This window comes from Mauremys reevesii, linkage group 5 (assembly GCF_016161935.1).
Source record: "Mauremys reevesii isolate NIE-2019 linkage group 5, ASM1616193v1, whole genome shotgun sequence".
Lineage (NCBI taxonomy): Eukaryota > Metazoa > Chordata > Testudines > Geoemydidae > Mauremys > Mauremys reevesii.
Window position 1 is genome coordinate 139,157,204 of NC_052627.1, and position 68,116 is coordinate 139,225,319.

General features: G+C 55.7%; 4 protein-coding genes and 1 long non-coding RNA gene across 17 annotated transcripts in view; 3 read left to right on the top strand and 2 right to left on the bottom strand.

The window, feature by feature from the left end:
• LOC120406356 (putative N-acetyltransferase 8B) overlaps nucleotides 1–400 on the top strand; it is a 4,019-nt gene extending 3,619 nt beyond the window's left edge. For both annotated transcript variants that reach the window (XM_039541097.1, XM_039541098.1), the window contains one exon: nucleotides 1–400. This exon is cut by the window's left edge and continues 600 nt beyond it. In XM_039541097.1, coding sequence (XP_039397031.1) covers nucleotides 1–94 — 94 coding nt within the window. In that variant the 3' untranslated portion in view covers nucleotides 95–400.
• A 2,985-nt stretch (nucleotides 401–3,385) lies between these two features.
• LOC120406357 (N-acetyltransferase family 8 member 3-like) lies at nucleotides 3,386–19,535 on the top strand. Of its 4 annotated transcripts, XM_039541099.1 has the most exons (3): nucleotides 11,244–11,266; nucleotides 17,755–17,902; nucleotides 18,437–19,535. In XM_039541099.1, exons 2-3 carry the CDS (start codon nucleotides 17,829–17,831, stop codon nucleotides 19,128–19,130), a joined length of 768 nt encoding a protein of 255 aa, XP_039397033.1. In that variant the 5' UTR covers nucleotides 11,244–11,266; nucleotides 17,755–17,828; the 3' UTR covers nucleotides 19,131–19,535. The 4 variants fall into 4 exon arrangements, with proteins under 4 accessions (XP_039397034.1, XP_039397035.1, XP_039397033.1 ...); XM_039541100.1 differs by lacking the exons at nucleotides 11,244–11,266; nucleotides 17,755–17,902 and adding an exon at nucleotides 3,386–3,758; XM_039541101.1 differs by lacking the exon at nucleotides 17,755–17,902 and having other exon boundaries at nucleotides 11,216–11,266.
• A 7,824-nt stretch (nucleotides 19,536–27,359) lies between these two features.
• On the top strand, nucleotides 27,360–33,175 carry LOC120406350 (putative N-acetyltransferase 8B). 6 transcript variants are annotated; one of them, XM_039541077.1, is made up of 3 exons: nucleotides 27,360–27,676; nucleotides 30,871–31,071; nucleotides 31,606–32,403. In XM_039541077.1, exons 2-3 carry the CDS (start codon nucleotides 30,998–31,000, stop codon nucleotides 32,297–32,299), a joined length of 768 nt encoding a protein of 255 aa, XP_039397011.1. In that variant the 5' UTR covers nucleotides 27,360–27,676; nucleotides 30,871–30,997; the 3' UTR covers nucleotides 32,300–32,403. The 6 variants fall into 6 exon arrangements, with proteins under 6 accessions (XP_039397011.1, XP_039397010.1, XP_039397013.1 ...); XM_039541076.1 differs by having other exon boundaries at nucleotides 30,874–31,071; XM_039541080.1 differs by lacking the exon at nucleotides 27,360–27,676 and adding an exon at nucleotides 29,032–29,100 and having other exon boundaries at nucleotides 30,874–31,071.
• Nucleotides 33,176–34,783: 1,608 nt separating this feature from the next.
• Nucleotides 34,784–38,248, bottom strand: LOC120406365. The gene is made up of 3 exons (XR_005599238.1): nucleotides 38,129–38,248; nucleotides 37,948–38,048; nucleotides 34,784–36,146 (listed from the first exon to the last, which is right to left on the bottom strand). It is a non-coding gene; the product is annotated as an uncharacterized LOC120406365 (long non-coding RNA).
• An 817-nt stretch (nucleotides 38,249–39,065) lies between these two features.
• PCED1A (PC-esterase domain containing 1A) lies at nucleotides 39,066–56,547 on the bottom strand. 4 transcript variants are annotated; one of them, XM_039541070.1, is made up of 10 exons: nucleotides 56,406–56,516; nucleotides 55,466–55,571; nucleotides 51,282–51,391; nucleotides 50,462–50,541; nucleotides 48,418–48,650; nucleotides 47,322–47,472; nucleotides 44,521–44,767; nucleotides 44,193–44,276; nucleotides 43,252–43,464; nucleotides 39,066–40,284 (listed from the first exon to the last, which is right to left on the bottom strand). In XM_039541070.1, exons 3-10 carry the CDS (start codon nucleotides 51,352–51,354, stop codon nucleotides 40,058–40,060), a joined length of 1,308 nt encoding a protein of 435 aa, XP_039397004.1. In that variant the 5' UTR covers nucleotides 51,355–51,391; nucleotides 55,466–55,571; nucleotides 56,406–56,516; the 3' UTR covers nucleotides 39,066–40,057. The 4 variants fall into 4 exon arrangements, with proteins under 4 accessions (XP_039397004.1, XP_039397005.1, XP_039397002.1 ...); XM_039541071.1 differs by lacking the exon at nucleotides 55,466–55,571 and having other exon boundaries at nucleotides 56,406–56,547; XM_039541068.1 differs by lacking the exons at nucleotides 55,466–55,571; nucleotides 56,406–56,516 and adding an exon at nucleotides 56,012–56,383.
• Between the last annotated feature and the right edge of the window lie 11,569 nt (nucleotides 56,548–68,116).

Below are 68,116 nucleotides of genomic sequence, written 5' to 3' on the forward strand. Positions count from 1 at the left end.
CCGGAGGGTTTCAGGGAGGTCCCCATCCCGCCTCGCCAGCTTCCTGCAGTTCTCCATGTTCTGTTACCGATACGAGATTCCAGGATCTCGCTGAAGGTTCAGGGGTGGCGATTCTTCACCTGCCCACTCAGCCGCTGGGAGCTTTGCCTGGCTTGTTAATTAACTCCCAGCAAGTTGCTACTTTTTGCCTTTTTGGTTAAAAAATAAACTGCGCTTGGAGGAAAAGTCTCACTCGCATGACACTGTTCTGATGCTGGCTTGGGATTATTGTTCCCCCAGGGCCAGGGGCTCCCCCTTCCCCACAGCCACCTGGGTCCTCTGGATCTGACCTTCACCCCTGGAGCTGAGCCGGCCAGGATCAGACTCACCCCATTCTGGGGCCCAGCGAGCCAGACCCCCACATCTGTCCTCACTTCCAGTACCCAGCCAGCTCCAATCTGAAAAACCGCCTCCAGCCCCCCCTTTTAGACTATGTTCCTGTCATCTAATAAACCTCCGTTTTACTGGCTGGCTGAGGATCACGTCTGACTGCAAAGTGGGGGTGCAGGGCCCTGTGGCTTCCCCAGGACCCCGCCTGGGCGGACTCGCTGTGGGAAGCGCACGGAGGGGCAGAGGATGTTGAATGGTCCAAAGGTCAGACCCAGGAAGGTGGAAGACATGTGAGCTTCTTGCCCTGAAGACAATCTGCTCCAAGGCAGAGGAGGCTCCGCTTTGTGGGGAGCAGCTCCAGAGCATCGCCCAGGGACTCCGTGACACAGGGACTAGCCAAGCGGCTGGGAAAGGCCCTTGTTGCTGGAAGCAGCTTACACCAGATGGGTGCCCCTCCATGCCAGGAACACACCGGGGCTTTGTGGCAAGCTTGTGTACCTGACATATTTGGGGTGCATTGCGTAATACACCAAGAAGTGCTCGGCGCTAAACCTGACAAGGGAGACAGGCTGAAACCTGTAATGAAGCACGTGGTGCAGATTGTTCACTTCCTATGCGCTCGCCCCCTGCGTCACCGTCCGAGTGGGGAACTTGTGGACCAAATTGAAACAGAAGATGGAGACCTCATCACACCCACTGAGGTGCGATGGTTACGCCGTGGTTAAAGTCCTGGGCCGTTCCCTGGCACTTCTACCAGAAATCCAGCCAGTTCTTGCTCAGAAATCTCAACCGCACCAGAGTTAGAAGATGAAAACTGGATTTTGGATGTGGCTTTTCTCGTCGACATCACTGGTCACCTGAACATGTTGAATGAGTCATTGCAGGGGAAGAAAATCACCTCTTGCCCACACTGATTGTAGGGGTGTGAAAATTCACGCTACACCTGCAGTTAATGTCACCTCAGTTACCTCCATGTGACAACACTCTCTGCCCACAGTTGAAAAAAACGCTAGACAAACACTGATCAAGGAACTGAATCTGATCTGTCAGGTGACAGACAAGCGCTGGCTACACTGGCAGAGTGTTTCAAGAACCGCTTTTCCTCTCGGAGAGATCTGAAGTCCTGCATCTCCGCGCTCTCAAGTCCATTTGCGTTTGACCTGCGCAAATGTGGAGTCGCATGGCAGAGCTCTGGGGGGTGCCACAGAGTGTGGGGAGTCAGGGCCCTGCACCCTCACTTCCTGCGACTCACCCTGACTCTCAGCCAGCCAGTAACACAGCAGGGTTATTAGCCAACAGGACACACTCCCAAGCAGGGCCTGTAGGTACAACCAGGACCCCGCAGCCAGGTCCCTCTGGGGGGCAAGGAGCTTAGACCCCAGACTTGGGTTCCTGCCTCTTCCCAGCCAGCCCCAAACTGAACCCCCCCTCCAGCTGACTCCCTCCCCTCCCCCCGGCTCCTCCTCTCCCTTTGTCTAGTGTCCCAGGCAAAGGTGTCACCTGGCCCCACCCCCCTCCTGGCTCAGGTTACAGGCTCAGGTACCGTCCGTCAAATAAAGTCACCCCCAGATCTCCCTTCCCCCATGCAGACAGTCCCAGCAGAACTAGACAACATTCCCATCCCTGATATTCTGTGATTCTGTGAGAAGCAACACACGGTGTCTTTGATCACACATATTAGTAAGGATACAAGAATATCAAAAGGCAACCCCAAAATTCTGTCAAGCCCACAATCAGGCCTATATGTAACACCTAGCATCCCAGAACAGCCTGCTCTGCTATTGGCTGATGGCAGAGGAAGGCAGGCCCAGTGGTTAGGGCCCTGACTAGGAGTCAGAGCTGGGTTCGATTGCCTGCCTGTGTGAGTGTGAACAAGCCTCTCTGTGCCTGAGCCAGGGTAAGAGCATTTCCCGAGCCCACGGGGCCAGGTACCTTATCATCAGATTCGTCTGTCCTAAGTGCAACTTGTCCTTGTTGAATCTCATCAGATTTCTTTTGGCCCAATCCTCCAATTTGTCAAGGTCACTCTATCCCTACCCTCCAGCTTAGTGTCATCTGCGAATTTGTTGAAGATGCAGTTCATCCCCTCATCCAGATCATTAATGAAGATGTTGAACAAAACTGGCCCCAGGACCGACCCCTTGGGCACCTGGCATGATACCAGCTACCAACTAGACATGGAGCCGTTGATCACTACCCATTGAGCCCGACGATCTAGCCAGCTTTCTATCCACCTTATAGTCCATTCATCCAGCCCATACTTCTTTAACTTGCTGGCAAGAATAGTGTGGGAGACCGTATCTAAAGCTTTGCTAAAGTCAAGATACATCACATCTATGGCTTTCCCCATATCCACGGAGCCAGTTATCTCATGATAGAAGGCAGTCAGGTTGGTCAGGCATGACGGCCTTGGTGAATCTATGTTGACTGTTCCTGATCACTTTCCTCTCCTCTAAGTGCTTCAGAATTGATTTCTTGAGGACCTGCTCCATGATTTTTCCAGGGACTGAGGTGAGGCTGACCGGTCGTAGTTTCCTGGATCCTCCTTCCCTTTTTTAAAGATGGGCACTACATTGGCCTTTTTCCAGTCATCTGGGACCTCCCCTGATCACCACGAATTTTCAAAGATAATGGCCAATGGCTCTGCAATCACATCAGCCAACTCCCTCAGCACCCTTGGATGCATTCGATCCGGCCCCATGGACTTGTGCATGTCCAGCTTTTCTAAATAGTCCTTAACCTGTTCTTTCACCACGGAGGGCTGCTAACCTCCTCCCCATACTGTGCTGCCCCGTGCAGCCCTCTGGGAGCTGCCCTTGTCTGTGCAGACCGAGGCAAAAAAAGCATTGAGCACTTCAGCTTTTTCCACATCCTCTGTCACTAGGTTGCCTCCCCCATTCAGCAAGGGGCCCACACTTTCCCTGACCTTCTTGTTGCTAACATACCTGTAGAAACCCTTCTTGTTACTCTTAACCTCTCGTTAGCTGCAACTCCAGTTGTGCTTTGGCCTTCCTGATTACACCCCTGCATGCTCAAGGACGCAACCCTGTGCGTTCTCGTTCAATCGCTCTTCCCCTGGAAACACAGAGACGTTCCTGCTCCCTCCTTTCACTCTCACTGCCCTGCAGAACACTCTCCACCCGCCTTCGCTGGCCTGAGGTAGGGGGTGTGCATGGGTGTATGTGGGTGAGATAAACCAGTGGTTCTCAGCCAGGGGTACGTGTGTCCCGGGGGTACGCAGGGGTCTTCCAGCCGGGACATCGACTCATCTAGAGATTTGCCTAGTTTTACAACAAGCCACGTGAACAGCACGAGCGAAGTCAGCACAAACTAAACTTCCATACAGACCCTGACGGGTTTATACTGCTCTATAGATGATAAACTGAAACGTAAGTAGAGTATTTATATTCCAATCGATTTATTTTATAAGTACGTGGCATAAATGAGACGCAGCCACTGGGCTGTGACACGTTGGTATTTTTAGGTCTGGGTTTGTAAGGAAGTAGATTTAAGTGAGATTGTTGAGTCTGAACTCTTTATGAACTGAAACTTAACCCAGACTTGATGTCTCTATCTGAAACTTTTAATCAAAGCTCTGACCTGCGAACTACTCATGACACCCCCCCCTCCCAATAAGCAGCCATCTCCTCCTTTGTCTTTTCTAATTTACATTTTAACCTGTTTTATCCTGTAGAATCTTGATTGATTATGCATGACCATTATGATCTGTTAATCACTTTGTTTACTTCTGTGTATAAACATTGATGCTCACCCCTAATAAACTTGCCACACTTACTCCGAAGCTTTGCTCTTAAGCTAAGGATGGTGTGAGCCCGTTGATCAACGAATTGTTGTCTGGTCTCTGACAGATCTCTGAGCCCTATACCAACTCCGCACAAACTCGGGTGCTGGAGAGGTGAGTAGGACTTGCTTTTTACCTAACAATTTGGGGGCTCGTCCGGGATTCCTTCTGGTGCGGTGCCTCTGTCCGGTGGTCAGACCACTCATATACGAATTGGCAGGCGCCACGGGAGATTTCTCCCAGCCAATTCAATATTGAGGGGTCGTGTACTGGACAGCAGGATAAACGCCAGTTGGAGGGCTCCTGTCAGACACCATGGGTCAAGGGACTAGCGTGCCTCTTGAGAGTCCGCTGGGGATTGTAAATAAGTTATGGAATGAAGGGAAACTCCCAGTACAGACAGGAATGTCTAGGAGGAAGTTGTACACACTGTGTGTAAGGAATTGGACTGGGTATACCGCGGTATTGGCCGACCCGGAGATGAGGTGGCCTTCGTATGGCTCTTTCGAACAGGCTGCCTTAAGAGGAGTAAGGAGCCAGATCGAAAAAGACCATCCGGGACAGTTATGTTACTGGTTTTGTTGGGACACAGTAGCAGAGCTGTGGAAATCTTTAAAAATTATGGCAGTCAGGTATTCTTCTGAGAGTGAACCCCCTCCATGTTATTTCGATGAAGGGTGTAAACCACGGCGTGTTTTAACTCGTCAGTTGGTCCCCACTGCACCTGCCCCTATTCCTCCGCAGGGGGGCTCTCTCCAGAGTGCAGAGGGGAATCTGCAGGACTCCAGATTGGAATCTCTGCAGAGGGATAAGGAGGAAATGGAAGGGCACACCTCGGGAGGAGTAATTACTAGGCAAAAGATCAAGCAGATGCAGCAGGATGCATACTACTCTTATTTCATTTTTTGTGAATCAGTCAGTACCCCCTGTAAGGGATTATTTCTTAAAGTTTCGCCCTGGTTGGGGAGGTGAGTCAGTCACTTCAGTGTTGGACGTAGCTGATTTTGCATGGGAGAAAGAAAGGGAAAGTAGTAAAAAGAAAGAGAAAAAGGAAGAATATAAGTTGATGGCTTTAGCTTTTCGCGGTGGTATTCGAGGCAGAAGCCGTGGCCGTGGCAGGGGATTTCAGGGTGCTCGGGGAAGAGGGTCCTGGCAACCCCAGCCATCAGGAAATTGTTTTCAGTGCGGACAACCCGGTCACTTTAAACGTGAATGCCCCTGGGGACGCCCAGAGGGTCCGGTCGCATCCGCAGATACTTACACCAGGGACGAATACACCCCTGCACCACCAGCCCAGCCCGTTCCTCAGGCCTGGATCAACTACGGGCAACAGCAGCAGCTGCAGCGAACTCAGCCTTCTCAATGACGGTACCCCGGGGGCGAAGGCAAACAATGTGATGGTCTTATTTCCTTAATGTCTTTAGCCGGCTCTTTCCTCACTTTCTCCCCTCCCAGCAAAGAGCCTCATCTAACCCTTTCAGTCCAGGGACTGCCTGTCTGTTTCCTCATTGATACTGGAGCTACTTTCTCTCTTTTAAATCATGCCCCCTCTCCCTGGCTATCCTCTGAGGTTAAAACTGCAACTGGGGTGGAAGGCAACCCACAGTCTCTGGGACTCACTTTGCCTCTAAATGTTATTTATGCTGATAAATGTTTTTCTCACCGTTTTCTTTTTTCCCCAGCTTGTCCGATCCCTTTGATGGGCCGGGATTTATTCTGTAAGCTTGAGGCTACTTTAACCTGCACTCCTGAAGGGGTAGGATTATTGATGACAGTGTTAGGAGATTCGGCCCTAACTCAGGGTAATTGGGAAACCCCCCCTCTCTCCCCTGACCTCACTGACTTGCCTTCAACCCTCTGAGGAATTTCTGACACTGATGTTGGCCTGCTCCTTTCAGCAGAGCCAGTAAGGATTCAAGTGAAGCCCTCCTTAGCCCCCGTCAGTCCCCCAATACCCCCTGTCGCTGGAAGCCCGGGAAGGCATCCACCCCATTGTCGAGGGATTCATTGCACAAAATCTTTTCCGCCCTCATCGCACTCCCTGTAATTCCCCTATAATGCCTGTCAAAAAGCCTCCTAAAAGGATGGAGACCCTATTCGTTGGCGCTTTGTACAGGATCTACGGGTTATTAATCAGTATGTGGTCCCTCTTCATGCAGTAGTTCCTGATCCAGCTACTATCATCAGCCAAATCCCCTGGGATGCTGAATGGTTCACTGTTATTGACTTAAAATCAGCCTTTTTCAGCATTCCTGTGCACCCAGACTCTCAATATCTCTTTGGTTTCACCTGGGAGGGACAAAGTTATGTCTGGCAACGACTTCCTCAAGGCTACAGAGACAGCCCCACGATTTTCAGCTAATGCCTCCGCCACGACTTGGAAGGCTTCACCAGTCCGCAGGGATCCACGTTAGTCCTATACGTAGATGACATCCTACTAGGTAACCGCGAAGAAGCCGCCCTCCGCATCGATGGTAAGGCACTTTTATTATACCTACACACCAGAGGCCACAAGGTAGACCCTAACAAGATTCAGTGGGTCTCACAGAAGGTCCGATATCTGGGCTTCCTGTTAACCCCAGAGGGGAGACAAATGGACCCAGTCCGCATAAAGACTATCCAAAACTGCCCTCTGCCAAACACCAAGAAGCAACTTCGAGGTTTCTTAGGATTAATTGGCTTCTGTCGCCCCTGGTTGCCGTCCTGCGGGGAGTTGAGCAAACCGCTCCACCGACTGACTGCTAACCTTGCTCCTGACCCTTTGCAGTGGTCCCCAGACACGATCCAAGCCTTTCAGTTACTCAAGGACAGTGTGGCCTCCTCCATGTCTCTCCGCCCCCCCCAATTACAGCAAACCCTTTCACCTTTTTGTCCACGAGAGGGGCGGAATTGCTAGTGGCGTCCTTACCCAGCTGAGCGGGCCCCACCATTTCCCGCTTGCTTTTTACTCCCAGCAGATCGACCCTGTCGCTCAGGGAACCCCATCCTGCACCCGGACTCTGGCAGCAGCTGCCCTGCTGATCACAAAGGCAAAGAGCCTGACCCTGGGTCATTTTACCACGGTCTGGACCTCTCATGCTTTGTCAGCCCTTCTGCGTAGGGGCACGACCCAAGTCTTTTCGGCCCATCGTCAGCAGCAGCTAGAGGCCGAACTCCTAGAAGACACTAACCTAATTTTTGAAAGGTGTGGGCCCCTTAATCCAGCTACCTTGCTTCCTGACCTGCCAGTCCTCCAGGATCAGCACGACTGTGTGGAAATAGTTCATAGCATCTTACAGATAAGGAACAACCTGTTTGACGTGCCACTGGACAACCCTGATTGCATCCTCTTCTCGGACGGAAGCTCCTTCTATGTTGATGGCAAGCGTTTCACCGGTTATGCAGTCACCTCTGAATGGGACATTCAAGAGGCCGCCTCACTGCCAGGCAACTGGGGAGCCCAAGCCGCCGAACTTTATGCCCTGGCCCGAGCTTGCCAGTTGGCCGCTGGTAAGACCGTTACCATTTTTACTGATAGCAAGTATGCTTTTACCCCGTACCAGTACCCGCTGCTGAACTACAGTCGTGGGAGAGCCTCGGAGCCACTCTGGTCAAAGGGACCTGGCTTATGCCGGATGGCCGAGCCTGCCTCCCTCGCTCCACATACCCCGTGGCAGTTCGCTGGCACCATGATAAGGGGGGTCACTACGGCACGCACGCCCTTGTGGACACCATCGCTCGCTTTTGGTATGCTCCAGGCATTCAACCCTACTGCCTGTCAATAGTGAAAGCATGCAGCACATGTCAGCGAAATGGACCTGCTCCGCCTCTTAACAAAATTAAGGGTGGAAGACCTCCGCCTGCTGCCCCATTTCAACATCTTCAAATTGACTTTGCAGATATGCCAAAGGCTTTTGGGAAAAAGCACCTCCTTGTTTTGGTTTGCCCTCTGACTTCATGGGTTGAAGCTTTTCCTACTGCTAATTGTACTGCTGCCACAGTGGCGAAGATCCTCCTTAGAGACATTGTACCCCGTTTTGGCATCCCTCTCATACTTGATTCAGATCGCGGACCCCACTTTACTGGTAATGTCCTTGGCCATTTAGAACAAGGACTGGGCATTTCACACTCCTTTCATACACCCTACCACCCCCAGTCTAGCGGGAAAGTTGAGCGTATGAATAGGGAGCTTAAGCTTACATTGGCTAAATACTGTCAGGAAACAGGGTTAAAGTGGCCTCAGGTACTTCCCTTGGTCCTGTTTCACCTTCGCACTCGCCCAACCCGTGTATTGGGATTATCCCCCTTTGAACTGCTCTATGGACACCCCCCTTTCAAAGGCGGGGCGCTACCACGTGCTGATGTTTCACTATTGGGAGGGGATCATATGACCGCGTGCCAGTTTCTCTCCCTACAGGGTCGCCTCCGTACCCTTTGGAAAGCCTCACAGTTTTCCCAGACTGTGCCGCTGGAAGAACAGATCCACCCGTTCCAACCAGGGGACTTCGTCTGGGCCAAAAAGTTCGTTCGTGGCGACGCCCTCCAGCCGAGGTTTACTGGACCCCACCAGGTTCTTTTAACAACCCAGACTGCAGTGTTCCTGGAAGGACGCAAATCCTGGATCCACCACTCCCACGTCAAGCCAGCCGTAGTGGACCACAGTGACGGACCAGCAGCTCTTGCCACCACTGAGGACGCTGCCTCTGACCAGTGGACCAGCTTACCTCTTTCAGACATCAGACTTAAATTGACTCGGAAAAAATGAGAGGACCTTTTATTCTGACAACTGTATGTTTTTTATTATGCCTTTTTAGTTTATTTTCTGCTTATGAAGATAATGCTTTATTAGATATTCCCACGAGTTAAAACTCGTATTTTAGGAAATAGAAGTAATTGCTGGGTATGTACTCAATTTCCAGTAAATGCAGAACAGGGACTCCCCTTCACACCCATTCCCCTGACCACTGCTAATATGACTTGGATGCCACCGGCTAGAGTAAAAGATCCAGTCCAACACAATCTTACATGGGACAAAACAGGAGTGCCAATTAACAGATATCTCAGGGTAACCAATGAAACTGCGACCCTATTTGAGAATCAGGCCGGGGAAATGTCCCAGCTGCGCCAGTTAGCTTTGCAAAACCGAATGGCTTTAGACATAATGTTAGTATTGTTGGGGCCATAGTAATCCTTATAATACTGTGTTGCTGTATTCAGTGTGTTCCCTCCCTCATAAACTCATGTGGGTCAGTTTATTCTTTTTCTACTTCAGCCAAAGGCCTTACTCTCTTCGAGTTGGCCCAGGCTGAAATTGCTGCGCCCTTGGCTCCTTAAAATGGGGTGTAGCTTTTGGTAAATAGTTATCCCAATAGCTACAAATGGAGGAATGTTGAGTCTGAACTCTTTATGAACTGAAACTTAACCCAGACTTGATGTCTCTATCTGAAACTTTTAATCAAAGCTCTGACCTGCGAACTACTCATGACACCCCCCCCAATAAGCAGCCATCTCCTCCTTTGTCTTTTCTAATTTACATTTTAACCTGTTTTATCCTGTAGAATCTTGATTGATTATGCATGACCATTATGATCTGTTAATCACTTTGTTTACTTCTGTGTATAAACATTGATGCTCACCCCTAATAAATTTGCCACACTTACTCCGAAGCTTTGCTCTTAAGCTAAGGATGGTGTGAGCCCGTTGATCAACGAATTGTTGTCTGGTCTCTGACAGATCTCTGAGCCCTATACCAACTCCGCACAAACCCGGGTGCTGGAGAGGTGAGTAAGGACTTGCTTTTTACCTAACAAGATGACACTTGTGGGGAACGCAAGAGAAACCAGGCCCCTGAGAGGGGGACACTGGTCTGGAACGGTTGAGAGCCGCTGAGACAAAGCACCAATCTCAGGCTTATTTGCATGGCAATAGCCGGGGGCCTTCCATCCGGTTAGGACTTGCAGCGGCCAGCCTAGGCGCGGGAAGTAGGGCTGTAGGGGTGCTGCAGGACCCCCAGGTTTTTACACAGGCCTCTGCTCCCGGCCCCAGGCCCGCCCCAGCTGTGGCCCCAGCCTCGGCCCCCTCACCCCTGTCTGTGTCCCCCCTCACCCGGAGACACCGCCCTGCTCCCAGCCTCAGCGCGGGGGGAGGGGCGCGGACAGGGTTAAGGGGGGCGCGAGGTAAAAACTTTGGGGACAGTTTCACTATGAAACGTCCCGGCCCCTCAGACAGCCCTGCCGCAGCCTGTGGATTCTCCGCAGTAACCGCAGCATCAGGGGTGTCTCTCCTCGGCAGAGCTGGCACAGGAGCTGGTACAACATGAACTGGCCGACAGCTCGCTCCAGTGGGATGCGAATAGCCCGGGGCAGGTTTCATTGTTCTTTGCATGTCCTGAGTCCCCCCCTCCCCCCCGGATACTGGCAAGAGGGGCTGGGAGGGGGAAAGGGCTGTGGCTCCAGTTTGCTCATCCCCCGCCCCCCAGTTCCACCTGCAAGTGACACTATTCGTTGTGTGTGTGACCCCCGCAGCGCCTGGACCCCCATTGTCCTGCACACACGCAGCCAGACAGTCTGTGCCCCCAGCAGCTCCCAGTGCACAGAGAAGCCCCAGGCAAAGGGGAAGGGGCTGAGGGGCAGAGCGGGGGTAGCCCCGCCTCCTGCACGCTAACCCACTGCCCCAGCCACTCGCCCACACTGCCTGGCTGCTGGCTGCTGCGGGACGTGGCCGAGGCCTGACCCCTAGGGCGGGTGGGTCGTGCTGTGACCCCCTTACAGAGATGGGGGCTCCCAGCCACAGAGCAGCTCGACCGGACGCAGCTATAATCTGCTTCCACGCCCGGGAAACAGCTGCAGCTTCCGCCGCGAGGGAGGGGAGCAGCTAGAGGGGGGAGCTCTGGCGGGGGGGCGAGCGGCTTATTGCTTGAGTGCGGCTGTCGGGGGGGAGCTGACCTGCCCCCCCAGGCGGAGCTGCCTGTCAGGCTCTCTCTGAAGCCGGCTGTCCCTTTAAGCAGCCTGGGTCCCCCCCGCTGGCTGGATTCCCGGGGAGGGCGGCTACGCAGCTGGTGGGGGAGCTCCTGGCTGGAAGGGGGGGGGGGTCACTCCGGCTGGGGTCTGTGCACAGGTGAGTCCGGCAGCTGGGAGAGGGGGTTGGGGGCAGGGCCGGCTCCAGCTTTTTTGCCGCCCCAAGTGGTGAAAAGAGAAAAAAGAAAAACCCGATAGAGCTGCCGCCGAAATGCCGCTGAAGAGAAAGAGAGGGAGTGAAGGACCCGCCGCCGAATTGCCACCACAGACCCGGACGTGCTGCCCCAATAACGGACGGACGTGCTACCCATTTTCTATTGGCCGCTCCAGGCACCTGCTTCCTTTGCTGGTGCCTGGAGCAGGCCCTGGTTGGGGGCACTGCAGCGTGTCGCTGCACTCTGGGGTTTTGCACGGCCACAGAAGCATGGCTGGCCTGGGGGGGCCTGTGCTATGGGGCTGCTCGGGAGAGGAACAGGCTTTGCTCCTCACTCAGCTGCAAACGCAGGAACTGAAACCGCGTCCAAGGCCCTGAGCTGGCCAGCCCGCAGCTCCCACGCAGGAGGTGTTACTGGGGGGGCTGTTGGTGGGGACTGGCTGGCCAGGCCGCAGCTACACTGAGCTTTGGAGCGCCGGCCGTTCTGAGAGCGGGGGAGAGAACCCAGGCGTCCTGCCCAGCCGGGCAGCAGAACAGGTATCACCAGGCGAGCACTGACTGCTGCGCTCCCTCTCCAGAGCTTCTGGCGGTGCCTGGGTGTGTCAGGGCCAGACCGAACCGAGGGGATCCGGGGCACGTCAGGCCATGGAGCATTTCCCCGAGGGCAGCCGTCGCTCACCATGCCCCAGAGCAGGCGAGCCTTGGGAGCAGCACGAGGGTCCTGACCTGTGGTTAGAGCCGTGACTGGGAGTCAGGCCAGCCGGGGTCTCCCCAGGGAAGTGTTAGATCCACAGAGCTTCGCACCCAGGTGTGCAAGCCCAGGTGTGCAAAGGGAGGCACTGAGCAGCCTGCCCCCATCACCAGCAGTGCCAGGCTCCCGGGTCAGTGCCCAGCCCACCCCCCTGCAGCGGCCTGGGATGGCTGCTGGCTCCTGCGGGGGCTGGGGGTGACGCAGCAGGGAGCGGGGCAGGCTGACCAGGGAATGTGTCTAGTTTTACTGGGGCTGTCTGCATGGGGGAGGGGAGAGCAGGGGGTGACTTTGGGTGAGGGACAGGACCTGAGCCAGGAAGCGTGGGGGGGTCACACCTTTGCCCGGGAAGCTGGACAAAGGGAGAGGGGGAGAGGAGGAGGGGGCAGAGCCGGCTGGAGGGGTTTTTAGTGTCAGTTTGGGGCTGGCTGGGAAGAGGCAGGAACCCCACGTCTGGGGTCTAAGCTCCTTGCCCCCAGAGGGACCTGGCTGAGGGGTCCTGGCTGTACCCACAAGCCCTGCTTGGGACTGTCTCCTGTCGGCTAATAACCCTGCTGTGTTACTGGCTGGCTGAGAGTCAGGGTGAGTCGCAGGAAGTGGGGGTGCAGGGCCCGGACTCCCCCACACTGCGTGACACTGGAGTTATGCTCACGCACTCCGACGACGAGGCTGGGGAGAATTTCCCCAATGTTTTTCTGTTTGCTGTGATCACTGGCTGGGGGGAGACAAATCAAACCACCAGACAAACGCTCCGGGGGTGGGGCGGCGAAGTGGCCGTGCAGGGGGTTTATGGCCATTCGTGCCTTAAAACACTCCCCGAGCTGAGTGCCTGCCGTGGTGCACGGAGCTGGCCGCCCTGCGGTCTGTTGGCCGTGCCCAGGGAGGACGGCAGTCCCGGCTGTGCAGCTGACAGTGCCAGGCAGGGGCAGCGAGTCTGGGCCGTCCCGGGCAGCATGGGCCGTTGTGCCTTGTTCTATGTCCCAAGCGCCGGGGCTCCCCCCCCCTTCCCTCTCACCCCTTCGGTCCTCTCTATCCAGCGTACACCTGCCTCGTCTGGGGTCTCCCACCCCCTCCCGCTGCCCAGGCCTCTCCACCCACCCACTAAACTTAATCAATTTAAAAGTTTTATTGGGGATAATTACAAGGGGTAAGGGAGCAGCGTATGATTAGCTAATAGAGTTAATGAAACTTAAAACACACAATGACTAAAATATCTACTAACAATATTTATAAACAAAGATGCAGCATTTAGTAATAACTGATACTTACAAATACAAACCAACGCATAACGACCGGCAAACGTAGAAGCTCTGTTTGAAACACGTGAGCTGAGAGAGAGGCTTCGAGGTGATCAGGCTCGGTTACAGGTATACACAGGACACACGGGTATACACAGGATACACGGGCATACACAGGACACACGGGCATACACAGGACACACGGGTATACACAGGACACACGGGCATACACAGGACACACGGGTATACACAGGATACACGGGTATACACAGAATACACGGGTATACACAGGATTCGTTTTCTTTCTCCTCTCCCTGCCTGCACATGGCAGGCAGGCCATAAAGTACCCACAATGACATCATAGAAGTGTCATAGGGGACGGGGCCCAAAACCTGTTTGTGTTCGTTTCTGATTGGCACAAGCGAAGTTAACACCATGTAGGGGAGCAGGTGCCTTAAAGTCTGGCTTCGCCCCCAAAAGGTGAGGAAATGCATATTGTCTTAGAATGCGTTCAACACTGAATGACAAAAGAAGAGGCCAGGGCAATACTGGTATGGCAAGTTCTACAGGATGCAGACAGGAACTCATCTCAACATGCCCCCGTGCCCTGGCCGAAATAGTTAGGCCGAAAACCTAAACTTCCGAGTCCGACTCCTCATCCCCACCTACAAGGGGATGCGCTTCGGGGGTGGAAGCAATATAGGCCGAGGCAACAAACTTGTGAATGCAGGCTTTAATGAAGGCACATCCGAGACAGAGAAGAGCAAGCCCAACCAGAAGGGACACAAACAGGGATTGGAAATAGGATTTGTAGGGCGCAAGGCCAAGCCAATTGAGCCATGACCAAAACTGGAAGGATTCTCGTGACTCTCTTGACAGTAGAGCTGAACGTTTGCAGGTCTTTAACAATTGAGGACAAATTAGGAGAAATAGAAGGGAAAGAAACGCAGCATTTATCAGCAAAGTTGGGATATACTTTAGCAAATTTAGTACAAAATGAGGAAGATTGTAACAAATATTGAATCATTAATCTATTTTGAATACTATACTGAACAAGGGAATTTAACTGCTGATTAATTAAGAAGAGGCCCTTGCCTGTAGTATTAGCAAGCATTTCAATGGCAAGGGATTGAAACAGCACTTGATCACAACATCATATAATCAACAGGGTTAAAACTAACAATAGAGGAGGCGAGGGAGGAAGCTGCTGTTTGCAAACAAGTCCAAAAAGAGTGGGTTTAGTTAGGGAGGTATTAGCATAAGAGAAACTCCACATAGAACAATTAGAATAAGTACCAACCCAAGTAGGGGCTGGGGTTAAATATTACCAACAAAAACCCAACAATGAGATGCTGGAACTTTAATACTCTCAATTAAAGGAAAGCTATGATCACTTCGACCTGAAGCATTAAGAACTGGAAACACATAAGAATTAAATTGTGAAGAACAATTATTACAAACAGTAAAAGCAGCCCACTGCACATAGGGGGAAGAACAATTTACACTAGATATATTAAATGAAGAAAAATTATAAACTATTGGTACAAATTGAAAGGGTAATGGATATTTAGGTGAGAACTGAGTGGAGCAAACAAGACAATCTTCTGGACTCAGAGCTGACCGGGACTGGTTTCCGCTGACCTCCTGCACCCAGTAGGCGGCAAACCAAGTTTGTAGCCCACCCTCTCCTAAGGGCTCGGTGGGCAAAGATGTTGTGAGGGAGAGCAGGATAACAAATACAAACCAACTATAACATTAAACCAAAATAAATTTTAAATACAGATACATGCAAATACTTTGAGGGTATTTGAGGGTATACTTTTATGATGCTTTTTTGTTACGTTTGGGAGCCAAAGGTGGAAACCTGTTGAAATTGTTTGGTTAGCTTTAGGCATAAATTGTTATTTCAAAACATTTTGGTTATGACATTCTTATAACTATAATTAAAAATGCAAACAAGTTTATAAAAAGCCCAAACAAGAAATTGACATTTGTTAATATTATCTTTACCTTAATGTTGAGGTTTCCCCTTACATTTTTTTTAATAACAAATTTAAAAAAAACTTAAAAAACAAAACTGTGATTGATAAAAGAGAATTTCTTTGTTTGCAATTGCATTATTTGTTGAGGCAGAAATATATGTACATATATTTGTAACTGAAACCTTTTTGAACTTTGCACAAAAAATTGGTGTTAATATACTATGATTACACCCCAACCATGATTTTAAATAGTGTGGTACCACATCTTATATATATATTTTTAAAAGGGTATAAAATTGACTTTTGTTGCAACAAAATAAAAATAATTTTTTGGAAAAAAAATAGTCACGTGACACACACAACATAGACAAAACACACACACGACATACAGAACAAACTTACAATTAAAAACAAATGGCGCCAAAATTCTATTCATATTTATACAAAATAACACAACCAAAAATAAAAAGTAAAAGGGTTAAACATTTGAATAAATAAATTATTACCTTATTTAAAACTTGTAGCATAAATCTGATAAAAATATATTAGTATTTGCCAAATGTATTGTATTAATTCGGTAACAAGGAATTTTGCATTACTTTATATTTAACATTATTTTAAAACTCTGCTATATGGAAATAAGAAAAGCCCATGTTACAAATATTAGTTAGTGGTTAGAATAAGAAGCAAAGAGTGCACTTCTGTTGCTTGGCAACCATATCTTCAAGAAAGTTAGGAATAATTCCAGCTGTTGCATTCCTGAAGGGTTAAAATAATTAATTTACCGTATTTAAAGTTTTTACCTTGTTTTCTTTTTGTTTCTTGTTTTGCTCTGTTTTCAATTGCTTTATTTTTTGGAGGTTTCTGTAAAAACTATAGCTTTTAATTTTTAAAACAAAAAGAGAGAGCCGAAGTGAGGAGAGGCGGAGAGGGGGAAAGGGGGGGAGTGAAGAGCAACCTAGGAAGGTAGCGAGACCTGAGCCAAGAAAGATTAACTCCATCAAGGTTAGTTATCACAATAGGCAAAGCTTCTGCTACAGTTTTAGATTCAGTAAATTCTGGGGCTGTTGGCAGAACTGGATACAGAGGAGTTTTAGGAGCTTCATATGGGGGTGGCAAAATTTTCTGAGAGGGACTTGGCGGGGGGGGGGGGTGATGGGCTCTACCTTTTCTGTCTTCTCCTCATTATCATCTTTAGGAGAGCCTGGGGCTGCCTGTTTAGCTGCAAACATTGTGCCCCCGTGGAGGACAGAGCACAGATCAAGGGCCTTGCATATCATGCTAAACAGGACGGTGGAAACATCCTCAGAGTATCTGCCAGGGTTAAAGGCACAGTATAGCCTTTTAGAGTTTTGCCCGAGCCAAGGGAACAGATCCATTCTATTTTTGGATTGGTCGAATTTTGGCTAGTAAAAAGGTGAAACTGCAAATGTTGGAACTGTTCAGTTTCATTATCTGTGCGGTCTGCAGCATGCCACGGGCATGGCCCAACTCCCCTGCATCCTGTTCGTGACGCCATGTGGATTGCCACGGACTCGCAGGGGCGAAAGAAAATGCAGGCCTGTTATTTACCAGGCTGCACGTGGCAACAGACTATATTGGTAAGGGATGCAAGGAGAGTGTGGTCACGATGCAAACTGCAGACACACACACACACACACACTAAACTTAATCAATTTAAAAGTTTTATTGGGGATAATTACAAGGGGTAAGGGAGCAGCGTATGATTAGCTAATAGAGTTAATGAAACTTAAAACACACAATGACTAAAATATCTACTAACAATATTTATAAACAAAGATGCAGCATTTAGTAATAACTGATACTTACAAATACAAACCAACGCATAACGACCGGCAAACGTAGAAGCTCTGTTTGAAACACGTGAGCTGAGAGAGAGGCTTCGAGGGGATCAGGCTCGCTTACGGGCATACACAGGACACACGGGTATACACAGGATTCGTTTTCTTTCTCCTCTCCCTGCCTGCACATGGCAGGCAGGCCATAAAGTACCCACAATGACATCATAGAAGTGTCATAGGGGACGGGGCCCAAAACCTGTTTGTGTTTGTTTCTGATTGGCACAAGCGAAGTTAACACCATGTAGGGGAGCAGGTGCCTTAAAGTCTGGCTTCGCCCCCAAAAGGTGAGGAAATGCATATTGTCTTAGAATGCGTTCAACACTGAATGAGAAAAGAAGAGGCCAGGGCAATACTGGTATGGCAAGTTCTACAGGATGCAGACAGGAACTCATCTCAACACTCCCATCCCAGGGCTGGGCCCCCTGCCCTGCTCCTTGCTGGAGAAGGTGAAAGAGCAGAGGAGGAATAAGGAATCCAGGAAGTTCCCCATGGAGTTGAGGAGCTGCCTGGGGGCTTGGTCCCAGCGGACGGTTATTGTCCTTTGTCCCCAGCAGCGTGGGAAAAAGTCCCTGGATACAGAGCGGCTCTTCTCCCACGAGTCCAGGAAGCCTCTTCTGCTCCCGACCGTGGAATCTCCGGGGACTCGGGATCCAGGGATCTGCTCCCAACACTCCTGCAATGGCAGCAGGTCGTCCTGAGCAGAGAGCGCCCAACGGGCCGGCTGTGACCCCGCAGCGCTGCACCCCCGCTGGGTAGGTACCGCGCTGGGCAAGGGGACAAGGGTGACGGGACCACTGCAGTGCGAGCTGCTCTGTGCGTGGATCTGGGGGAGGGGAGAGGCTGATCCACAAACACCTGCCGTCCCCCTCCAGACGGGATCGCAGCCCCGTTAGTCTGGGGAGCTGATTGGAGCGTGGGGCATGGAACCTCCACGGCCAGCCTGTCACCAGCTGGGGCTGGCATTTAAAGGGGCAGCGTCCGCCTAGTGAATCCCCCTGCCCTGCCCCCCAGCCCCTCTCTCCTGAGCCCCTGGCAGAGATTGTCTCCCCCCGCCCCCCACCCGTTCCTGGTGCTCCTCTCGCAGGGCAGGGCTGATGGGCGGGTGCTGAGGTAGCTGGGAGTGGAGGGCAGGGCTGTGGGTGGAGGCGTGGAAGGTGTTTGCCAGGAGTCAGTGAGGGGGACGGGGGAGCCCAGTGCAGCGAGAAGTGAGGGGCACTGCGGGAAGTGGCCGGTGGATCAGCAATGTCCCAACCCGCTCCCCTGGCTTTAAACTCTGTCTGCCCTAGAGTGCCTGGGCCGTGCGGCCCCATGGCCCCGTACCGCATCCGGCAGTACGAGGACGGTGACTACGAGGCGGTGCGCACCATGTTCAGCCATGGGATTAGGGAGCACGCTCCTGCTGGCTACATCCACATGATGAAGCATCCCCAGACCCAGCTGCTCTTCCTGGGCCTGTTCCTGGCCGTGCTCGCAGGCTCCGGGTCCCTCCTGGTCTCCCTCCTGGCTCTCCTGCTCACTCTCATCGGGGGCTGGTTTTGCATCTGGTCTCTCTGGACCGACTACGTCCAGCAGTCTCTTCGCAACGACCTACTGGACATCCGGAGAACCTACCTGGAGGCAGCAGACACTTGTCTCTGGGTGGCAGAGGCTGAGGGGGTGGTGGTGGGCATGGTGGCGGCCGTCCTGCCGGAGGACCCCTCGGAAAGGGGCCGCGCCCTGGAACTGAAGCGCATATCCGTGGGGAGGGAGCACCGGGGCCGGGGCATTGGCAGGGCGCTCGGCAGGACGGTCATCCGCTTCGCCCAGGAACGCGGGTACAGTGCGGTCGTGCTGTCCACCTCCATAGTTCAGTACTCAGCCCTGCAGCTGTACGAGAGCTTGGGCTTCCAGAGGGTCTCGGAGAGTTTCCCATCCCGCCTCGCCAGCTTCCTGCAGTTCTCCGTGTTCTGTTACCGATACGAGATTCCAGGATCTCGCTGAAGGCTCAGGGGTGGCGATTCTTCACCTGCCCACTCAGCCGCTGGGAGCTTTGCCTGGCTTGTTAATTAACTCCCAGCAAGTTGCTACTTTTTGCCTTTTTGGTTAAAAAATAAACTGCGCTTGGAGGAAAAGTCTCGCTCGCAGACACTGTTCTGATGCTGGCTTGGGATTATTGTTCCCCCAGGGCCAGGGGCTCCCCCTTCCCCACAGCCACCTGGGTCCCCTGGATCTGACCTTCACCCCTGGAGCTGAGCTGGCCAGGATCAGACTCACCCCCATTTGCTCAGTGGTTTCTAGATGATCCCTGACCCCTAAAGAACCAGGTGACCCTGGCAAGGAAACCTCCATGAAGGTTCATTTGAATTTTCACCCACTCTCCTTTGACAGGTTCGTGTCTCATTCCTGTCATCCACAGAAATGTCCAGTCCTTGGATCTTGCCAATTTCTTCACCCCCCACACAACATCCAGTAGCAGTGAGTTCCACAGGCTGGCTCTGTGTTGTGTGGAAAGGCAATTCCTTTGCTAGGTTTACAATGTCCCAGCGTTCACTGTTGCTGGCTGTCCCCTTGTCGGTGTATCCTGGGACAAGGAGAACAGAAGCGCTGGACCATGGTTCTGTAGCCCATTCGTTCTTTTATTCACGTGGAGCTCATCACCTTAGAAAGGAGACGGAGAAGAGTGAACAAGCCCAGGCTTGCTGAGCTCTTCATGGGAGAGTTTTTTCCAGGCCCTTGTTCGTCCCCGTTGCCCTCCTCTGAACCCGCTAGTTCTGCAATGTCCTTTCGGAGCCGGACCGTATCCGGATTGACCTTCTCTTTGCTGCCCCGTGTGGGCCGGGCACATGGCAGCCCTGGGTTCCCGTGCTCACTTGCTCTCGCTCCTCGCAGCCCAGAGTACTCGGCACCTCCCCGACAGCCCCGCTCGCTCACCCGTTTCCAGGCAGCGCGAGGTGTCTCGATTGCAGCAGCAGCAGCCCTGGCAGGAGACGAGCGAGGGTGCAAATGCCCGGCTTGGCCGGAGCACACAGCTCAGTCTGGGGGGTCGTGGCCTCGGTGCTAAGGGCACAGCTGGGCAGCTGGTTCCCAGGGCGTCGACGGAGACGTGGTAGCTCTGATTTGAACTGCTGGGCTAAAAGTAGCCGTGTGCCTGCCGGAGCTCAGGCTAGCTGGCTGGGTACGTACCCAGGGGAGGGCAGCTGGGACTGGACGTGGGCGGCTGGCCGGAGCTACGGGTCTCCCAGAGCGGTGTGACCCCAAGGGCCTCGTGTGCCAGCACCATGCAACACCCCCAGAGCCCCGGCCCCACCCCGCACAGGGCCTGGGAGGTGCCAATCCGTTGGGGTCCTTGGCTGGGTGGTGCCGCCCAGGGGGAAAGCCCTGCACTGTTCTCAGCAGCCAGCAGCCGGGATTCTGCGGCATCAGCTCCTCCCCAGCCATCCCCAGGGCAGGGACTCCTGCAGCAGCTGAGCCAGGCCCCAGGGGCTGATGGAGAGCAGGCCCCACAGCGGGAGGAATGCCTGGTTTTAATCCTGCCCAGCACAAGGCTGGGCGGTGCAGTGGTCAGGGCACTGGCCCGGACTGGGGTGACGCTGGATCTATGCCCTGCTCCGCCACAGCCTGCCTGGGTGCCCTTGGGCCAGTCACTTAGCTGCTCTGTGCCTCAGTCCCTGACTGTGCTGGGGCGAGCAGCCCTGCCCTGCCTACGGCGGGGTGTGAGGACAGAGATGGTTTTAGTAAAGGGAAATCATGCCTCACCAATCTACTAGAATGCTTTGAGGGGGTCAACAAGCATGTGGACAAGGGGGATCCAGTGGGTCTAGTGTACTTAGATTTTCAGAAAGCCTTTGACAAGGTCCCTCACCAAAGGCTTTAAGCAAAGTGAGCTGCCATGGGATAAGAGGGAAGGTTCTCTCATGGATTGGTAACTGGCTAAAAGACAGGAAACAAAGGGTAGGAATAAATGGTCAGTTTTCAGAATGGGGAGGGGTAAATAGTGGTGTCCCCCAGGGGTCTGTACTGGGCCCAGTCCTAGTCAACATATTCATAAATGATCTGGAAAAAGGGGTAAGCAGTGACGTGGCCAAATTGGCAGGTGATACAAAACTTCTCAAGATAGTTAAGACCCAGGCAGACGGTGAAGAGCTACAAAGGGATGTCTCAGAACTGGGTGCCAGGGCAGCAAAATGGCAGATGAAATTCAATGTTGATAAATGCAAAGTAACACACATTGGAAAACATAATCCCAACTATACATATTGTAGAGAAATCTCTGTATTAACTATCTCTATAAATCTTTATGAGGTTGCATTGTGTTATTTTGTATTAAGTATCTTTCTGTATTAAGTATCTTTTTGACATTGCATCTTGCATGATGTTATTTTGTATTTCATTTGACTTGGCATTGGGCCTCTCTATTTTCATACAACTTTGTATTAGATCCCTATATAGAAAATTGGTAAAAAACTTTGTATCAAATGTTATAGCCCCTAAGAATAGTATAGTTACAGTAAAAGAAACATGTGCCTTTTTGCTAGAAGTAGAATAAGATCTCCCCCCCGCCCCACTCTGTAATCAATTGCCCTATTGACTGAATGAGGTGTGAATGAGTGAGGCTTGGAAGACACCCACCTCCAGACAGCGACAACAGTTGCAGAGGGAATGGGAGCCAGAGCAAAGGACAATACAACTTGTCAAGTGGGCCCGACACAGAAGCGCAGACACACTGACGGCCTCAGGGGTTAGAAGCCAGCACCTTCTTTAGAAAACACCCTCTGTGAACAGCATTGGGACAACACCCAGAGAAAAGCAGCACAAAGACCAACGGACACAGACCCAGATTTTGAATCTGGTCTAGATTTGCATAAGAGGGAAGCTGCTATAAATGTGAGGTGTCTTGCAGGAGGACCCCGGGTCTCGTCTTGTCACCATCGGAGCATCGATCCGGATCGGCAGAGCCCGGCTCCACCCCTCCCCCATCTAACTCACCTGGCCAGTGCAGTTAAGGGGAGCAACTAGTTGGTAACAACAGCAAGACGGAGTGTGTTTGTGCCTGTGTGTGTGTGTGTGAATGCATGACTGTGAGATATATCTCATATGCATATTGTAGAGTATTACTGTATTACTAATAAATGTGGCGTTTTGCCTTAATCCCCTGAAAAGATCCTGTATAGTACTTTGAGTACAACAATATAACATGATGGGGTCTAAATGAGCTGTTACCACTCAAGAGAAAGATGTGCTGGGACTACCTCCAAGCCCATTTTCCCTGCCAGCTTGGGACTTCAGTACCCTGCCTGCTGGAGCCAGACACGCTAGCCTGCTGCAACACAGATCCAGGTCTAAACCACATCCCCCCAAGCTGCAGGCTTAACTGAAAACAGCTTCAGAAGTGCTCCTGTCTCCAGCACCCAGACACCCAGCTCCCAGTGGGGTCCAAACCCAAATCAATCCGTTTTACTCTGTATAAAGCTTATACAGAGTAAACTCATAAATTGTCCACCCTCTATAACACTGATGGAGAGAGATGCACGGCTGTCTGACCCCCAGCTATTAATCACTTACTCTGGGTTAATTAATAAGCAAAGAGGGATTTTATTAAGTATAACAAGTAGGATTTAAGTGGTTTCAAGTAATAACAGACAGAACAAAGTAAGTCACCAAGCAAAATAAAGCAAAAACACGCAAGTCTGAGCCTAATACATTAAGAAACTGATTACAGGTAAATCTCACCCTCAGAGATGTTCCAATGAGCTTCTTTCACAGCCTAGACTCCTTCCTAGTCTGGGCCCGATCCGGTCCCCTGGTACAGCCCTTGCTCCAGCTCAGGTGGTAACTCGGGGATTTCTCATGCCGGCAGCCCCCTTTGTTCTGTTCCATTCCCTTGTATGGCTCTGGCACAAGGCAGGAATCTTTTGTCTCTGTGGGTTCCCCCCCCCTTCTCAATGGAAAAGCCCCAGGTTTAAGCTGGATTCCAGTAGCAGGTGACATGGTCACATGTCCTGTGAGACCCCAAACCTCCATTCTTCCCGGCCTGACTCACAGGAAGGCCTGCAAGTAAACAGCCGTCTGCAGTCAGTTGTCCTGGTTGATGGGAGCCATCAAGCTTCCAAACCACCATCAATGGCCCCCACTTTGCATAACTACAATAGGCCTCAGAGCTATACTTCATATTGCTAGTTTCAGACACAGGAGTGATACATTCATACAAATAGGATGATCACATTCAGTAGGTTATAAGCTTTGTTATGATACCTTACTAGAGACCTTTTGCATTAAGCATATTCCAGTTACAGACGCTCCCCGACTTACACAAGTGTTCCATTCGGGAACACCTTCCATAAATTGAATTTTGCATAAGTTGGAAACGTATACCCGACAATTACACACACACACAGACACACAGACACAAAATAGCTTACGAAACTTACAGAACTTTTTCCGTAAGTGCGGATTTATGTAAGTCGGGTTTGCGTAAGCCGGGGAGTGTCTATACATTATATTCACACTCATTAGCATATTTTCATACCATCACATGAAGTGCAACGTCACACTTATGTTCTATACTAAAGGGTGGGAGGTGCCCAGACACCAGCATGATGGGGACCAGCTGAGGATCCTAGACAGGGCCAGCCCCAAACCTCGCGGGAGGCAGAAACAGGCAACACCAGAGCATCCCGCAGGGGCTGCCAAGGGAGGGCAGGGACTGTGTTGGGAACAGCCCAACCCCTGGCTTTGAACCCTGCCTGACTTTAGGGGGCTGGGGCTGGGAGGCTGTCACGGGGTCCCCGGGCGATGCTCTGGAACGGCTCCCCACCAAGCCAGGCAGGACTCTGGGGAGCCTCCTCTCCCTCGGAGCAGCCTGTCTTCAGGGCAAGAAGCTCCCACGGCTTCACCTCCTGGGTCTCTCCTTGGAGCATTCAGCATCCTCTGCCCCTCCGTGCGCTTCCCACAGCGAGTCCGCCCAGGCGGGGTCCTGGGGAAGCCACAGGGTCCTGCGCCCCCCCCCCCCCACTGCACAGTCAGACGTGACTCTCAGCCAGCCAGTAACACAGAGGTTTATTAGATTACAGGAACATGGGCTAAAACAGAGCTTGTAGGTACAGAGAACCAGACCCCTTGGCCGGGTCCATTCTCGGGCCCAGCGAGCCAGACACCCATGTCTTCCCCTCACTTCCCGTCCCCAGCCAGCTCCAATCTGAAAAACCTCCTCCAGCCCCCCCGTTTTGGACTGTGTTCCTGTCATCGAATAAACCTCTGTGTTACTGGCTGGCTGAGAGTCACGTCTGACTGCAAAGTGGGGGGGCAGGACCCTGGGGCCCCCCCAGGACCCCGCCGGGGGGACTCGCTGTGGGAAGCGCACGGAGGGGCAGAGGATGCTGAATGCTCCAAGGTCAGACCCAGGAGGTGAAGCCGTGGGAGCTTCTTGCCCTGCAGACAGGCTGCTCCAAGGGAGAGGAGGCTCCCCAGAGTCCTGCCTGGCTTGGTGGGGAGCAGCTCCAGAGCAGTGCCCGGGGACTCCATGACACAGGGACTAGCCAAGCGGCTGGGAAAGGCCCTTGTTGCTGGAAGCAGCTTACACCAGATGGGTGCCCCTCCATGCCAGGAACACACCATGGCTTTGTGGCTTTGTGGAAAGCTTGTGTACCTGACATATTTGGGGTGCATTGCGTAATACACCAAGAAGTGCTCAGTGCTAAACCTGACAAGGGAGACAGGCTGAAACCTGTAAGGGACCACGTGGTGCAGATTGTTCACTTCCTATGCGCTCGCCCCCTGCGTCACCGTCCGAGTGGGGAACTTGTGGACCAAATTGAAACAGAAGATGGAGACCTCGTCACGCCCACTGACGTGCGGTGGTTACGCCGTGGTTAAAGTCCTGGGCCGTTCCCTGGCACTTCTACCAGAAATCCAGCCGGTTCCTGCTCAGAAATCTCAACCGCACCAGAGTTAGAAGATGAAAACTGGATTTTGGATGTGGCTTTTCTCGTCGACATCACTGGTCACCTGAACGTGTTGAATGAGTCATTGCAGGGGAAGAAAATCACCTCTTGCCCACACTAATTGTAGGGGTGTGAAAATTCACGCTACACCTGCAGTTAATGTCACCTCAGTTACCTCCATGTGACAACACTCTCTGCCCACAGTTGAAAAAAACGCTAGACAAACACTGATCAAGGAACTGAATCTGATCCGTCAGTTCACAGACAAGTGCTGGCTACACTGGCAGAGTGTTTCTACAACCGCTTTTCCTCTCTGAGAGATCTGAAGTCCTGCATCTCCGCGCTCTCAAGTCCATTTGCGTTTGACCTGCGCAAATGTGGAGTCGCATGGCAGAGCTCTGGGGGGTGCCACAGAGTGTGGGGGAGTCCGGGCCCTGCACCCTAATTTCCTGCGACTCACCGTGACTCTCAGCCAGCCAGTAACACAGCAGGGTTATTAGCCAACAGGACACAGTCCCAAGCAGGGCCTGTAGGTACAACCAGGACCCCTCAGCCAGGTCCCTCTGGGGGGCAAGGAGCTTAGACCCCAGACTTGGGTTCCTGCCTCTTCCCAGCCAGCCCCAAACTGAACCCCCCCTTCAGCCGACTCCCTCCCCTCCCCCCGGCTCCTCCTCTCCCTTTGTCTAGTGTCCCAGGCAAAGATGTCACCTGGCCCCACCCCCCTCCTGGCTCAGGTACCGTCCCTCAAATAAAGTCACCCCCAGATCTCCCTTCCCCCATGCAGACAGTCCCAGCAGAACTAGACAACATTCCCATCCCTGATATTCTGTGATTCTGTGAGAAGCAACACACGGTGTCTTTGATCACACATATTAGTAAGGATACAAGAATATCAAAAGGCAACCCCAAAATTCTGTCAAGCCCACAAACAGGCCTATATGTAACACCTAGCATCCCAGAACAGCCTGCTCTGCTATTGGCTGATGGCAGAGGAAGGCAGGCCCAGTGGTTAGGGCCCTGACTAGGAGTCAGAGCTGGGTTCGATTGCCTGCCTGTGTGAGTGTGAACAAGCCTCTCTGTGCCTGAGCCAGGGTAAGAGCATTTCCCGAGCTCGCGGGGCCAGGTACCTTATCATCAGATTCTTCTGTCCTAAGTGCAACTTGTCCTTGTTGAATCTCATCAGATTTCTTTTGGCCCAATCCTCCAATTTGTCTAGGTCACTCTATCCCTACCCTCCAGCTTAGTGTCATCTACCTCTCCCTCCAGCTTAGTGTCATCTGCGAATTTGCTGAAGATGCAGTTCATCCCATCATCCAGATCATTAATGAAGATGTTGAACAAAACCGGCCCCAGGACCGACCCCTTGGGCACCTGGCATGATACCAGCTACCAATTAGACATTGAGCTGTTGATCACTACCCGTTGAGCCCGACGATCTAGCCAGCTTTCTATCCACCTTATAGTCCATTCATCCAGCCCATACTTCTTTAACTTGCTGGCAAGAATAGTGTGGGAGACCGTATCTAAAGCTTTGCTAAAGTCAAGATACATCACATCTATGGCTTTCCCCATATCCACGGAGCCAGTTATCTCATCATAGAAGGCAGTCAGATTGGTCAGGCATGACGGCCTTGCTGAATCTATGTTGACTGTTCCTGATCATTTTCCTCTCCTCTAAGTGCTTCAGAATTGATTCCTTGAGGACCTGCTCCATGATTTTTCCAGGGACTGAGGTGAGGCTGTGAGGCTGACCGGTCTGTAGTTTCCTGGATCCTCCTTCCCTTTTTTAAAGATGGGCACTACATTGGCCTTTTTCCAGTCATCTGGGACCTCCCCTGATCACCACGAATTTTCAAAGATAATGGCCAATGGCTCTGCAATCACATCAGCCAACTCCCTCAGCACCCTTGGATGCATTCGATCCGGCCCCATGGACTTGTGCATGTCCAGCTTTTCTAAATAGTCCTTAACCTGTTCTTTCACCACGGAGGGCTGCTCACTGTGCTGCCCAGTGCAGCCATCTGGGAGCTGATCTTGTCTGTGCAGACCGAGGCAAAAAAAGCATTGAGTACTTCAGCTTTTTCCACATCCTCTGTCACTAGGTTGCCACCCCCATTCAGTAAGGGGCCCACACTTTCCCTGACCTTCTTGTTGCTAACATACCTGTAGAAACCCTTCTTGTTACTCTTAACATCTCATTAGCTGCAACTCCAGTTGTGCTTTGGCCTTCCTGATTACACCCCTGCATGCTCGAGGACGCCACCCTGCGCCTTCTCGTTCAGTCGCTCTTCCCCAGGAAACACAGAGACGTTCCTGCTCCCTCCTTTCACTTTCACTGCCCTGCAGAACACTCTCCACCCGCCTTCGCTGGCCTGAGGTAGGGGGTGTGCATGGGTGTATGTGGGTGAGATAAACCAGTGGTTCTCAGCCAGGGGTACGTGTGTCCCGGGGGTATGCAGGGGTCTTCCAGCCGGAACATCGACTCATCTAGAGATTTGCCTAGTTTTACAACAAGCCACGTAAACAGCATGAGCGAAGTCAGCACAAACTAAACTTCCATACAGACCCTGACGGGTTTATACTGCTCTATAGATGATAAACTGAAACGTAAGTAGAGTATTTATATTCCAATCGATTTATTTTACAAGTACGTGGCATAAATGAGACGCAGCCACTGGGCTGTGACACTTTGGTATTTTTAGGTCTGGTTTTGTGAGGAAGTAGATTTAAGTGAGATGACACTTGTGGGGAACGCAAGAGAAACCAGGCCCCTGAGAGGGGGACACTGGTCTGGAACGGTTGAGAGCCGCTGAGACAAAGCACCAATCTCAGGCTTATTTGCATGGCAATAGCCGGGGGCCTTCCATCCGGTTAGGACTTGCAGCGGCCAGCCTAGGCGCGGGAAGTAGGGCTGTAGGGGTGCTGCAGGACCCCCAGGTTTTACACAGGCCTCTGCTCCCGGCCCCAGGCCCGCCCCCAGCTGTGGCCCCAGCCTCGGCCCCCTCACCCCTGTCTGTGTCCCCCCTCACCCGGAGACACCGCCCTGCTCCCAGCCTCAGCGCGGGGGGAGGGGCGCGGACAGGGTTAAGGGGGGCGCGAGGTAAAAACTTTGGGGACAGTTTCGCTATAAACTGTCCCGGCCCCACAGACAGCCCTGGCGCAGCCTGTGGATTCTCCGCAGTAACCGCAGCATCAGGGGTGTCTCTCCTCGGCAGAGCTGGCACAGGAGCTGGTACAGCATGAACTGGCCGACAGCTCGCTCCAGTGGGATGCGAATAGCCCGGGGCAGGTTTCATTGTTCTTTGCATGTCCTGAGTCCCCCCCTCCCCCCCGGATCTGGGCAAGAGGGGCTGGGAGGGGGAAAGGGCTGTGGCTCCCGTTTGCTCATCCCCCCCCCCAGTTCCACCTGCAAGTGACACTATTCGTTGTGTGTGTGACCCCCGCAGCGCCTGGACCCCCATTGTCCTGCACACACGCAGCCAGTCTGTGCCCCCAGCAGCTCCCAGTGCACAGAGAAGCCCCAGGCAAAGGGGAAGGGGCTGAGGGGCAGAGCGGGGGTAGCCCCGCCTCCTGCACGCTAGCCCACTGCCCCAGCCACTCGCCCACACTGCCTGGCTGCTGGCTGCTGCGGGACGTGGCCGAGGCCTGACCCCTAGGGCGGGTGGGTCGTGCTGTGACCCCCTTACAGAGATGGGGGCTCCCAGCCACAGAGCAGCTCGACCGGACGCAGCTATAATCTGCTTCCACGCCCGGGAAACAGCTGCAGCTTCCGCCGCGAGGGAGGGGAGCAGCTAGAGGGGGGGCTCTGGGGGGGGGCTGAGCAGCTTATTGCTCGAGTGCGGCTGTCGGGGGGGAGCTGACCTGCCCCCCCAGGCGGAGCTGCCTGTCAGGCTCTCTCTGAAGCTGGCTGTCCCTTTAAGCAGCCTGGGCCCCGCCCGCTGGCTGGATTCCCGGGGAGGGCGGCTACGCAGCTGGCGGGGGAGCTCCTGGCTGGAAGGGGGGGGGTCACTCCGGCTGGGGTCTGTGCACAGGTGAGTCCGGCAGCTGGGAGGAGGGGGGGGGCACTGCAGTGTCGCTGCGCTGGGGTTTTGCACGGCCACAGAAGCATGGCTGGCCGGGGGGGGCTGTGCTATGGGGCTGCTCGGGAGAGCAACAGGCTTTGCTCCTCACTCAGCTGCAAACGCAGGAACTGAAACCGCGTCCAGCCCGCAGCTCCCACGCAGGAGGTGTTACTGGGGGGGCTGTTGGTGGGGACTGGCTGGCCAGGCCGCAGCTACACTGAGCTTTGGAGCCCAGGCCGTTCTGAGAGCGGGGGAGAGAACCCAGGCGTCCTGCCCAGCCGGGCAGCAGAACAGGTATCACCAGGCGAGCACTGGCTGCTGCGCTCCCTCTCCAGAGCTTCTGGCGGTGCCTGGGTGTGTCAGGGCCAGGCCGAACCGAGGGGATCCGGGGCACGTCAGGCCCTCCCCTGTGCCGGTCATGGAGCATTTCCCCGAGGGCAGCCGTCGCTCACCATGCCCCAGAGCAGGCGAGCCTTGTGAGCAGCACGAGGGTCCTGACCTGTGGTTAGAGCCGTGACTGGGAGTCAGGCCAGCCGGGGTCTCCCCAGGGAAGTGTTAGATCCACAGAGCTTCGCACCCAGGTGTGCAAGCCCAGGTGTGCAAAGGGAGGGACTGAGCAGCCTGCCCCCATCACCAGCAGTGCCAGGCTCCCGGGTCAGTGCCCAGCCCACCCCCCTGCAGCGGCCTGGGATGGCTGCTGGCTCCTGCGGGGGCTGGGGGTGACGCAGCAGGGAGCGGGGCAGGCTGACCAGGGAATGTCTAGTTTTACTGGGGCTGTCTGCATGGGGGAGGGGAGAGCAGGGGGTGACTTTGGGTGAGGGACAGAACCTGAGCCAGGAAGGGGGGGGCGGGGTCACACCTTTGCCCGGGTAGCTGGACAAAGGGAGAGGGGGAGAGGAGGAGGGGGCAGAGCTGGCTGGAGGGGTTTTTAGTGTCAGTTTGGGGCTGGCTGGGAGGAGGCAGGACCCCCACGTCTGGGGTCTAAGCTCCTTGCCCCCAGAGGGACCTGGCTGAGGGGTCCTGGCTGTACCCACAAGCCCTGCTTGGGACTGTGTCCTGTCGGCTAATAACCCTGCTGTGTTCCTGGCTGGCTGAGAGTCAGGGTGAGTCGCAGGAAGTGGGGGTGCAGGGCCCGGACTCCCCCACACTGCGTGACACTGGGGTTATGCTCACGCACTCCAAGGACGAGGCTGGGGAGAATGTTTTTCTGTTTGCTGTGATCACTGCCTGGGGGGAGACAAATCAAACCACCAGACAAACGCTCCGGGGGTGGGGCAGCGAAGTGGCCATGCAGGGGGTTTATGGCCATTCGTGCCTTAAAACAATCCCCGAGCTGTGTGCCTGCCGTGGTGCCCGGAGCTGGACGCCCTGCGGGCTGTTGGCCGTGCCCAGGGAGGACGGCAGTCCCGGCTGTGCAGCTGACAGTGCCAGGCAGGGGCAGCGAGTCTGGGCCGTCCCGGGCAGCATGGGCCGTTGTGCCTTGTTCTATGTCCCAAGCGCCGGGGCTCCCACCCCTTCGGTCCTCTCTATCCAGCGTACACCTGCCTCCTCTGGGGTCTCCCACCCCCTCCCGCTGCCAAGGCCTCTCCTCCCATCCCAGGGCTGGGCCCCCTGCCCTGCTCCTTGCTGGGGAAGGTGAAAGAGCAGAGGCGGAATAAGGAATCCAGGAAGTGCCCCATGGAGTTGAGGAGCTGCCTGGGCGCTTGGTCCCAGCGGATGGTTATTGTCCTTTGTCCCCAGCAGCGTGGGGCAAAGTCCCTGGATACAGAGCGGCTCTTCTCCCACGAGTGCAGGAAGCCTCTTCTGCTCCCGACCGTGGAATCTCCGGGGACTCGGGATCCAGGGATCTGCTCCCAACACTCCTGCAATGGCAGCAGGTCGTCCTGAGCAGAGAGCGCCCAACGGGCCGGCTGTGACCCCGCAGCGCTGCACCCCCGCTGGGTAGGTACCGCGCTGGGCAAGGGGACAAGGGTGACGGGACCACTGCAGTGCGAGCTGCTCTGTGCGTGGATCTGGGGGAGGGGAGAGGCTGATCCACAAACACCTGCCATCCTCCTCCAGACGGGATCGCAGCCCCGTTAGTCTGGGGAGCTGCTTGGAGCGTGGGGCATGGAACCTCCACGGCCAGCCTGTCACCAGCTGGGGCTGGCATTTAAAGGGGCAGCGTCCGCCTAGTGAATCCCCCTGCCCTGTCCCCGAGCCCCTCTCTCCTGAGCCCCTGGCAGAGATTGTCTCCCCCCGCCCCCCACCCGTTCCTGGTGCTCCTCTCGCAGGGCAGGGCTGATGGGCGGGTGCTGAGGTAGCTGGGAGTGGGGACCAGGGCTGTGGGTGGAGGCGTGGAAGGTGTTTGCCAGGAGTCAGTGACGGGGACGGGGGAGCCCAGTGCAGCGAGAAGTGAGGGGCACTGCGGGAAGTGGCCGGTGGATCAGCAATGTCCCAACCCGCTCCCCTGGCTTTAAACTCTGTCTGCCCTAGTGTGCCTGGGCCGCGCGGCCCCATGGCCCCGTACCGCATCCGGCAGTACGAGGACGGTGACTACGAGGCGGTGCGCACTCTGTTCAGCCATGGGATTAGGGAGCACGCTCCTGCTGGCTACATCCACGTGCTGAAGTGTCTCCAGACCCAGCTGCTCTTTCTGGGCCTGTTCCTGGCCGTGCTCGCAGGCTCCGGGTCCCTCCTGGTCTCCCTCCTGGCTCTCCTGCTCACTCTCATCGGGGGCTGGTTTTACATCCGGTCTCTCTGGACCGAGTACGTCCAGCAGTCCCTTCGCAATGACCTATTGAACATCCGGAGAACCTACCTGGAGGCAGCAGACACTTGTCTCTGGGTGGCAGAGGCTGAGGGGGTGGTGGTGGGCATGGTGGGGGCCGTCCTGCCAGAGGACCCCTCGGAAAGGGGGCAGGCCCTGGAACTGAAGCGCATGTCCGTGGGGAGGGAGCACCGGGGCCGGGGCATTGGCAGGGCGCTCGGCAGGACGGTCATCCGCTTCGCCCAGGAACGCGGGTACAGTGCGGTCGTGCTCTCCACCTCCATGGTTCAGTACTCGGCCCAGCAGCTGTACGAGAGCTTGGGCTTCCAGAGGGTCTCGGAGAGGTTCCCATCCCGCCTCGCCAGCTTCCTGCAGTTCTCCGTGTTCTGTTACCGATATGAGATTCCAGGATCTCGCTGAAGGCTCAGGGGTGGCGATTCTTCACCTGCCCACTCAGCCGCTGGGAGCTTTGCCTGGCTTGTTAACTCCCAGCAAGTTGCTACTTTTTGGTTAAAAAATAAACTGCGCTTGGAGGAAAAGTCTCGCTCGCATGACACTGTTCTGATGCTGGCTTGGGATTATTGTTCCCCCAGGGCCAGGGGCTCCCCTTCCCCACAGCCACCTGGGTCCCCTGGATCTGACCTTCACCCCTGGAGCTGAGCCGGCCAGGATCAGACTCACCCTTGTTTGCTCAGTGGTTCCTAGATGATCCCTGACCCCTAAAGAACCAGGCGACCCTGGCAAGGAAACCTCCATGAAGGTTCATTTGAATTTTCACCCACTCTCCTTTGACAGGTTCGTGTCTCATTCCTGTCATCCACAGAAATGTCCAGTCCTTGGATCTTGCCAATTTCTTCACCCCCCGCACAACATCCAGTAGCAGTGAGTTCCACAGGCTAGCTCTATGTTGTGTGGAATCTCCCAGCGTTCACTGTTGCTGGCTGTCCCCTTGTCGGTGTATCCTGGGACAAGGAGAACAGAAGCGCTGGACCATGGTTCTGTAGCCCATTCGTTCCTTTATTCACGTGGAGCTCGTCACCTTAGAAAGGAGATGGAGAAGAGTGAACAAGCCCAGGCTTGCTGAGCTCTTCATAAGAGAGGTTTTTCCAGGCCCTTGTTCATCCCCGTTGCCCTCCTCTGAACCCGCTAGTTCTGCAATGTCCTTTCAGAGCCAGACCGTATCCGGATCGACCTTCTCTTTGCTGGCCCGTGTGGGTCGGGCACGTGGCAGCCCTGGGTGCACATGCTCACTTGCTCTCGCTCCTCGCAGTACTCGGCACCTCCCCGACAGCCCCGCTCGCTCACCCGTGTCCAGGCAGCGCGAGGTGTCTCGATTGCAGCAGCAGCAGCCCTGGCAGGAGACGAGCGAGGGTGCAAATGCCCGGCTTGGCCGGAGCACACAGCTCAGTCTGGGGGGTCGTGGCCTCGGTGCTAAGGGCACAGCTGGGCAGCTGGTTCCCAGGGCCGTTGACGGAGACGTGGTAGCTCTGATTCGAGCTGCTGGGCTAAAAGTAGCCGTGTGCCTGCCGGAGCTCAGGTTAGCTGGCTGGGTACGTACCCAGGGGAGGGCAGCTGGGACTGGACGTGGGCGGCTGGCCGGAGCTACGGGTCTCCCAGAGCAGTGTGACCCCAAGGGCCTCGTGTGCCAGCACCATGCAGCGCCCCCAGAGCCCCGGCCCCACCCCGCACAGGGCCTGGGAGGTGCCAATCCATTGGGGTCCTTGGCTGGGTGGTGCCGCCCAGGGGGAAAGCCCTGCACTGTTCTCAGCAGCCGGGATTCTGCGGCATCAGCTCCTCCCCAACAGGGACTCCGGCAGCAGCTGAGGCAGGCCCCAGGGGCTGATGGAGAGCAGGCCCCGCAGCGGGAGGAATGCCTGGTTTTATTCCTGCCCAGCACAAGGCTGAGTGGTGCAGTGGTCAGGGCACTGGCCTGGACTGGGGTGACGCTGGATCTATGCCCTGCTCTGCTACAGCCTGCCTGGGTGCCCTTGGGCCAGTCACTTAGCTGCTCTGTGCCTCAGTCCCTGACTGTGCTGGGGCGAGCAGCCCTGCCCTGCCTACGGCGGGGTGTGAGGACAGAGATGGTTTTAGTAAAGGGAAATCACGCCTCACCAATCTACTAGAATGCTTTGAGGGGGTCAACAAGCATGTGGACAAGGGGGATCCAGTGGGTCTAGTGTACTTAGATTTTCAGAAAACCTTTATCAAGGTCCCTCACCAAAGGCTTTAAGCAAAGTGAGCTGCCATGGGATAAGAGGGAAGGTTCTCTCATGGGTCGGTAACTGGCTAAAAGACACGAAACAAAGGGTAGGAATAAATGGTCAGTTTTCAGAATGGAGAGGGGTAAATAGTGGTGTCCCCCGGGGGTCTGTACTGGGCCGAGTCCTGTTCAACATATTCATAAATAATCTGGAAAAAGGGGTAAACAGTGAGGTGGCGAAATTTGCAGATAATACAAAATGACTAGAGTGGTAGCCGTGTTAGTTTGAATCAGCAAAAACCACGAGGAGTCCTTGTGGCACCTTAGAGACTAACAAACTTATTTGGGCATGAGCTTTCGTGGGCTAGAGCCCACTTCATCAGACGCATGGAGTGGAAAATGGCCTAACGCCCTGCCTCCGCCAGCCCCCAGCACGGGCCTGCTGCTGGGAATGGGAAGAATCCAGAACGATAACAACGGCATTAGAGCTGCCAGGGCGCTGCCCAGGCCACGGAGAAGAGAAGCCAAGAGCCCAAGGAGCCAGGACCCCCCTTTCCTGGCACATCGTATTTCTCCGACTAGCTCAGCAGCGGAGCCCTCTCCTCCCGGTGAAGCTGCACCAGCCCAGTCCAGCCCCCCCTTCCCCAGGCCTTGGAAGCTGCCACCTGGCAGCAGAAGCCAGGCCGGGCGCCCGTCTCCCTGTGCCCAGCTCCACTGGCAGGTACAATGGGCGGCTTGTTGGGCCCTACTGACACGGGGCCGTGGTGCTGGTCCGTACCTGGCTGCCGGTCGTGGGGCAGGACGCTGGGCCGGGGCTTTTTGCATTAGCAACGCTCCAGGAGCTGGGCACAGAGCACCCGACAGCGCTGGAGTTCCCACCGGCTCCGTTTGTGTAGGAGCCAGGCTGGGCTGCCTGCCAGTGACGGAGGCTCCGTCCCCTCGGGCGGCAGAATGGGGGGGCGGGGGACGGACCCCCCGGGGAGGTGATTGCATCTGTTTGGATTGACCAGCTAAGCTGTGAAGCGAACAGGGCTGCTTCCCCCTCCCCCTGGCCTGCCAGCCCATCCTCCCTAGTCAGCTGTTGGGGGCGTGGGGCAGGTGGAGGTGGGCTGGGGACAGTCAGTGATTTGGGGTGTTTGTCTCTGGGTAGAAGCGGGGGTTGTAGGGAGGCTGGGGTCAGGAGGTTAGGCTGCGCATTGAGTGACAGGCATGCTATAGGGTCAGCTACTGGGAAGGGGGGGTGCACACTTGGGGGGCTGGGCATTGCCTTGGGGGAGGGGGCAGGGCAGGGACTAGCCAAGCGGCTGGGAAAGGCCGTTGTTGCTGGAAGCAGCTTACACCAGATGGGTGCCCCTCCATGCCAGGAACACACCGGGGCTTCGTGGAAAGCTGACATATTTGGGGTGCATTGCGTAATACACCAAGAAGTGCTCAGTGCTAAACCTGACAAGGGAGACAGGCTGAAACCTGTAATGAAGCACGTGGTGCAGATTGTTCACTTCCTATGCGCTCGCCCCCTGCATCACCGTCCGAGTGGGGAACTTGTGGACCAATTGAAACAGAAGATGGAGACCTCGTCACGCCCACTGAAGTGCGGTGGTTACGCCGTGGTTACAGTCCTGGGCCGTTCCCTGGCACGTCTACCAGCAATCCAGCCGGTTCTTGCTCAGAAATCTCAACCGCACCAGAGTTAGAAGATGAAAACTGGATTTTGAATGTGGCTTTTCTCGTCGACATCACTGGTCACCTGAACGTGTTGAATGAGTCATTCCAGGGGAAGAAAATCACCTCTTGCCCACACTGATTGTAGGGGTGTGAAAATTCACGCTACACCTGCAGTCAATGTCACCTCAGTTCCCTCCATGTGACGATGCCCTCTGCCCGCAGGGACAAACGCTGAGCAAGGACCTGACTCTGAGCCGTCAGCTCACAGGCAAGCGCTGGCAACACTGGCAGAGTGTTTCCAGAACCGCTTTTCTCCTCGGAGAGATCTGAAGTCCTGCCTCTCAGCGCTCTCACACCCATTTGCGTTTGACCTGGGCAGATGTGGAGCCGCATGGCAGAGCTCTGGGGGGTAAAAGGAAGTTTGAGGAGGAATTAATTCATGGCAGTGCCCTGGATGAAGATGAAATTAACTAGCTAAAGAGGAAAGGTTTATGAGAGCGGTGGTTGAATACCCCTGGTCTCGGTCTCCAGCACGGCATTGCAAAGCTGATGTCAATCTTTGGCACAACGAACCCAGGCGAGCAGACGTTTTCTGCTACGGGACACATGAACTGCAAGAAGCGCAGCAGCCTAATGGATGGAAACCTCAGTGCTGAATTGCGAAACGCCTGCACAGCCCTTACTCCTAACCTAAGAAAGCGTGTGGCGGACCGAGCCAAGCAGAAGTCACACTGAGTATGATGTAGGGAAGCGTCAAGATTTCTTTTAAGTAGCTGAGGTTGGTGACAGTTCTATTAAGATATGAACAATGAAGCATTTCTCTAACCTGTTATGAAATATTCAGCATGTATTTAATCTTATTCTTGGGGTCCTGGTTAGTGCACATGCCCGATTTCAGTCTTGCGGCCCACTGAGATGACGGAGGGCCGCTCGTGCAGCCACTCACTAGCCCAGGTTGCCCGTCACTGGGCCAGAGGGACCCAGAGCTGCTGTGACCTGGTGGTTCCTGGGAGGAGCTCACACTGACTTGCTTCCAGCTGCTCAGCTGAACAGAACCCGCCTCTTCCAGCCCTTCCTCCACCAGATCCCCTCCAGCCCTGCCCCACGCCTCTCACCAGCCCCAGCCAGGGGCACATGGGCAGACAGGCCGTTCTCGCCTTGCCAGGCTCCGTGCCAGAGGGCCTGGAATGGGCCCCAACCCCCTCCCCCTGCAGGTACAAAGCGCCTGTTCTCCCACCCCGGCTCATTGCCACAGGCAGCTGCTGAAATTCGCACTCTCCTTTGGGCTGAAGCTCGGAAGGAACCTCCCCCCCCGCTTTGGTTCATGCAGGCGAGCGGCTGTGCACATGCGTGTGCCAGAGCCCCGTGCTGTACGTGAACGAGGACACACACAGGCCGCAGCACGTTTACAGGGGGCCAGGCAGGAGTGGCTCCTGCTCACGAGCCCCCACCAGGCCCAACCAGCCCCTCCCAGGGTCAAAGGGTGAGGCAGTGCCGGTGTCACCCCCCAGCTCTCAGCCAGCTGTGGGGTGGGGGTGAGGCATGTCTGGGGCAGTGGTGCTGGGCAGATGCGCCATTAGCCCCCCCCAGCCAGAAGCTTTGGAATTGGGTGTGCGAGTTCTGGGTGTGCTCAGCAGGGTCCCCTAACCAGACTCAGCCTCCAGCAGGGCAGGTGCTTTGCAAAAGGCCCCGATGGGCTGGGCCAAGCTGAGCCCAGGCACTTTCCCAGGGCTGGGATCGAGGGGGCAGAGGGGGAATCAGGGATGGAACAGGGGGTTGGGGCACGGGAGCGGGGGCCAGGCTCCAAGCGGTGCTTAGCTCAGGCAGCTCCCAAAAGCAGCAGCATATTCCGCCGCTCTGGCTCCTAGGCGGAGGTGCGGCCAGGAGGCTCCAGGCGCTGCCCCATCTGCAGCCGCCGCCCCCAGCCAATGGGAGCTGCAGAGCTGGTGCTTCAGGCATGGACAGCACGTGGCGCCTCCTGGCTGCCCCAACGCCTAGGACCCAGAGAGGGGACACGCCGCTGCTTCCGGGAGCCATGCAAAGCCAAGCCAGGTAGGAAGCCTGCCTTAGCCCTGCTGCCTGGACTAATGGCCGGAGCCACCAGGGTCCCTTTTCAACTGGGCGTTCCAGTCAAAAACTGGACACTTGGCAACCCTACTCGGCCGATTGTAGAGATTTGGGGATCAAAGACTAACAGACTCACCCTAAGCCTTTGGGAACTCTGCATTTGTTTTCACGGGGTTGCTATGGGGACCGGCCTGTTTCTATTTCATTTCTTTCTCGCTGGATCACTGCAGATGATGGCTGTCGATCAGAAAGTAGCCATGTTATGGTGTAAAAACAAAGTTAAGTTTCTTTGTCAGAAGATTTTATAAAGTTGGTACCTAAGTTCAGTCCCTTGGTTCTTTTGGGGTCGTGAATGTGGGGAAGTTGGCCCTGTGCAATCCTTGCTGGAAATCCTCAGGGACAATTCCGGGGCTCCGGCTGCATCTCTAGGGGAGTTGGGGGGGGGGGGGGTTAGGAACTGGAGAAGGGCAGTGAATTCTAGCCCACCCAATGGTTACACCAGGCTCCCCGCATGGGGCCGTGAAGTGCCCAGAAAGGAGCAGCTCTAATGCCCTGTTATCCTCCTGGATTCTTCCCATTCCCAGCAGCAGCCCCACTGCGGGGGGCTGGAGGAGGCAGGGGGTTAGGCCACACCCTGCCAGCTGAGCAGCCCCATAGCCCACCCCACAGCCGGGGCAGCATGGAAAACTTCCTGCTGTTTTCAGCCTTGCAGCAGGGCCTGGTGGAGCTGAGCTCCAGCAGCGCTAGGGGCTGCACCAACGCACGGGGAGGGGCGAGCCCATCTTGACAAGGCAGCCGACAGGGGTGGTCAGGGGGTAACTGGCCCATGAGGCCCAGTCCAAGGTCCGAGCCCCCAGCACCTCACCTTGGCTCAGCCCAGAGGTGGAAGGGCCATTGTGGGGCATGGAATGGGAGCAGGGTACCACGGCCCATTCAGTCGCCAGCCTCGCTGCAGTGCTGCCGGTGGAGGGGAGGGCCAGCGGCCCTGTTAAGAGCTGGATGTGGCCTACCACGACCTGCTGAGGGCCAAACGGTCCTGCCAGAGCCCCTGGGGTGGATCATCCTGAGCCCAATTAAGGGAAAGGGCCATTCAGCCTCCCTCCTGCGCGCATGGAGCTCGCCCAAGGCCTCAGCAGAGTCTGAACCCAGCAGCTTGGCTGCGTGAGCTAAGGGAGTAACTCCAGCAACAGGGTGCAGTAGTAGGCTGTTATCTAATCGGCCAGCCACTGGGGGAAGAAGAAGTGGACAACAGCCTCCACTCAGTCAAAGCTTTATTAACATGTCAACAAAACACAAGAACACTTGCCGTGAACAGCTTTTCCTGTTCAATAACCACTGTGCCCGCAGCAGGGCCCCTCCCGCCCCCCCCAGGCCTGCGGGCAGGTGGCCGGGAAGGGACTCAACTCACAGTTATTCCAGTGCAACCTGATCAGCTCAGGTCAGCTGAGCACAGGCCTGGGCCCACGAGCCGGGCTGGGGCTAGAAGATTTTACTGCAGCGAGCCACCAAGGGCTCTGCCCCACAGCCTGCCAGTGTAAAGCAACCTCAGAGCAGCGTGACCCCCCCACCCCCGGCGAGGGGCACGGGGGGCTGTAGTGCACACCCACCTCGTGAAATAACACCCCAGCGAGGGTGCTGAAAACATCAACGATTAAGAAACATGAACTAGGCCTAAGAGCCCCATGGAGAGCGGGCGAGGCCGCCGGCCAGCTCGCAGCCATGGCAGTCAGGGGCCAACCACTCCCTGCCCGCCCGGTCTGGGCAGGTATGTAACAGCAGCGGATGGGGACGGGGAAATTGCACTCGGAGCTGGGGAGAGACTCAGGCTGCACAGCCGGACCCCCTCGGCAGACGGCTGGCGCTCAGCGCCTCCCCCACACGGCTGCCAATCCCCACCGGCTCCAGCACCTGGCAGGATGGGGCCCTCGGCGAGAGCCGCCGCCGCCTCCATGGGCCTGGCCTACGGAGCGCTTCCCGGGCGGTGCCCAGTGCTGTCCCCAATAGCAGGGCCTCTGTTCTGAGCCACACGGCGCCGGCAGATCCAGGCCCCCGCAGCCCTCTGCCCCCACCCCAACTACCGCCCGTAATAACTCAGCCGTCGGAGCGCCAGCCGCCTCCTGCCGGCCACGCACGTGGAGACAGCCACGCCCACCCCACCCGAGTCTCTTCAGAGCCGGAGCCAAGCCCTTTGCAGGGAGCCCGCCCGCGGGGGGGACACGCCCAGCTCTGCCAGGGGGCAGGGCCCCTCAGTAGCAGCTGTAGTGGGGCCTGTTGTAGGGGGGCCCAGACCTCCACCTCACTGGCTGCCGCCTCATGATGAAGCCGTGGGAGCGCCCACCGCGGCCTCTCCTGGTCGGGCTGTGGGGGTGCGGCGGGAAGCCGGGCGCTGGGTTTCCCGAGAAGCCGGGGAAGGGCCCCGGGGCCGGCAGAGCATGAGGCGCCTCCCAGAAAGCTTGAAAGCCGCTGCCAGGACCTAGGGCGAGAAGCAGGGTGGGGGGAAGAGATGGGAGAGGTCTAGTGCCTGGCGATTGGGCCCAGCCAGTCCCAGCACCCGGGTCCCTCAGAGCAACACTAATCCCACACACCGTCCTGCGGCAGCAGCTCTCCCAGGGCTTCACCGGCTGGAGCCTGGGCTGGAATGCAGCCAGCTCCTGGGTGCAGCCGGCGGGTGTTTAACCCCATGGAACGACGGCTCAGGCCGGCCAGGGAGGGCTGCAGAACCGCACAGCTCGATGGAGCGGGTGGGGGTGGGGGGGGTCAGAAGAGGTGGTTACTTTGTCAGAGTTGGGCCAGGAGCCCAGGACAATTCTTGAAACCAGGCGGGGGAGGTAATGTCCTTAATTGGACCAACTTCTGGTGGGGAGCGAGAGGCGTTGGACCCACCCAGATGTTGGAAAAATCATAGTGCTAATGAAGCCTTTCCGTATTAGGCCTGAGTAAACCAAAGTTATGTTATGCTTGTCCAAACTGTGTTGGAAAGCTTACAGAACTCATTAGACTGAAGGCCGTGTATCTACCTAAGTCAGCTATTTCGCTTATCAGTTTTGTTTGGCTCCCCAAGTGTATGCAGCTGCGTTCACATGTATGCATCCAAAGTATCTAGTACAAAGGGTCAACGGATGTATCTTGTGTCCCCTTCAGAATGACAAATGTATCCTCAACAGATGTATCTTGTAGCCCCCACAAAATGAGATATGTATCCTGCATAATATCAATTATCCTATGCAGATATGTGTACAGGTTCTACACAAAAAAAAATGACGAAGACAAGGCGCTAGTTGTTTTGTTCGGGTATAAAGGTAGGCCCATCTGGCCATGTAAGGTGTGTCTCTCTCTCTGGCTAGCCAGGAGGAACCTCAGCGCTGAGACCGAATAAAGGGAGTGGTACTCGTCTTCCTGTCTCCGTGCCTCCTTGGTGTAATTAGGTAAGCTCCAGGGGGAAACGAGCCCTTTTGGCTAACACAGAGAGGTCTGGGCCGGGTGCTCAGAGGGTGGGACAGATTGGTGAGGGTCAGTAGTTAACATGTTTCAAGGGACCATTGGAGATGAAGTGGCCTGTTAACACCTCTCCAGTCATGGGGGCCGGGGAATAAGAGAGGGATGAAAACACAAAGGCGGAGGAGGGGTGGGAGGGGGAGGGGTTAGTGGGTTAACAGGGCACTTCATCTCCAATGGTGCCTGGAAAGGTGTTAACTAGCTCTGCTAAACAACAGTGGGGAGGCTCGGAGTCCGTCCACACAGGGGATAACACCCGCTCAGGCTGCAGGGCTGGAAAATGGCTCTGTAGACATCCGGGCTTGGGCCACGACCCTGCAAGTGGGCAGAGTCCCAGCCCCCAGCCCGACCTGACCATCTACACTGTGATTTTTAGCCCCACAGTCTGAGCCCTGCAAGCCACAGGCGGCTGACCCAGGCCAGCTGCAAACATGCCCTCCGAGCCGCCGTCCCAGACCGGAGGAACAGCTCTGTGTAGGTCAAACACTTCTCTCTCCCCACACCAGAAGCTGGTCCAATGACAGACGTTACCAGGGGCAGCTCTAGCCATTTCACCGCCCCAAGCATGGCGGCACGCCGCAGGGGGCGCTCTGTCGGTCGCCGGTCCCGCGGACGTGCCTGCGGAGGGTCCACCGGAGCTGCCTGCTGCCCTCCCGGGACCGGCAGAGCGCCCCCCGCGGCATGCCGCCCCTGGACGTTACCTCCCACCCTGCAGCTCCCATTCCTGTAATTCCCCGAGACGTCCCTTTCACATCTCGGCCAGCCCCTGCTCTGCACTGGGTATGGCGCTGACTGGGGGAAGAGCGCCCCCTACTGAATCCCCTGGGATATACATCCCCCATGCAGGGGGCACGGCTAGGACTGGCGGATCTATGGGTCAGCCCGCCTGGCTCAGCCGTTCTGCCCACCCCATCCCCAGCACTTCTCACACATGGTTATTCAGGAGAGGCCAGGCCCGGCTCCAACGCTTTTCCTGTCCGAGCCGGGCTGAGGGGAGCCAGGGGACCCGTGCAGAAGGGGCGTGGGAGGAACGAGTGCGACACCGAGGTCTCAGCAGATGCTGCCCACCTGCCTGCTTCCTGGGCTGCCAACTCCTCTCCTCACTCGGTAAGATCCTGAGCCACGCCGGGGGGGGTGGGGGGGGGGGGAGAGAAGCGGAAGGGGGCCGGCAGGGACCAGGAGTCCAGAGCAGGACTAAGAAGATCAAAGGCTCACAGGCGAGCGTGAGAAGCAGCACAGGGCCAGAAGGTGGCAGCAGACCCACAAAGACGAGGAATGGGTTGGGCCGTGGGAGAGCAGCCGGGGCAGGGATACACGGTCACAGCCGTAAGGAACATGGGAAATGCTGCATCGGATCAGACCAACGGCCCAGCCCAGGTGGACAGTGACCAGCTGCTTCACAGGCAGGTACAAGAGATCCCAGAAGGTCCAACTATGAACCTGCCCCCCAGGGGCGTTTCCTCCCAGTTCCGGGTGAGTCAGGACTGGCTCGGACCCCCTCTCTGACCTGCTGGAGCGTAACTGCAGCGATTCTGTACGTACCAGGTCCAGTCACCTCTGGAATGCTACTAAGGTCTTGGCCTGAGTCACGTCATGTGGCAGAGAGTCCCACAGGTCAGTCACTTTCTAGTTTGTTGAGCGACCTCCCGGTTCTAGGGTTTGGCTGCAGCCGGACAGACGAGGAAAGAGCAGGGCTCGGAGACGCGACAGCAGTGGGAATGGAGAGGAAAGGTCAGATTGTGCAGAGATCACAGAGGAGACAGGCAGAGCAGAGCAGCCACCTGCAGAGGAGGCAGCAGAGAGAGAGGTGGCCAGGCCAGACTGAACAGGAACGGGCAGAGAGACTGAGGCAGGAAGTCGGGAGCGCCAGAGGCCCCCCCAGGTGAGAATCCCCCGGGGCACCCACCAAGGGGGGTGCAGCAGGAGCGTGGGACCCAGGACCTACCCTCCGCACTGTAGCCGGGGCAGTTGTCAAAGCTGATGTATCCGGAGAGGGGCGTGCCAGGCCCCGCGTGGCTGGGCAGGAAGGGGGAGTCTTCCTGGAAAACAGGATCCTTGGAGGGGCAGCAGAAGTCGAAGGGGGGCCAGGGTGGAGGGGGCGGCAGGCAGGCGCTGGGCTGGGGCGCCCAGGACAGGCGGCTGTTGTTCCGCTCGGGCCCTGCGGAGTGAGAGACGTTCCTGAGCGCGGCGCCTGGGACGGTCACGGCAGCGGAGCCGGGCAGAAGGGTTGAGAGCCTTTGCCGAGGACAAGGACTCCAATCCGGGGGGCCGTGCGGGGAGAAGGAGCCATTCGAGACAAGGGCCAAGTTTGGGTCAGCTCCTTCCCCCCAGGCTGGCAGCTCCGAGCCTGCTCCAGCCCCCTGCAGTTCTGGGGGGCCGTGGCCTCTGGAGACAGCGTCCTCGGGACGTGCCAGATTTCAGAGGCACCAGCAACACATTGGCCGTGCCCGCCCCACGCTGGCTCTTGGCAGCACCGTGCCCAAGCCCCACTGGCACGACCTGGGTGCAGTGGGTGGCATTAGGGAGCTAGGGGTGGGGGGGCTGAGGAGAAGAGCTGGGGGCTACCACCATCCCCCCCCCCCTCGCCCATAGGGGCCTCGTCAGCATCAGGGCATGGCCACGGGCACACTGACGAGTGTGGGGAAGGTGCCCACCCCCCATTCGGCAGCATGGCGCTCAGCCAGCTCCCCTTGGGGGGCCACGGGCTGTCAGCAGCAGGAGAGAGGCGACCAAAGCCAGACACTGGCTGAGGAGGGGGCTGGGAGCCGGCCTCAGGCTACCCCCTAAGCGGACAGGGGTCCCTTCCCCAGCCGCCTCCCCCGCGCGATTGCCCAACCTGAGGAGGTGCCCACAGCCCCTGCCCACCTCCACCACCAAGATCTTTACCCCAGGGGCAGGGTGGAGCAGCGTGGGGCGCCGGGCAGGGGGTGGGCTGCGAGCCCCACTCCAGAGCGTTTGCCTGAAAGCAACCTGAAGAAAGGAAAAGGCGGATCCATCAGCAGCATGGCCACCTCCCCCCCCACAGCCCCTCCCCCATCTCCCACCCCCTCTTGCCACAGCACGCCCACCCCCACTCCCACCCTCCCGTCCTGCCGCTGCACGCCCACCCCCTCCCACTCCCACCAGCAGCAAGTGCCGCCCCCAAGGGACGATCCACATCAGCGTGCCCGTCACCATGGCGTCTGGGCACTGTCAGCCCCCCTCTCCCCCTCACCGTCCTGGGGTCTCTTCTCCGGGATCTCGACGCCCCAGGCGTCGGCCACATGGGCCAGCAGCAGGTGGGTGACCCGGCGGTGGACGGCCCGGTTCCAGTGGACGCCGTCCCCACTGCGGTGGTGCGCGTCGAAGCGGAAGTAGTAGTGCAGGTCCAGCACGTCGAAGTGGTGGCTGCTGGCCAGGACGGCCCCGTAGAAGTTGCCCTCGATCACTTTGTGAGGCAGCTTCTTGCCTTGGTGCTGCAGCTGGAGGCAGAGCAAGGAGCCATCAGGCCAGGCCAGCGGGGCTCCCATCGACGGGGGGGCCACGCTCCAGGGACCTGGCCCCACGAGAACACCTCGCTCCTGGGGACGGTCCAAGACAGCGGGATGGCCTGGCAGACAGCCATTCCTGGGGGGGGCGGGGCCCCTCTGCTAACAGCCGCAGGCAGGGACAGGGACCACCAATGCCAGCTGGAGTGCTGGGGCCGAGCCCAGAGCTCCCACCCCCGTCCAGGGGGCAGCCCAGCTGGGCCTGTTGAGGTTGAACCCCTTGGGGCCTGCCTGTCAGTGCAGGCTGAGGCTCGGGACTGAGGGAGGAAGAAGAGAACGCTCATCGGAGCAGGCTGTTTCCAGGGGCGAGGAGAATGGTAAAAGTTAATGGTAGCTTAGGTACAAGTGATCATGCCTTGATCGGTTATAAGGCGCAAACAGAATAACGTCCAGGCCAGTCACACATCTTTGGTGGCTGAATAGGGCCAATTTCAGTGAAAACCAATAGGAGGCAAATAGCCGAGAGGAAGAATTGAATCAGGAGAATGTGAATGACGACTGGGGGGAATTGCTTAAGAATTAGATGCCCCAAAAGCCACAATCAAGGAAGAAGGACGTGCTGGTTAAATAACTGACCTGGGTTTAGAGTGGAAGTGAAGACAGCTAGAAAACAAAATTAAAAAATCATCTGTAACAAATGGAAGAAAAGAGAAATTGATAAAAAAAAGTGAACATAAATCAGAAGATAGGAATGGTAGAAAATTGATAAGTCAAGGGACACAATGAGAAATCTGTGGCCAGCAGAGTTACGAACAGTAAAAAGGAGTTTTTTAAATATTAGGAACAAAAAGAATCTTAACAATGGTATTGGTCCGTTATTAGATGGAAGTGGTATTATGCAGAATAATGCAGAAAAGGCAAACGTTCAATAAACATTTATATTCTGTATATGGGGCGGGCCGGGGGAAACATGATATAAAGTTAGGTATTTTTAAATCAGCAGGTCTAGATAACTTGCATCCAAGAGTTTTAAAGGAGCTGACTGAGGCGCTTGCTGAACCGTTAATACTGATTTTTAGTAAGTCTTGGAACATTGGAGACGTTCCAGAAGAAAGCTACTGTTGTGCCAATATTTAAAAAGGTTAACAGGTGACCCAAGTAATGATAGGCCTGTCAGTCTGACATCGATCCCACGTAAGATAGTGGAGCAGCTGACATGGGACTTGATTAATAAAGAATTAAAAGAAGATAATGCAATTAATGCAACTCAACATAGGATCGATTTTCCAGTAACCCATCAAACTAACTTGATATCTTTGATGAGATACCAAGTTTCATTAATAAAAGTAATAGAGTTGATGTAATATACTTAGAATTCCCCAGAATGTTTGATTTGATGCCGCACAAGATCTTGATTAAAAAATTAGAACAATATAAAATTAACATGGCACATTAAATGGATTAAAAACTGGCTGATAGGTCTCAACATGTAATTGTAAATGGGGAATCCTCAACCCTGCGGGATCAGTTCTTGGCCCTACTCTATTTAACATTTTTATCAATGAACTGAAAGAAAACAAAAATCTTCATCGAGAAAGTTTGCAGCTTGCACAACAATTGGGGGAGTGGGAAATAATGCCGAGGACAGGTCACTGATCCAGAGCAATCCGGTTCACGTAGTCAACAGTGTGTGTTTTAATATGGCTAAATGTCAACGTGTACCTCTAAGAACAAAGAACGCAGGCCAGGGGATTCAATCCAGTGCCTCTGAAAACCACCTGGGGGCTGTGGTGGCTAATCAGCGGAACAGGAGCTCCCAGTGCCACGCTCTGGCCAAAGAGCGAATGTGATCGTGGGATGCATGAACAGAGGAATCTCAAATAGGAACTGAGGTGATTTTCCCTCTGTATCTGGCACTGGGGCGACCATTGCTGGGATCCCTATGCCCAGTTCTGGTGCCCACAATTCAGGACGGATGTGGATAAATTGGAGAGGGGTCAGAGAAGAGCCAGGAGAACGGTTAAAAGGTTAGAAAACCTGGGGGGAATTTCTCTGGCCTGTGCCAGACAAGCCAGACTAGATGATCTAACATCCCTTCTAGCCTTAAGCTCCAGGAACCTCTGGCTCGGAGATTTCAGAGTAGGAAGCGGATCGTGAGAGCTGACCAGGCCTGTTTCCATCCAGTCCCATGGTGCCAGAGCAAAGGCCCAGCCAGTACGAGGCAGAGCCAGGCTGAAGGGAACCCCTCACCCCCCAGCAGCACCCTCGGCCGCAGGAGGCAGCGGGGTAACTTTGGAGCGGTGACTAGGATGTCAGACAAGGCCTGTCCCAGGAGGGTGCCCTGTGGGGGGCTGGGTGACCGGAGGAGTGTGCCCGCGTGTGCTGGGGAGCGGTGCAGCAGCGGGTACCGGCCCCTATAGCAGTGGTGGGGGAGCCGTGGGCTGGCCCTGCCCCTGGACTCAGCACCTTATCCCAGTCCGTCCCAGCCACACATCCTCCAGCGCACCCCCAGCGAGCAGCACCGGGGCCAAGCTGCAGTTTGCTTTACCTCTGGGATGAGGAAGCCCCCGATGATTTTGTGGCCCACGGGCATCGTCATGTTCCACACCAGGAGGCAGGCATGGGGCAGCACCTTGTCCAGCCGGTTGAAGGCCTTCTCCAGATTCACCCGGTACTGCTTCATGGACTTGGCGCCGTACCTGCAGGGGCGGCAGAGCACACACAAGTCATGGCCCTCGGGACAGACATGGGCTAGGATCCATCTGGCCCCCATGAGGCGCGGCACTGGGCCAGGGCAGGAGCCTGCCAGCCGCTCTGCAGAAACGGCTCCCCACAGCAGCAACGGCTCCTGCCCATTTCTACAGGCCAGGCAGGCGGCTGGCAGGGAGGGGAGGCTGCCCCACCATCCCCCAGCGTGGGACATGGAGTTTGCAGGGCGAGGGGGAAGCAGACAGTGAGACACCGCCTCCGTGCCCCCGAGTGGCACCCCGAGGTGCTCAGACGCCGTGGGCCTGGGCGACAGCCAGGGCAGAATGCACACGCGGGACCAAGCACCCTCCTCTTGGGCAGATGGCAGCCGCGTCACTGGTGCAGCCGAGCCAACACCCTCCTGGCTCCTCACGGGGCCTGCACAGATCTCGCAGACTGGACTGGACTAAGGAACGCGGCTGGCTGCACACGCACAAGGGGGGCGGAGCCCGGCTGGCCCCACGGAGTGAAAAGCAGGAACGTCTGTGTCTGTGGGGCAGGCTCCTTGCATGGACGGGACAGATGAGCTGAGTCAGAAGAGGCTAGTTTGACCCTGCTGCTCTCCCCAAGCAGAACCGCACTGTAACCCCTGACCCGCCACAGCCCACAGCACCCGGCCCCACAAAGTTCCCTTTTCAGATCTGGTCACCTCCCACAACGGGGGTTTCAACAAACCATGCGCCTACATGCCCAGCGCTGCCCTCGGCTGGACCAATTCAGAACTGCTGATCTGTGTGTCACAGGCCCCGTACTGCCAGCAGAGAGTCTCCTTTAGCTGCACTAGCCAGGCTCTGGCAGCCGGAGGGGTAAGTTCTCTCCCTGAGGGTGCTGCACAGCCCCGTGTGACGCCGCAGAGGCCCGAGTTACCCTGCCAGGGTGGGGGGAGCAGCGGGTACCTGCTCACGTCCCATAAGCAGGAGTTGATGATGACGACGTCGGGCTGGGGCCCAGCCTGGAAGTCAGCCAGGATGCTCTCCATGTAGTCGGAGTAGACGCGAGTGACGAAGTAGAAGCGCACCAGGTGGTGGGCCGTGCGGTACTGCCGCACCTCCTTGTAGTTGGTGCCGTTGGTCATCTCGCCCCGCATGCCGCCCTCCACCAGGCAGTCGTTCTCGAAGCTCAGCTCCCCCTGCAGAGACAGGACGCAGAGAACCCTCACTGGCACGGCCCCCGAACCCTCCTATTGCCAGCAACGAGAGCCCTGCCCGGACACAAACTCTACAGCACAGCAGCATGTCGGGCCACTGCTCGCAGGAGCCAGCGCCCTGCGCGGGCAGCTCCTCCGGCGCGGCTGTGCCACCCCCAGCCCTGCCCACTGGGACAGGACCAGCTCACCAGCAGCTGTGCCTGGTCGCACGAGTGTGTGCAAGTCCGGGTGCGCGAGCCGCTTGCATGCACTAGCGCTGCTAGGGACAGCAGCGGGTGAGCCTGGTGCCTCCCCAGTGGGCAGGGCTGGAGATGGGGCTGGGGGTGGCACAGCCGCGCAGGAGGAGCTGCCCACGCAGGGCGCTGGCTCCTGTGAGCGGCAGCCCGACACGCTGCTGCTTTCACTGCTCCATAGAGCCCTGCAGCTCCGCGGATACCCACATCTGCGGCTATAAAGTCTGTACCTGTGCAGGGCTCTACCCACAATGGAGCGCTGCCCTCTCATGCCCGCTGTCTGGCTAGCGCCCTCAGAGGTCGTCCTCTGTCCGTCCCAGCCCAGAGAGCTGCGCCCAGCTACCAAGCCAGGGCCTGCAGCCGTCCCGTGAGCGAGGGAGCGACATGAGAGCCCTCCTGGGCACAGAGGAGCTGACCTGCCCCAGGACACAGCGAGCCAGGGCAAGGCCTGGGATTGGGTCCCACAGCCCCAGCTCCAGCCCAGCGCTGTCTAACCACAAGGCCTGGACCCAATACCCGAGCCCCACGGGTCCCCAGCCCCTTCTCGAGGCCCCACCCCAGCACCGCGGGACGTCACCACTTTCACCCTCCCTCTGGACGGCTGCAGTGCCTGAGCCCCAGCCGGGCGGGGGGGAGCACAGTGGAACGCTGCTATTCCAAACACCGGCCAGCAGGGGGCACTCACGTGGCAAGACATCCCCCAGTCCTACATGTGGCACCACAGCCGGTGGGAAGAGCGGAGGGGGGTGCACCAGGCCCAGGACTGTTCTGCTTATTCGGTTACATCTGGGTTTCAAAGCCTCCCACCGGAAACAAGAAACCATCCTCCCCCGCCAAGCATCACGGCGCCTAGACGACACAGCTGGCCCACACCCAACACGCTGTAGCTGCTTCCTCTACTGCCGAGCCGGGCCTGGAGCCAGGACCGCGCACTCCGCATGCCGTTGGGAGGGCACCAGCTTGGCCGGCTACTGGCCCCCAGGCAGCCAGATTCGTTTTCTCCACTTCTCTTTATGCAGCAGCAGCAGCAGCCACCCAAACTGGTTCTGTCTCAGCTGTTCCCACAGCAGGGGAGCACACACCAGAGCTGACTGCACCAGAAGCGGCGGCTGTTGGGGGCATAAGGTTGAGGATGGATCTAGACTGTTCTCAGTGGTACCAGATGACAGAACAAGGAGCAATGGTCTCAAGTTGCAGTGGGGGAGGTCTAGGTTGGATATTAGGAAACACTATTTCACTAGGAGGGTGGTGAAGCACTGGAATGGGTTCCCTAGGGAGGTGGTGGAATCTCCTTCCTTAGAGGTTTTTACCGTCAGGCTTGACAAAGCCCTGGCTGGGATGATTTAGTTGGGTTTGGTCCTGCTTTGAGCAGGGGGTTGGACTAGATGCCTCCTGAGGTCCCTTCCAACCCTGAGATTCTATGAAGGCCCAGCAGGGGGCACCCATGGGCACGGAGGGCCGGACTGGATAAGTGCCCCAGGGAAATGGCGGCCGGGAGTGGTTGAGTTCCCCACCCCTGTGGGGCAGAGATTGGCTGCTCCGGATTCACAGGCACAGCACCTTGGCTTTCAGCTGGGACTGGCTGAGGAGAGCGTCCTTCTGCAAAAGCAGCACCAGGTCCTTGTAAACCGATCGCTGGACTGCAAGGGAAAAATGGAGACAGAGATAGCCCAGGGATTGCCCGTCTCCAGCGGAGCAACTGATTCGCCTCTTGGGCGCTAATGCAAGAACCAGCCCCGGGGCTCGTTCAGGGCAGGGTGGAAGAGGCCCTTGCTCAGAGTCGGGCGTGTCTGCGCTGGCCAGGAGTGCGTGGTGGGCTGCGGCCGGGCGGGCTGCGGCCGGGCGGGCAGATGTCAGGAATGAGACGAAGTGCCAGCTGCCGTGCTGGGGGTGGGCAGGGCAGTCATGCTGCACAGACTCCGGGGGTGCCAGGGCAGTGCTGTGGAGCGGAGACATGGGTCCAGCTCGCCCAGCGTAGGGAACACCCCAGCTTCACTTACGGAGTGGGGCCAGAACGACAGGGCAGCCAGAGGGAAGTCAGAGAAATCCACTTTGCTCCTTGCTGGGCTCCAACTCCGCGCCCCCCGCCCCAGGAGGCAAGTCCAGAGGCCTGGCTGCCCTTTGCCTGTACCCAGCCAGACCTGCCGAGGAAGGGGGTTACCCCACGCAGCCGCTCTGTCTGTGCGAGCCAGGGCAAGACCATGGTTGCTGGCAAGGCAGAGAGCCTTGCTGGCGCTGCAGGGGGCTTGCAGCCCGGCATGCAGGAAAAACCCCTTTGGACTTAGAGCCAAAGACAGCTCGGCTCTACCATGGCCGAGAGGGGTCAAGGGAACCCGCCCCCCACGCTGGGGGGCTCCGGCATTCCCTTAGGCAGACTCACCGGAATCCCCCACGATCACCACAAACTTGTTGTGCAGCAGTTGCTGGACTTCCTGCGTGAAGAAAGTGACCATGGCTCCTGCAGGCGGCAGCTCCTCAGCAAGCAAAGCCCTGCTCAGGAGAGAAAAGAGACTGAGGCCTGCATCCTCCTCCACCCACGCTAGGAACGGCCTCCGCACCTCCCAGAAAAAACACCCGGGCTGCCCGTGCTCTGCCCTCAGCACAGGGAGGCCAAACACGGAGCTGTCAGCCAAGCTCAGGTGCAGCGCCAACAGGAAGCACAAGAGCAGCTGTTGGGTTCGTGGTTTGTGTCACTCTGACGTGTATTCAGGTCACGCTTCCCCCAAACCCTTTGTACTTCTGCTAAGAGAAAAGTGTATGGACCATCCTCCCAGCATGCTTTGCACTTGGGCCAATGGAGCAGGTAAACTGCAGGTGACCCCTCTTCCTGGTACCCGTAGAAACAATCGGGGACGAGGTAGGTGTTACGTGGAGGCTCCACAAACCGCACGCTGGGCCAGGGTGCTCCATGCCACGGCTGCATGGGACAGAAAGGGCAGAGCGACAGGGTAAAATGTTTGGTCCCGTTGGAGCCTGGCCCTTATACCCGGTACCAAGGGAGACCTAGCACAGGACGCCTCTAAGTTCCGCTGACTTGTGGAAAACGTCATTCAAAACAAGAAACAAAACGGGCAAGAACAGGTCTGGGACCCGTAGGGTCCATCGTGAAAGTTGTACCAAGTAAAGCCAAGACGTCAGCCCATCGTTTCAGAGCAGGTTCCTGTTGCTCTGCAGACGGGTGAGTTAACCCTTGCCTGGCCGTACTGTGCTGATCCAGCTTTGTCTGGGCTTCCTTAACCCAAACTGAGCACTACCAGAGCCACACAAAGCGACTCCAGGCCCTGGGCACTGACCCAGCGAGGCCGGACCCAGGAGGGAGCGCAGAAAGGGAACTCGAGGTACAATCCATGTCTCGCCACTGGAGTGCTGCGGCTGCTGCTCCTTGACGGGTGGGAGGCAGGGCGGAGACCAGGGGAACCCAGGCCGGGATTCGGAGTCAGGCTCTGCTTTCGCCCTGCACCGAGACACGCTGCGTAGCGTGGGCCACCCCCTGGCACTGGGGCAAAGGACGAACCAGGCGCAGAGCCAGGGTGAACGGGGCCCTTCATTACCCAGCTACCCTGCCTGTTTTCCACCGGCTCCCTCACCCGTTCTGGGACGGCCCATTAGAACCCAGCCCGTTCTCTGGCCCAGGGCCGGGCGTTGGCAGCAGCAACCTCAGAGCGTGCATGGCCCAGCGATCCCACCTCTGCACCACGGAGCACTGGGCCTGACGTGCAGACACTGACCAACCGGCGCCGACTCGGCCCTGCCCCTGGAGGCCCGATGGGAAAGAACGAGCCGTTCAGCTCCGCTTCGCCCTGCGGCTGTTCCAAGGGGAGCCGTGAAGGGGGCGGGGGGCAGAGAAGCAGGGCTGGATCCTTTCTGGCTCCTTTAGCCTGGAGTGAAGGTTTATACGACAGCGCTAGAGAGAAATCCAGGTTCCACTGTGCCAGGTGCTGTACAAAGAGGCAGGCCTGGCCCCCAGGAACTCCCAGCCTGAGCAAAGGGAGAGCGCGAGGGACTGCTCTGCAGATGGGAGCGGAGGGAGGGCCGAGGTCACAGGGGAGTCTGTGGACACACTGGAAACAGCCCAGCTCTGCTGAGGGCCAGAGCAGAGGCTGAGTTTGAGCCACACTGCGGCGCAGACACCCCCAGGGCTCTGACTGGAACAGGCTGCGCTGCCCACGGGCCCCAGAACTGCGTGGAGCCCGGGCTTTGCCAGCACAGCTCCTGCGTTTCTCTCTCCCACCTCCCCCACATTCCTGGCTGACATCGCTGTGCCAGCGAAAGCACTGCCTGGCCGCCCAGGCCCAACCCACCACGGCAGCCTCCCCCTCGGCAGGGCTTGTCCTGTTCCCGGGCGTGACTAACATTAGAACAGCCTGCCCTGTTTTTACGGGCGAGGGGTTACAGGACACTGACCCACCTGTGAATCCCCATCAACTGGGGAAAAGGGGGGTGGGATTCAGGCTGTTAACACCCGCTGCAGAGGACGAGAGCCCTTGGGAAGAGTTCAGCAGCTCCTGCCCGTTCTGGTCTCCATAGACCCCTCCCACGCCCCGAGTTTCTCTCTGCAGGCTCCTCTCCTGCTCTTTCCACGCCGTACGTGCTACCTTGGGTAGGGACACACTCACCTACGGGTACTGTTACACCAGTGCAAGGCCCATCCACCGGCGTAACAATGCTGGGATGTGTGGCTTGGGCCGCATCCCACCTGCGAGTAACTACACTGCTCAAAGCCCTTTGATCCTGGCAGGATGGCCTCAGCGCTAGGGGCTGGGCTGCTTTCACCAGGCCGCCAGAGTTAGAGCCACTTGCGCACAGACAAGCGCCAAGGTACAAAAAGCACAACAGGGGCAACAACTGTGCACAGCTTTCCGGCCTCTCTCCGTCACCGAGACACAAAGCGCAGGGCACACCCCTGGGGCCAAATACTGGCCTATCACAGCCCAAGGCAAAGCTCCCTTGGACTTCCCTGGGGCCCGGATTTCTCCCCTAGTTTTTTTCCTTTGTAGGTTTAGTTTAGCAAAAGTTTGGGATGCTACCCTTGTACCTGCCTTCCCCCCACCACCACCTCCCCCTGGGGTAGGCAGGGCCCTAAGTGGGCACTTCTGACAGACCAATTTCAACGTCTGAGAGAGAAAAGCTAAGAACTGTTATTGCAACATTAAGCCTAAGTGAGGAAGCACAAGCATCCGGTTCCTACTAGATGCATTGCAGCCCCAAGTGGGGGTTAAGTTACTCTCGGCCCACCCCAGGGCGGGGGGGTCTATACTGCAGAGGACCGGGTAGGGTCGGCGCCAGCTCAGCTACAGGCGAGAGGCTAGCGGGGACACCACGCTGCCCTTTCTTTAACCATTATCATTATTAGCCAAGCAGGCAAACACCCCTCCTCCCCCAGCAGGGCACATGACCAGCACTTGCATTACTTACCACATTCCCCATCCCAGACAGTTCCTAGTGGTTGTCAGCAGGTGGATCACAGTTTCCCTGGCTAGGGCTTATCCTTGATTTCATGCGTCTTAGCCCCTTTTTCTTATCTAAGCTCCCACACCCATATCTCTGGGGGGTCACCATACTGTTAATTAGTTACCTATTTACCGCATTCGCTTTTGTCAATTAGTTGCCATGGTATTTCTATAACATCCCCAGTGTTCACACCTGTAACTTCTGGTTATACATATTCCTTAGACTCTCCTTCAACTGTCAATAACCTTGTGGTTTCACACTTCCCATGTCAGCTCTCCTATAACTGCCCTTAATCTGTGGCTTCCTATCACTTGCCCATCAGTTCCTCATGCCAAACTAATCCTAAATCCTAATTAGTTATGCTCAGCAAACTACCTTCCAGAACATACGACCCGCCAGACTGGGTGAGACCAAAGGTCCGTCTAGCCCAGTGTCCTGTCTGCCAACAGTGGCCAGTGCCAGGTGCCCCAGAGGACAGATCCATCCCCTGTCACCCACATGTCTTGGGAACGTGGGATCTCTCCTTGCAGTACAGCATCAATCAACCTTATCAGGAAGGCTACACCACCCTATAGAGACAGCATCTTCTACTCCTCTTTATCTGGCTGCACAGCTCCAGCTTACTGTGAAATGCCAGAGTCTAGCCAAAGACATGTCCGTGACCTTGTCCATTGCAGGGCTGAGATGTGAACTGCTATACTAACAGGTTTGCATTGCATGAGGCAGAAGCCCTCTCCAGCTCTCCGCCACCAGCCACAGCTTTCCGAAAAATGTCCCTAGTGTAGACAGGGCTAAACCAACCGCAAGTTTTTCCATTAGCTTAAAAGCCACAAGTGGGACACGACAGCTACCTTTAGGTCTCCCTGCCTCCAGGCCAGGGTCATTTGGGCTCATCCAAGATGGAAGAGGGTTTGGTTTGTTACGTTTTTAACCCCTTCTCTGAACTGGCACCAAAGCAGAAGAGAGCCCCCCAGGCCTGCAGTCAGCACCATCTCCTTCCTTCAGACCCTTCACCCAGCCAGTCCCCAACCGCCAGGAAGTGCCCACCCAAGAGTCACCACTGGGACCAACTGTGAAGGTACCTGGAAGTACAGGGGAAAGTGAAGCAATTACCTCCAATGTGTCCAAGTTCCAGGGCAAACCGCGTTGGTGCAGGGAGAGAGCTGGGGCCTTTGCTAGTAGGTGCAGCCCAGCAGCCCACAGGAAAGCAGTGTTTGGGCTGCAGTAGGTGACCAATCACATGGGGTTAAAGGGACATCAATCAGAAAAACAAATCCCATCTCTACCCGCAAACTCTCTGCCTGCTGCTGTTACCAAGGACCAGCAAGGAGCTCTCAGCTCACAGTTAACAAAATAACCCCCGCTGCCCCCCGCCGTGGCTCTGCTGAAGCAGCGTTCACCCGGGGGGGCTGCCAGGGCCTGAGGTCACTAGAGGGGAGAGCAGAACAGGGGTATTTCCCCCCTCCCTCCGACAGGGTTTTTTCATTTGCTTTGTGCTCAGTTTGCGTGGGTCTGTCACCCAACACTGCAGGTGCGGGTGGGAGAGGGAGGGGAAGCTGGGGGGGGGGCTAATTCCAGCGGTGCCCCGTTCCCCCCGAGCCACGTGCTCTCAGCGGAGGGGGCAGCGCCCGTCCCCGGCGATCGGAGCCCAGGAAATACCTGGTCGTTTGCCCAGCCACAGCCCCGGAGAAGCAGCGTTGCGGGACCCGCCGGCAGGGCGCCCCGGGGAGGAATTCAGGGCGAAGAGCTCGCCCAGCGGGGGGGTTTAGCACCCACTTAACAGCGCGGCGGGGAGCCGCCCCCTCCGCCTGCAGCCACCCGGCCCCAAACCGCCCCCGCAGCCCAGCCCAGCCCGCGCTACCCGGGGGGCGCGGGGAATCTCCCCGGGCTGGAGGGAAGCGCAGGCGGCGAGGTACCGCCGCTGTTCCCGGGAGCCCGGCGCCCTCGCCCGGCGCGACCCCGCTGCAGCCCCCGGGGCGAGCCGCGTTACCCCGCATCCACACCAGGCGGAGGGGTCAGACCCGTGTCCCGCCCCCCGCGCTGGTCCCGGTACCTGCTCCCCGGCGTCGAGCCCGCCTGCCCGCGGGGCGCATGGCGGGGACCCAGCCCGGCTGTCCCGCGTCCTGCTCGGCTGCCTGCGTCTGGCTGGGCTCGCCTGCCCCCACCCCTTCACACTCCGCTTCCCTGGCCCCGCCCCGCCCGGCCCCGGGGGGAGCCGCTGGCGGCTGCTGCTGCTGCTGCAGGGGTGAAGGCTCTCGGGCCAGCTGCTGTTTGGGGGGGGGGGACTGTTGTTGCTGCTGCTGCAGGGGTGAAGGCTCTCGGGCCAGCTGCTGTTTGGGGACTGTTGTTGCTGCTGCTGCAGGGGTGAAGGCTCTCGGGCCAGCTGCTGTTTGGGGGGCGGGGACTGTTGTTGCTGCTGCAGCTGCTGGGGAGGGGGTAAGGGGCGCAGAGGTCAGCTGGAGCGAGACACCCCCCCCGGGGGGGGGCTGGAAAGCCTGAGCAGGAGCCTGACATAAGCGGGGCGGGGGAGCACAGGCTGCTGCTGCTGCAGAGGAGAAGGCTCTCGGGCCACCTGCTGTGCAGAGTAGCGGGGGCTGCTGCTGCTGGGGGGTAAGGGGCACAGAGGTCAGCTGGAGCGAGACACCCCCCCCGGGGGGGGGCTGGAAAGCCTGAGCAGGAGCCTGACATAAGGGGAGCACAGGCTGCTGCTGCTGCAGAGGAGAAGGCTCTCGGGCCACCTGCTGTGCAGAGTAGGGGGGGCTGCTGCTGCTGGGGGGTAAGGGGCACAGAGGTCAGCTGGAGCGAGACACCCCCCCGGGGGGGGGCTGGAAAGCCTGAGCAGGAGCCTGACATAAGCGGGGCGGGGGAGGACAGGGCTGCGTCTCCCTGCGAGAGGGCGGGGCAGTGGGGGCTGGATCTAGGGGGGCTGCCGGCCGCACCCCCTGGCTGGAGGCGGTTTCCATCACATGCAGGGTTACAGTTCGGTTCAGTGGCTCTCAGCACCCCACTATTCACGTTGGTCCAGCCCCCTTGGGCCAGCCCATGTGGGGGCTTGAGGAGGTGGGGGTTGTGCTACGCCAGAGCAGCTGGAGGCAGGTTCCAGCCATGGGGCAGTCGGGACAGTGGGCAGTGCAGACAGGAGCCACTGACCCCTGAGCCAGCCAGTCCCTCTCCCCGGACTGGTACCTGTGCTCCAGAAAAGAGAAAGGCCCCATCTTGTCCCATTCCCCACCCCTCATAACCAGCCAGTCCCCACCCTGGGCCTGGATCAGAACCGACAGCCCCCAGAAAGACCGTGTCCCATTCCCTGCCCTTCACCCCCAACCAGCCAGTCCCCTGCCTCAGGGCTGGATGGGAGCCGACACTCCCCAGAGGGGTAAGGCCCCGTGTCCCATTCCCACCCCATAACCAGCCAGTGCCCATCATGGGGCGGGATCAGAGCTGATGCCCCCAAGAGGGGAGAGGCCCCTTTCTCTGCCCCCTGAGACAGCCAGTGCCCTGCCCTGTGGCCAGATCAGAGCTGGTGCCCCCTAGGGGGGAAAGGCCCCGTGTCCCATTCCCACCTCCCCTAACCAGCCACATCCCCACCCTGGGGGCAGATCAGAGTCAGCATCCTCTAGAGGGGAAAGACCCTGTGTTCCATTCCCTACCACCCTAAGCCAGCCTGTCCCCCTGCCTTGAGGACAGATTGGAGTCTGTGCCCTATAGAGAGGAACAGCCCCCTATCCCCTCCCTGCCCCTGAGCCAGTCAGTTCTGAAGCCAGATTAGAATGGGGCATTAGAAATTATGAAAGGCCCCATATCCCATTCCACAGCCCAGCCCTGAATTTCTTGCCTTTTGTTAAATAGAGGAGCCGATCCAGAGCCTACAGCTCGGGGGCTATTAGCCATGAGCCCAGCTGACCCAGAGATGAGTGTGTGCCATGCCACTAGACTGCCTTAGCAAACAAAATCACTGCATCAAAAGCACCCTGCTGTGCAGAAAGGGGTATAAATGCCCTCCCTCCCCCTGCTCCTATTGTTTGTGTGATACATGGAGTGGAGAAAACCTTATCAGGCTTCCAGTGCTGGTTGGCTGGGAAACAGAGGGAATTCAAGGCCGTCCAAAAATGAATCCAGATAGGACCCGCTAGGTCTGGGGTAGTGTAGATTCACAGTAAGCGCACAAGCTGGCTGGAGTGAAAACACACACACACACACACACACACACACACACACACACACACACACACACACACACACACACACACACACACACACACTCTCTCTCTCTCTCTCTCTCTCTCTCTCTCTCTCTCTCTCCTGTTTTGACCAGGGTGCCCACTGTTGGGGAACAATTATCAAGGCCCTAAAATAAAACACCCCTCAAAATGCAACAGGTAAACTTACTAACAAGATTTCTTTTACTAATTTACAAGTGTGATGCTAGAACTTTAAGTAAAAGTCCCCTGAAAATCCATGTTTGAAAGCAATAAGAAATTTTGACATTAAAGGGTTAGCGTGTTCTCCATAACTTCCCCAGTCAAATAAAACTGAGTTCTGATAACAGAGACACTGAATGAGGATATTGAACTATAAGAATTGTTGACCTGAATTTGATGGGTTAGTTGTTATGGCTCATCACTGATCGCATCCGACCAGAAGATTTATAGGTTCTTGTCCAATTCAGACTACAGGCTCCGAGAACTCAGAGTTCTATATCAGGAGTCCTTGGCAAAACCACTTACCCTGAGGACAATACCAAATTGATAAAAGCTTTATTGAGATTAACCAAAGAATAATAAATGCAATGAAACTTATAACTGTGAAACAGTAAAAGAATTCCAAAAATTCCTGTTGTAAGTACCTTAACCTAACATACTCAGACTCTTCCTTGAGGACCCCGTAATGGGAGGTGAAGGACCAGTGACACTCCTGGCAGGCCCGACTACACGATGGTGCTAACTTCCCCGATGGTTAGGATTGTTGAGCTGATAGCGGGATGGATGATAGAATGATAGGTAGATAAAAAGATAATCTATAGAATGTAGGAGAACAAAAAAAAGAAAAAGCTCCCTCTGATATCTTTACATGGTATTTTATAGGATCCTGATGCTATGTAATTCAGGCCCAACCTATTATACCCAAATCTTATTTCCGTACCCTAAGAAATGTATGGGGATCCTTCTCCTATAGGTTAGTGGATTATGACATTTGCTCTCTGCATATTATTAAGGATTATCTCACTACAGAAACTGCCAGCCTAGGCTCTCTTGGCGACTTCCAGGTCTGTGGTGTGCCCTGCGGTTACCAACACCGGATAAGCTGTTCAGTGTTGTGTGTAGTTCCTCACTTCGGTTCCTCAAAGTTCAGGGACCATTCCTATCTGTGCCAAAGGTTGCCAGTTTTCATGCTGGCTTACTCTTAATTGATCATACTTTTAGCTATTTGCTGATCTTACTGGATACAGGCCCGTAGGCTTCGTGCATTTCAGCAAAACTTATCCTAGGTATAAGTATTAGAAAACACATATCATCTGCCTCAACACATCCTAATGTCATAGAAATTAATACTGATAAAATATAAGAATCATATATGAAATGGATTAATTCAGGAAGAGAAACATATTACAGTATTTGATAGGTTTCAGAGTAGCAGCCGTTTTAGTCTGTATCCGCAAAAAGAACAGGAGTCCTTGTGGCACCTTAAAGACTAACAAAGTTATTTGAGCATAAGCTTTTGTCGGCTACAGCTCACTTCTTCAGATGCATCCAAAGAAAGCTTATCCTTAAATAAATGTGTTAGTCTCTAAGGTGCCACAAGTACTCATATTATTTGATACGGCTGGCTTGATTACTAGGATATAATAGCTAGCAAAATAGTCCTATGGGCTACAAGATGAAGAATTGCTAAATGATAAAGTGAAGAGTTTTCTTACTTTAATAGTCTCTAATTATGGAGAGTCCTTTCCAGCCACAGGAAATCTAACCCCACGTCTCCAATGACCCCTGGGTGCAGACTGCACTGTTCGCTGCCCGGACCTTTGTGCATTCTGCAGCCCTCGGCCCTGGATTTCCCTGCCTGTGTGCATGTCAGCGCAGGGTCTCCGTTTGAAGCCAAGCAAAAACTCTGTGCTGGTTACTGCCCTTGTGAACCGTGCGATGCAACGGTTTCACTAGAAGGTCCAGCTTTTACCTCTCCTGTGAACCTAGCCCCACTATCCACAAGAAACAAAGATTCTGTGGCTGCTTAAAACTGTCAAGAGCAACAACTCCTGTAGTTCTGGGGAAATCTGAGCTGCAGGAGGCACCAGCAAATCCCATAACCCAAAGGAATGGAAACAAGGGTTTGGAATGGTTCATTCCTCCCTATGTGATGGGGCATCACTTGCCCTTTTAGAGGGTGTCTGCAGCTCGGCTCCCACAGGATCTCTGTAGCGGGGCAGTCACCCCGCTCCGGCTAAGAAGGGGTTAAAAGCCAGCCCTTGGAGAGGGCCGGGGCTGAGAGAGAAAACCCTGGGCTGGTTGGGGGAAACAGCCACAGCTGGGCCACGCCCCAGTCAGGCTGCAGCTGGCCCTATAAAGGGGCTGCTAGCCTGAAATTCAAGCAGACTCCCTCTAGCTTCTGAGAGGGAGGGACTGAGCAGGGTACCTGAGTGGAGCAGGGCTGGGGAAAGGCAGAGGCGCTGGGGAGCTCCAGCCTGGAAAGCCCCAGGCTGCAGCCTAGCATTGGGCTAACAGGTACTGGGGGTTGCAGAGGGCAGCCCAGGGGGAGGCCAAGGCAGCAGGTCCAAACCCCCCTTGCCAGTGCTGAGGGGCTGACACTGCAGCCTGCCCCACGGCGCGGGGGCTAGACAATGACCGGCAGTAGCCTGAGACTGAGGTGAGGTTGTTGGAAAACTGAGCAGGCTTAATGAACTAGATAGGATAGTAAGGGACGCGGAACAACCTATGTCAGCTTTTTGCTTATCGGCTTGTTTTGGCTCTTAGGTATATCCAGCTGCGTTCTCATATATGCTTCCAAATATATAGAACAAAGGGTCAACAACTGTATCTTGTTACCCCTTCAAAATGATAAATGTATTCTTAATAGATGTATTTTGCTTCCTTCTTTAAATTGATATGTGTATCCAGTGTACCCAATTAAGCTTTAATTGGCCCTTATGAATGTATTTACAGGTTCAATGGGTCAGCAAAATGACGTAAAAGGATGTAAACTACATTGTTTGTTACTGGTTATAAAAGGAGGCCGCTTGGCCATGAAAGATGCGTCTCTCCTCTGGCACTAGCCGATGAGAACACCCGCTCGGCCGACCGACCGATCAATAAAGGGAGTGGTACTCGTCTCTTTGTCCTCCGTGCCTCCTTGGTGTAATTAGGTAAGCTCCGGGGGGAAACGAGCCCTATTTGGCTAACAAGGTGGGGATAGTGGGTGGGGGTTCCCCTGGGTGGGGAGACCCAGAGAGTGGGGGGCAGCACCCTGAGGAAGGGGGCACCGGGTCTGGGAGGGACACAGGACCAAAGCAGAGGGTGCTCCAAGGCTGGAAAAAGAACTAATTCCCAGGACGCCAGCAGGAGGTGCTGCAGGGGTGAGTCTGTGCCTGATTGCAATCTCATAGACTTTATGGCCAGAAGGAATCATTATGATCATCTATTCCAGCCTGACTTCCTGCACATCGCAGGCCACAGAACCTCACCCACCCACTCCTGTAACAGACCCCTGACATCTCGCTGAGTTACTAATACTCTCAAATCATGAGTTACAGAGAATCCACCAGTGACACTAGTTTAAACCTTCAAGTGACACATGCCCCATGTTGCAGCATAGGAAAGCGAAAAAACCCCAGGGTCTCTGCCAATCTGATCTGGGGGAAAATTAAGAACATTAGAACTGCCAGCCTGGGTCAGACCAAAGGTCCCTCTAGCCCAGTGTCCTGTCTGCTGACAGTGGCCAATGCCAGGTGCCCCAGAGGGAATGAACAGAGCAGGGAATCATCCAGTGATCCAGCCCCTGTCGCCCATTCCCAGCTTCTGGCAAATGGGCTAGGGACACCATCCCTGCCCATCCTGCTAACAGCCATTGACAGACCTGTCCTCTATGAACTTATCTAGGTCTCTTTTGAACTGTATTATAGTCTTGGCCTTCACAACATCCTCCGGCAAGGAGTTCCACAGGTTGACTGTGCGTTATGTGAAGAAATGCTTCCTTTTTGTTTTTTTTAAACCTGCTGCCAATTAATTTCATTGGGTGAGCCCTAGTTCGTGTATTATGAGGAGGCGTAAATAACACTTCCTTATTTACTTTCTTCATACCAGTCATGATTTTATAGGCCTCTATCATATCCCCCCCCAGTCGTCTCTTTTCCAACCTGAAAAGTCCCAGTCTTATTAATCTCTCCTCATATGGAAGCCGTTCCATACTCCTAATCATTTTTGTTGTCTTTTTCTGAACCTTTTCCAGTTCCAATATATCTTTTTTGAGATGGGGTGACCAGATCTACATGAGCAGCAAAGAATCCTGTGGCACCTTATAGACTAACAGACGTTTTGCAGCATGAGCTTTCGTGGGTGAATACCCACTTCTTCGGATGCAAGTAGTGGAAATTTCCAGGGGCAGGTATATATATGCAAGCAAGCAGCAAGCTAGAGATAACGAGGTTAGTTCAATCAGGGAGGATGAGGCCATGTTCTAGCAGTAGAGGTGTGAAAACCAAGGGTATGTCTACACTACAAGAGTAGTTCGATTCAACTTAAGTCGAATTTGTGGAATCGACCTTACAAAGTCGAATTTGTGTATCCACACTAAGGACACTAATTCGACTTTGTGAGTCCACACTAACGGGGCAAGCGTCGACTTTGGGAGCGGTGCACTGTGGGCAGCTATCCCACAGTTCCCGCAGTCCCCGCTGCCCATTGGAATTCTGGGTAAAACCCCCAATGCCTGCTGGGGGAAAAATGTGTCGAGGGTGGTTTTGGCTAACTGTCATCATTCAACCGTCACTCCTGCCCTCCCTCCCTGAAAGCGCCGGCGGGCAATCTGTTCGCGCACTTTTCTGGTCAGTGACAGCGCGGACGCCACAGCACTGCGAGCATGGAGCCCGCTGCGATCATCGCTGCAGTTATGGCCGTTGTCAACTCCTCGCACCTTATCGTCCACCTCTTCCACAGACAGCTGCTGAGAAATCAGGCGAGGAGGCTCCGGCAGCACGGTGAGGATATGAAGTCTCAGAGTGGCACAGACCTCTCACAAAGCACGGGATCCCGCGCCGTGGAGATCATGGTGGCAATGGGTCATGTTCATGGTGTGGAACGGCAATTCTGGGCCCGGGAAACAAGCACGGACTGGTGGGACCGCATAGTGCTGCAGGTCTGGGATGAATCACAGTGGCTGCGAAACTTCAGGATGCGTAAGGGCACTTTCCTTGAACTGTGTGACTTGCTGGCCTCTGCCCTGAAGCGCCAGGACACCTGGATGCGAGCAGCCCTGAGTGTGCAGAAGCGAGTGGCCATAGCCCTCTGGAAACTTGCAACGCCAGACAACTACCGGTCAGTAGCGAACCACTTTGGCATGGGCAAATCTACCGTGGGGGTTGCTGTGATGCAAGTAGCCCACGCAATCGTTGACCTACTGCTCTCAAAGGTAGTGACCCTGGGAAACGTCCAGGTCATCATAGATGGCTTCGCCACGATGGGATTCCCAAACTGTGGTGGGGCTATAGATGGAACTCACATCCCTATCCTGGGACCGGACCACCAGGCCAGCCAGTATATTAACCGAAAGGGCTACTTTTCAATGGTGCTGCAAGCACTGGTGGACCATAGGGGACGTTTTACCAACATCAACGTCGGGTGGCCGGGCAAGGTTCATGACGCGCGTGTTTTCAGGAACTCTGGTCTGTTTAGACGCCTGCAGGAAGGTAGTTTCTTCCCGGACCACAAAATAACTGTTGGGGATGTGCAGATGCCTATAGTGATCCTCGGGGACCCAGCCTACCTGCTAATGCCCTGGCTCATGAAGCCCTATACAGGCGCCTTGGACAGTGACAAGAAACTCTTCAACTACCGGCTGAGCAAGTGCAGAATGGTGGTGGAGTGTGCTTTCGGACGTCTCAAGGGGAGATGGCGGAGCTTACTGACTCGCTCGGACATCAGCGAAACCAATATCCCCGTTGTTATTGCTGCTTGCTGTGTGCTCCACAATCTCTGTGAGAGCAAGGGCGAGACCTTTATGGCGGGATGGGAGGTTGAGGCAAATCGCCTGGCTGCTGATTACGCTCAGCCAGACACCCGTGCGATTAGAAGAGCCCAGCGGGAAGCGCTGTGCATCCGGGAGGCTTTGAAAGCTAGGTTCCTCAGCGAGCAGCGTGACCTGTGACTGTTCAGTTTCTTTACAGAGAAGCTGAACCTGCCCCTGTTTCTTTACCCAGTTACTGTTGACTATCCTCTGCAGTTACATACCCCGTTCACCCCGTTTCCCCCCTTCCAACACACGTGTAAAAATAAAATACATGTTCCATTGTTACTTAACAAAGGTTTCTTTATTAATGACTTTGCGTTAAAGGGTTGAAACTGGGACGCAGACTGTGCTGGGTAGGGTGTGCGGTGATGTAAAGACCGCCTCTAAACTCGAGAAATGAGAGGCTCCTGCTCCTAGAGGGGTCCGCAGTGCCGGACTGGTTGTTTCAACGGAGCCTGCCATCCCTCCTTTTCAGGACTCTGTGTGCGGGGGCTATGTGACCTTGTTGCGGAGGAGGACGGTTACAGATTCCCCTGCTGCGTGGCTCTGTGGTCCAGGACAAGGACCGCTGCATAAGATCTGTAACCGCCCTCCCCCGCTACAAAGTCACGTACCCCCCCACCCACACAGAACATGGAAACCACCTCCCATACCGACCAGGGTGCCTACTGACTGCACTGTGTGTGTGACCTGCTGCTGATCCTGCCCCCGTGTCTGTACCCTGGTAAAGGTGACTGTCCTATGCAATTACCAACCCCCTTCCCCACCCCCACCCCCCCTTCAAACACAGTCTTCTGTACAAAAACATGATGGAAACAGTAATTAACAGCAAAGTATTTTTAATAATCAACTAGACAGTTAGGGGATGAAACTGGGACGGGGGCTTGGGTGAGACGGGAAGGAAAGGACTTCTCAAAATTTAGGGTATGAGAGCTTTTGGGTACTTGAGCACTCTGCTGGGGTGCGGTGACAGTTTTCACGGCCCCTGGTGCCCCTCCTTCTGGTTATTTTGGGTGAGGGGGGTATGGGACTTTGTGGCGGGGGAGGGCGGTTGCAGATACACTGCAGGGGGGCTCTGTCCTCCTGCCTGCGGTCCTGCAGAACGTGCACAAGGCGCCGGAGTGTGTCCATTTGCTCCCTCATTAGTCCAAGCAGTGTTTGAGTCGCCTGCTTGTCTTCCTCACGCCACCTCTCCTCCCGTTCGCTGTGTGAGCGCTGGTACTGAGAGAGGGTCTCCCTCCACTGGCTCTGCTGGTCCGCCTCGGCTCGGGAGCAGCCCATAAGTTCAGCGAACATCTCATCCCGTGTCTTTTTCTTTCGCCGTCTAATCTGTGCCAGCCTCTGTGAGGGGGATGCTGGGGCAGGTCTGGAGACAGTCGAAGCTGTGTGATGGGAAAAAGGGAGTGAATTCCTTGCAAAGATACATTTTTGCGAACAATGAACACAGTCTAGTCTGTCTCTGTGAACAAGACCATGCACAGCACCTATCTCATGCGCACTCCTGCTGCAGGCAATCCGGAAAGCACAAACTCTGCCCCGTTCCACCCCCTCGCAGTCTCCCCCGCCCCTTGGAATTCAGGGTTGAGATCCCAGTACCTGATGGGGCAAAAATCATTGTCGCGGGTGGTTCTGGGTAACTGTCGTCAGTCGTTCCTTCCTCCGGGAAAGCAACGGCAGACAATCATTTCGTGCCCTTTTTCCCTGGATTGCCCTGGCAGACGCCATAGCGTGGCAACCATGGAGCCTGTTTTGCCTTTTGTCATTGTCACCGTATGTGTACTAGATGCCGCGGACAGAGGCGATTCAGCAGCGTTACACAGCAGCATTCATTTGCTTTTGCATGACAGCAGAGATGGTTAGCAGCCGTTCTGTACCATCAACCATGCCATTGTAAATTGGCGATGAGATGACAGTTACCAGTCCTATTGCACTATACCTTCTGCTGCTGTCATAGGTGCCCCTGGCTGAGATCAGCCAGGGGCGCAAAAGACAAAACTGGGAATGACTCCCCGAGTCAATCCCTCCTTTATGGTATCTAAAAATAGAATCAGTCCTGCCTAGAATATGGGGCAAGTGTACTAGAGATCCAGTGTATCAGAGAGCACAGCCGCTCCGTGTCAGATTATGCAGGAATGATGAGCTGCATGCCATTCACAGGGGGTGCTCCTGCAACAACCCCACCTGTTGCTTCCCTCCTCCCCCAGCCTTCCCGGGCTACCGTTGCAGTGTCCCCTGATTTGTGTGCTGAAGTAATACAGAATGCAGGAATAAGAAACAGTGACTTGTTAGTGAAATGAAATGAGGGGAAGGCAGCCTCCAGCTGCTATGATAGTCCAGACAGGACATTAAGCAGTGTGGGGGAGAGGAATCCAGCATCCCGCTGCTATGATAGTCCAGGCAGTACAGAATCTTTTCTTTACACATGAAGGGCGGGGGCTGATGGAGCTCAGCCCCCTGTTGCTATGATGAAGACGGTTACCAGCCGTTCTGTACCGTCTACTGGGAAGCAGTAGCACTCATGGGCTGATGATGAGGACGGATAGCAGTCCTATTGCACTACACCATCTGCTGCAAGGCTGATGATGACGACGGATATCAGTCATATTGCACCGTCAGCCACCCATGAGGCGGGGGCGAGGATGCTACAGTACAGTGCCGCAGCATCACGTCTACCAGCAGCATTCAGTACACATAGGGTGACATTTAAAAGAGTCAAGAGACGATTTTTTTCCATTTTCCTTCTGGGGGTGAGGTGTGGGGGTACATTGACGAGCTATGCCCTGAACCACCGCGGACAATGTGTTTGACCCTACAGGTATTGGGAGCTCAGCCAAGAATGCAAATACTTTTCGGAGACTGCAGGAACTGTGGGATAGCTTGCATCCTCAGTCCCCCCTCTCTCCCTCCATGAGCATCCACTTGATTCTTTGGCTTTCCGTTACGCTTGTCACGCAGCAGCGTGCTAAGTCTCTGCTACGGCATCTGTCTGGAGATTTTTAAAAATACTTTGGACCAGGCGTAACATTACAGTAATTCCCCTAATTAGATGCTGGAGTCGCCGAGCGAGATCACCCTGAGGAGGGTCCCTGAAGGAGATAGAGAGCACATGCTGCGTGAAAGCCAGCACAAACCAGGGGCCTATGCTGCCATGCTTGTGGAGGCAATGCTCCCTGAGTACCTCATGAAAGCCTGGCGTGGAAAAGTGTGCTACCCCAGGAACCTCATGCGGAGGCTTTTCGATTACCTCCAGGAGAGCTTCGTGGAGATCTCCCAGGAGGATTTCTGTTCTATCCCCATATACATAGAGACCTCATTTTCACATACTTCAGATTCCTGTTATATTAAGAATAAAAGTTTACATGTTTAAAGCACTTATCGACTGCTCCTTCCCCTGATTCAGGGTCCGGGTTAACGGCCGGGGAGGGTTGGTAGGGGAATCTCCGTGAGGGTGATGAAGAGATCCTGGCTGTCGGGGAAACCAGCGTTGTAAGCGCTGTCACCTGCCTCGTCCTCCTCAAACCCTTCCTCATCTTCCCCGTCCGTGAACAT

Bases quoted from the DNA above. Each gene is read 5' to 3' on its own strand.
- LOC120406357 (XM_039541099.1), top strand. From the start codon at position 17,829: ATGGCAGCAGGTCGTCCTGAGCAGAGAGCGCCCAACGGGCCGGCTGTG. The intron at 17,903-18,436 runs GTAGGTACCGCG...TGTCTGCCCTAG, and splicing joins CAGCGCTGCACCCCCGCTGG to AGTGCCTGGGCCGTGCGGCC.
- LOC120406350 (XM_039541074.1), top strand. From the start codon at position 29,201: ATGGGGCTGCTCGGGAGAGCAACAGGCTTTGCTCCTCACTCAGCTGCA. The intron at 29,485-30,873 runs GTGTGTCAGGGC...TGTCCCCAGCAG, and splicing joins GAGCTTCTGGCGGTGCCTGG to CGTGGGGCAAAGTCCCTGGA. The intron at 31,072-31,605 runs GTAGGTACCGCG...TGTCTGCCCTAG, and splicing joins CAGCGCTGCACCCCCGCTGG to TGTGCCTGGGCCGCGCGGCC.
- PCED1A (XM_039541068.1), bottom strand. From the start codon at position 56,349: ATGCGGGGTAACGCGGCTCGCCCCGGGGGCTGCAGCGGGGTCGCGCCG. The intron at 50,542-51,281 runs GTGAGTCTGCCT...TTTCCCTTGCAG, and splicing joins GGTGATCGTGGGGGATTCCG to TCCAGCGATCGGTTTACAAG. The intron at 44,768-47,321 runs GTAAAGCAAACT...CTCTGCCTCCAG, and splicing joins GGGGCTTCCTCATCCCAGAG to CTGCAGCACCAAGGCAAGAA.